A 72,089-nucleotide genomic window follows, 5' to 3' on the forward strand; every position below is an offset into this window, starting at 1 on the left:
TCACACTTACTTCATGACTAGGTGGCACCAATTTGCATTTGAATTTGGAGGGAACTTTGAGTTTCATTTGTGTTTCATTTCAGCCCTCTTCTATTATAAATAGAGAGGTTGGGCTCTTGTAAATTCAGAATTGGATAATTGATATAGAGAAACTCTACTCATTTGGAGAGAGATTTGTGTGAGATTTGGATCTCCTTGCTTAGTCTCGTCTTGTGAGCTTTTGGAGAGCTTCAAGTGGCGACTTCCTTCACTCATCTTGGAACTCCATCACCAAGTGGCGGGAGCAACTCCAAATTCCATTCCAGCGGTCTTCAATCACTTAAGTTTCATCTTCTTTCATCTCCATTTTCATTTCCAATCGGTAGTTTAGCTTGGTCTTCAATTTCTACCGTTTATTCTTGTTCTAGGTGCTGTTTTAAGTTTCTATTCGGTTTATCTTGTTCCTTTGATGGATTCAATCGGTAGATTCGTCTTAACTAGATGGAAAGTATCACCTTAACCACTGGGGTAAATGACCCTTCTTGAAATATAAGGATTGTAGTTTCGTCTTATTTTCTTACAAACAAGAAAAGACCTATAGCTAAATTTGTATTTATATACTGTTGGAACTCAGAATGAGGGACAAATATTTTGGCAATTTTAAGAGAGAGTATTTCTCTGCTAGGATTTTTTTCCTGCATCTTGCGATCTTATCAAGAATTCACCAATTCTTGTGGCGATCATCCTTAGGCTTATCAAACTTTGTTTGTGGCGCCTTCCTTTATCCATGTTTTTATTGTTACTATTTTGAATTTATTCCGTTCCGTAACCCTAAATTTCCAATTTTACTGTCATTTCTATTTGGATTCATATCAGTGTTGCTCTTTAAACATGGTAATTAAACAAACTTAATAGGAGTTGAAAAAAATGAAAAAAAAAACTAAATTTGGTTGAGGTTTAAGGAATGTGTGTGGAAGATAAAATCAAATTGAATGGTTTGATAATATCATAACAAGAAAGTTAAGTGATGGAAAGTATCCAAATTCTAGTGGGATAAATGGTAGGTAGACGTTCTGCTCATAGAAAGCTTTTGCAGATTATATACCATGTGAGCACAACAACAACTTAAGGTGAGCAACATGAGAATTTGGATGACACTCATGGGAATGAAAACAATTGAAAGAAAAAGATTGAACGTATTTTTAATGTATTTACAAATGTGATTACAATTTAAATTTATACACTATTTACAACCTAATCGAGGAAATAAATAATAAGTAATTAAAGCAAGAAGTAATAGGTAATTAAAGCAAGAAATAATAGGTAATTGAAGTTATACAAATCAAACGAAATCACCAAAAGATATCAAACCTGTCATAATAAATAGAAAACGAAATTTGCACTTATTATGGAATACTTATCTCCTAATTACGCAACACTCTCCCTCAAGCTGTTGAATATATACCTATTATTCCCAACTTACAAGTAAGATCTTTGAACTGTTTTGTGGGAAGTCTCTTAGTGAACATATATGTCAATTATAGTCTTGAAGGGATGTACTAAGTGGCTATAAGATGATTATCCAACTTCTCCTCAATGAAATGTCAATTTATCTTTACGTGCTTTGTTTGGTCATGTTGAACTGGATTGTGTTCAACACTGATGACAGACTTAACATCACACTCCAGTCCCATACGGGCTTCATATTTTACTTTGAGGTCATTGAGTATGATCTTCATCCATAATAGTTCCCTAACTCTTTGAGCCATGACTCTAAATTTTGCCTTTGCACTTGATCTTGCAACTATATTTTGTTTTCTTTCTCCTCCATGTCACCAAATTTCCACCCAAGAACATGTAATAGCCTATGGTGGATCTCCTATTAAGAATTGATCATGCATAGTCAACATCAGTATATACTTTCATGGATAAATTTTCCCTTTTTTTTAATATCAATCATTTCCCTAGAAAGGTTTTTAAGTACAGAATAATTCTATTTACTGCTTCCAAGTGTCTTTCTATTAGATCTTGCATGAATTAGCTAACCACACTAATTACATAGTGATGTGATTCCAATAGCCACATAGAACAAGATTCTTGACATTTTTAGGAATCACCTTGAGCTGGAAAATATAGAGGCACTTTTCTTAGAGTTGGATCATGGTTCTAAGTCAAGAACTCACCAATAACAAGTACCAAATCCCAAACTCATTTGGATGAACCAAATATTGTCAAATTGAATCAACAAAGGAATTTAAAAAGAAAAGACCGAACAGAATTAAACCAAAATCAATTGTACCGAACAGAATTAAGAAACAAAACAAAATATAGGTGCTGGAAATTGAAAGAACCGAAACTAAAACAACTCAAAACACAAGGCAACATGAACAATTGAAGAAGAAGAAAGGAAGGAGAAGAGAATGCTCATGAAGATGGAAGAATGGTTGGATGATCACGCCACTAGAAGTATGGATGCTCCTAGATGAGTGTGCAAGCCGCCACTTGAGGAAACCATGGTCCTTCAAGATAAGACTAGAGTAGAAGGCTCAAAAGCTCTCCAAATGCTCACTCCAATTTTGAGTATAGTTTCTTTAGATAAATTCAAATCTGAATTTTACAAGGAAGGCACCTCTATTTATAGCCTAAGGTGCTGAAAAATGAAAGCTAAAACAATTCAAAATTCCCTCCAAATCAATCTAGAACCGGCGCCTATTTGCAAAGCAAGGAAGGTGTGATCCTTTCCTTCAATTTGGCACCCCCTATTCTACTCCTACACCTATCTACTAATACACCCCCCTAAAGCTCCTAACTAAAGCCTAAAAGATGCTATAACAAAAGAGGTTTCTAAAGTTTCCCTCTAAGCACCTTCAACTAAAGAAACTACAAAAAGAGAAAATAAATGTCCTCTAGCTCCCAAAGCTTTGAACATGCTTCTTGTAATCCTTTGAGGTGGACTTTGACCTCCATGGGCGTCCTCCATTTGTGCCTCCACCTCTTCTTGAGCTTGATGAGTGGCCTCCATGTTCTCTTGAGCTTGATCTCCATCATACTCCCCGAGTTGGAGAGAATTCGACCACGAATTCTGGAGACCTACAGAAAAAGGAGTTAGATCGCTGACATTAAAAGTATGACTACCTAAGAATGTATCAGGCATATCTAACTCATAAGCATTGTCATTAATCCTCTTGAGGACTTGGAAAGGTCCATCCCCTCGAGGCATTAGTTTGGACTTCCTTTGAGTAGGAAAACGATCCTTCCTCAAATGAAGCCAAACCCAATCGCCCTCATCAAACAACAATGCTTTTCTCCTTTTATTGGCAAGTTCAGCATACTTGCCAACCTTCTTCTCAATTCTCTTCTTGATGTCTTTATGCAAAGTTTTCACAAAAGAAGCCTTTTCATCCCCATCTTTGCACAAGACATCTTCAAGAAGGGGAATAGGAAGAAGATCAAGAGGTGTTAGGGGATTAAACCCATAGACTACCTCAAAAGGAGAATGAGAGGTGGTAGAATTTACTACTCGGTTATATGCAAACTCAACATGGGGTAGTAAATTCTCCCACACTCTAGGATTCCCCGAAATAAAGCATCTCAATAGTTGTCCCAAAGTTCTATTCACCACCTCGGTTTGACCATCAGTTTGTGGGTGGCAAGTGGTAGAAAATAAAAGCTTAGTTCCAAGCTTGCCCCACAAGGTCTTCCAAAAGTGACTCAAGAACTTAGGATCTCTATCGGACACTATAGACCTAGGAATCCCATGCAAGCGAACCACTTCTTGGAAGAAGAGGTTTGCAATGTGGCATGCATCATCCACTTTGTGGCAAGGAATAAAGTGAGCCATCTTTGAAAAACGATCCACTACCACAAAAATGGAGTCCTTTCCCTTTGATGTCTTGGGTAAGCCTAAGATGAAATCCATAGATATATCTACCCAAGGCATTGAAGGGATAGGAAGAGGAGTATAAAGACCATGGGGATGCATTTTAGATTTAGCTTTGCGGCAAGCGATGCATTTATCACACAAACTATGAACATGTTTATGCATATGAGGCCAAAAGAAATGTTCATGCAACACATCCAAAGTTTTAGCAACCCCAAAATGTCCCATTAAGCCCCCCTCATGAGCTTCTCTAACAAGAGATAATCTAATAGAGCATTGGGGAACACAAAGACGTTTTTCCCTTAAAAAGAAAGCCATCTTGAATAAAAAAAGTCTTTGTGTCCTCCCTTAAGACACTCTTGATAGAGGAGAGAAAAATCAAGGTCATCATGATAAAGTTCCTTAATGTGATCAAAACCAAGATATTGAGAGGTTAAAAGATTTAGCAAGGTGTATCTTCTAGAAAGAGCATCCGCCACAATATTTATTTTGCCTTGCTTGTGTTTGATCACATAAGGAAATTGCTCAATGAATTCCACCCACTTAGCATGCCTTTTGTTAAGTTTGTTTTGGCTTTTCAAATATTTAAGAGATTCATGATCACTATGTATCACAAACTCTTTGGGAAAAAGATAGTGTTGCCAAGTAAACAAAGCCCTAACAAGTGCATATAATTCCTTATCATAGGTGAAATAGTTGAGATGACTTCCCTTCAATTTCTCACTAAAATAGGCTATGGGGTGGCCCTCTTGAAGGAGAACAGCCCCAATACCTATGCTTGAAGCATCACACTCAATCTCAAATGTCTTAGTGAAATTAGGAAGGGCCAAGATGGGAGCATTAGTCAATTTTTCTTTCAAAGTATTAAAAGCATTTTGTTGTGCTTCTCCCCAATGAAAGACCACATCCTTTTTCACTATGTCATTGAGTGGTGCGGCAATGGTACCAAAGTTTGGGACAAATCTTCTATAGAAAGAAGCAAGCCCATGAAAACTTCGGACCTCATTCAAAGATTTCGGTGTAGGCCAATTTTGAATGGCCACCACCTTTGTTTTGTCCACATGGACCCCTTTACAACTCACAACAAACCCTAGGAATTCTATATGATCAAGAGCAAACATACATTTAGCAAGGTTAGCATACAAATGTTCCTTCCTAAGGGTTTCCAAAACTTGCCTAACATGCAACCTATGGTCATTCAAAGATAAGCTATAAATGAGAATGTCATCAAAGTAAACCACAACAAACTTACCAATGAAAGGTCTAAGAACATGATGCATGAGGCGCATGAAGGTACTTGGTGCATTAGTTAAACCAAAAGGCATAACTAACCACTCATATAAACCAAAGTTGGTCTTAAAAGCCGTCTTCCATTCATCACCCGGTTTGATACGGATTTGATTGTAGCCGCTTTTAAGATCAATCTTTGAAAAGATTTTAGAACCATGTAATTCATCCAACAAATCATCTAGTCTAGGTATGGGATGCCTATACTTAATGGTTATGTTATTTATGGCCCTACAATCCGAACACATTCGCCATGTGCCATCCTTTTTTGGCACTAAGATGATAGGCATAGCACAAGGACTCATGCTATCTTGCACCCACCCTTTCTCAATCAAAGCCTCAACTTGTTGGCGAATTTCCTTGGTTTCACTTGGATTGGTCCTATATGCGGGACGATTTGGTAAAGAAGAGCCCGGTATCAAATCAATTTGGTGCTCAATCCCTCTCAAAGGTGGAAGTCCATTTGGAGGATCTTGAAACACATCTTTGAACTCTTCTACCAAATTTTCCAAGCAATGAGGACTATCAACAAGTGATTCTATGCTAAGAGTTCTAGGGATGGCTAAAAAAAGAGGATGATGAGCCACTATTTCCCTTTCAATGTCACGCCTAGACACAAGGAGTGTAGGCTTAGAACTCTTATCTTTTTTATCTTTTTTATCTTTTTCACTCTCCCTCTTTTTCTTCATGATAACTTGGTCCTCATGGACTTCTCTTGGAGAGAGAGATTTTAAAGTAACCTTGTGACCATGGAATTCAAAAGATAATTTGTTGGTAAAGCCATCATGTAAAACTTTTCTATCAAATTGCCAAGGCCTTCCCAAAAGAACATGAGTGGCTTCCATGGGCACAACATCACATAATACCTCATCTTTGTATTTTCCAATGGAGAAATGGATGAGGACTTGTTTATTAACAATTATTTCTCCTACTTCACTAAGCCATTGTAACTTGTAGGGCTTTGTATGAGAGATAGTAGGCAATCCAAGCTTATCTACTACTCTTGTACTAGCCACATTTGCACAACTACCCCCATCCACTATCAAGGAACAAATGTTGTTTTGAATAAGACATCTTGTATGGAAAATATTTTCCCTTTGACTTTCATCAAAAGGTTGTGAAACTTGTCCAAGAAGTCTTCTCACAACTAACAAGTCCCCTTCAAGTGGACATTCGCTCTCTTCCTCACTAGATGTATGAGAATGCAATGAATGCTTTGGAGAATCCGAATCATGCTCACTAACTACAATGCCCTCATGCATGTACATACTTCGTTTGGAAGGACAATTTGCAGCAATATGACCATAACCCATACATTTAAAGCATTTAGTGTTAGATGTTCTAGTGGGAGACTTAGGTCTAGAAGTTGATGGCTTAGATTCCTTGGGTTTGAAAGAAGAATCTTTGGAAGGATGTTTAGAAAAAGAAGTTTTGTTTCTCCAAGACTTGGAGTAGTATCCATCATTGGAAGCATTTTTAAAAGAGTTTTTCTTAGCAAGTTGGGCTTCCACCTTCATTGCAAGATGAACTAAAGAGCCCAATGATGAATACTCTTGTAACTCAACAATGTCTTGAATATCCTTCCTAAGACCACTCACAAACCTAGCAACCATGGCTTCTTCACTTTCTTCTAATTCAATTTTAAGCACAAGCGTCTCAAGCTCCTTATAATATTCATCCACATTTAGCGTGCCTTGTTGAAACCGTTGGAGTCTCAACATGAGGTCTTTCCTAAAATGTGGGGGCACAAACCTAGCGCGCATATGATCCTTTAAAGAGTTCCAAGAGTCCACGGGAGGACCCTTGTGATAGATAATGTCCTTTACAATTCCATGCCATCTTGCATGAATTAGCTAACCACACTAATTACATAGGCTACGTCTGACCCAGTGTGTGATAGATATATGAGCTTCCCAACAAGTCTTTGATATTGTGTCTTCTCCACCTTTGGGCTTTCCTCATCATTCCTAATCCAATGATTTTTCTCTACTAGCACTCTAGTGCTTTTACAACCCAACTTACAAGTCTCTTTGAGGAGATCAATGACGTATTTACTTTGGGGAACAAAGATTTTCTGTCAAGAGTAAACAACCTCTATCCCAAGGAAGTACTTCAACTTCCCAAGATCTTGTTGATCAAGAGTGATCAAGTGCTTTGGAGAATCCAAATCCAATGTGTTTGATGCAAGGCTGGTGTTGTTGCTGTGTTTGGGAGGGATCTGGGTAGAATAGACTGTGATCCACTCCTTTGTTGAATCTAAAACTGATGTGATTTAAAACCTTTTAGAAAATAAAGTGTTTTTCCAACTAAGTGAAAAACAACCTGTTGTTTTATCGAATCAATCGGTTGTCTTACTCTTAGGAGTTTTGAAAAGGTTGAAAACTGTTTTAGTTTGGTTATCGGTTGTTTCATGGTTCAACCGATTGTTTCTTTGAAAGTCCTAACAGAATTCTATTTTGGTTGTTGAATGTGCTTTAAATGTTTTCCAACTGAATACGCTCCTTCATTAATTGCTTTGACCAATCTTTGGGAAATATAAATGGTTTGTTTATGTTTTCAAACAAGCAAGAGAAACAAATTTGAGCTTTTCAGTTGTGACAAAGTTGATTCTAAGATTTGAACATTCACATCAAGCTTTGGGTTTTCAAAGAGAGTGGAATAGGATTGCAATTGTATTGATTTCAGTTTGTACTGTGAACAAGTGTAATCCCTTCTCAACCTACTGTATTTCTGGTGTTGTGTTGCCAAGCAGTGTTGTGTGCTCTTGAGGTGGTAGAGATCAATACTCTTGGTGTCTCTTGCCAAAGGGAGTGTGTTTCTTGAAGGGTTCGAGGTCACTACTTTGGTGGTTTGTGTGTTGTAATTTGGTTTGATTACTTAGTGGATTACCCAGTGGTTTTCTAGGGACTGGATGTAGCTCTTGGCTTAAGGGTGAACCAATATAAATTGTTGGTGTATCTATCTCTTACCCTCAAACTCATTTAAATTCTGTTTTAAGCTTTACTGGTATAAACAACCGATTGTTTCAAAGAAACAACCGATTGTTTCTCTGTTGCTTTGCTGTTTTATTGCTTATGTTCTTGGCTAACCTGATCTCTGTTCTGGATTCACACAATGAATTTTGTTAAACTTCAAAAAGATTTCAAAAACCTCTCTTAAACAATTCACCCCTCCCTCTCGTTTAAGGCCATATATTCTAACAATTGGCATCAAGAGCTTGGTACTTGAAATATATTCAAGTTTGATCCTAAAATCTTTTTTCTATGGCTGAAAAATTTCCTTTTGGGGAGGGTGCCTCAATTAATAGGCCACCCTTGTTTTTTGGTTTGAATTATCAGTTTTGGAAAGTTAGAATGAAAATCTTTGTTGAATCTCTTGATAAAGGAATTTGGGATGCAATTGAAAAAGACCCTTTTATTCCTAAATTTGAAAAGGATGGATCTTCTATTGAAAAACCATGGTCCCAATGGACTGATGCTAAAAATAAAAAGGCCAAGTTTGATTGCATTGCCAAGAATATCATAAGATCTGCTTTGAATTCGGATGAATTTTTCAGGATCTCACAATGTGCATCGGTTAAAGAAATGTGGGATACTCTAGAAGACACCCATGAAGGAATAAATGATGTGAAGAGAGCAAGGAAACATACTTTAATACAAGAGTATGAGATGTTTAGAATGCTCAAGGGAGAATCGATTGCTGAAGTTCAAAAGAGATTCACTCACATCATCAACCATCTAATGAGTCTTGGAAAAACCTTTGACAAAGAGGAGCTAAACATCAAGATTCTCAAGTGTCTTGATAGATCTTGGCAACCTAAAGTCACGGCTATTTCTGAATCAAAGGACTTGACATCTTTGACTCAACCTCCTTGTTTGGAAAGCTTAGAGAAAATGAGTTGGAGATGAATAGACTCAATGTTCAAGAAAGTGAAGACAAGCATGTGAGGAACATTGCCTTGAAAGTTGCCAAGCACAAGAATAAGCAAGACTCAAGTGATGAAAGTGAGGAAGAAAATCTTAGCTTGTTGTCCAAAAAGTTCAGCAAATTCTTGAAGAGAAACCGCAACAAAGAATCCAACAAGAAAGGTATGGAAACAAGAAAACTAATGATTTCAATTCTAACAATTATACTTGCTTTGGTTGTGGAGAACAAGGGCATATAAAATCTGATTGCCCAAATAAAGAAGGCAAGGAAAAGAAGTCAAGCAATAGGGAAAAGAAAGGGAAATCAAAAAGAGCATATATTGCTTGGGATGAAAATGAAGTCTCTTCATCAAGCTCCTCATCTAGTGAAGATGAAAAAGCCCATCTATTTTTAATGGTAGAAGGAGATGATGATTCAAGCATCTCAAGCAGTGTAAGTTCTTGTGCTTCCTTAAGTGCTGAAAATTATAACCAATTACTTCAAGCTTTTAAAGAAACTCATGAAGAAGTTAACCGATTGGCTCTCTCAAACAACCGATTGAAAGGGTTGAATAACTGGCTTGAAAACAGAGTCAAGACTCTTGAAGAAGAATTGGAAAAGTCAAAAATTGATTTTTAAAAACTTGAAATGCATTACAAAAATTCTTCTCACTTGAGTGACTCCAAGATTTGTAAAAATTGTAAAACTCTTGAGAGTAAAGTCCACTATCTTGTAAGAATTGTGGATAAACTTTCAAAGGGTAAATCCAACTTTGAAACTGTCTTGGCATCCCAAAAATTTGTTTTTGGAAAATCTGGTTTGGGGTTTTATCCTGAAAACAAGAAAAATGGGATTTCAAAGCCTTTTTCAAAAGTGCCAGAAAAACAACCGATTGAAAGATTGAAACAACCGGTTGTTACATGCTTTTACTGCATGAAGAGAGACCACTCAGTTAGATTCTGTAAAATTGGGAAATATTTTGTTCCTAAAGGTATTTTGAAATGGATTCCCAAAGGTTGTGAGGTTTCCAATGATAAAGCTGAATCAAAAGGACCCATATTTGTAAGGGGACCAAATCTTGTTGCTTGAATTCATTATGTTGCAGGGATACTAAGAGAACCATGAAGTCTTGAGTTATCTGATCAAGCTTTTGGAAGAAAAGAAGTGTCTGGAACTGAACTAAGGGTATGTACCAGCTCAAGATATCTTGAAATCCAAAAGAAGCATTCTTGATCACAAACAATGACTCATTGAAGGAACTTCAAGACAAAAGGATAAGACCTTCCTTGTCTCTGCTTTTCTATTATAAATTCATATTAAATTCTTCATCTGCATATGAACAATTGCATTTTTAAACTCTTCTATGTTTTTTGCTTAAAATTCATACACTGTTACTGCTGCAAAAAAACAACCGATTGTTTTCTCGAAACAACCAATTGTTTCTTCTCTGACAGCACTGCATAAATAGATTTAATTTCTTTATGAATTCTATCTTTTACAGATTTCAATCTTAAAGAAATTTTGAGTCAATAAAGCAGTCATGAAAGTCGTATTTGTTTCTGAAGGAGGTTACTTCTTGTCATAAAGGAATATATTCCATATATTGGAAATCCTAGTGCCTTTATGTCTAGTCAAAGTCACATGTGCTGACCATGTGATTTTCTGCTCTGGGCTGACGTTTTTCTGTGCAAAAGTTGGACCAGATTTCTATCTTGAAGACTGAAACCCACTTCAACCAAAGGATAAAAAAGGGATTTTGTTTTGCTATAAAACCCTCTACAGCTGTTTTCCTTCACAAAAACAACCCATTGGCTCATCTCTTGCTGCATCTCATACTCTTCTTTGTGTGTGCTTTTTCTCATTCTGATTCCATGGATTCCACTCCTCCAACATAAAAAAGGATTAAAACCAAAGATGTGAGATTAGGAGGACGTCTTGAGGGCTGGTTTTCAGGAGACAATGAATTGATTGAGAAATATCGCTTTGAAACAAGTAGAAAAGTGATAAACAACCCAAAAGTTGTCTCTTTTAGCTAATTGAAGAGTCAAAAGCTGGATTATGTGAGAAGGCTTCTCAAAGAACAACTGTTGAAAAGGTTATTGGAGATGAAAGGAAACATCTATCCGGATCTTATTCGGGTTTTCTACACCAACTTAAAATTTGAAGGTAACAATCTTGTTTCTCATATCAAGGGTGTGGATATGGAGATCACTCATGAGGTGTGGGCTGTTGTGACTGGCCTAAAGTATGCTGGATTGAGAATCAACAAAGGGAACATTGGTGTGGTGGAAGACTTCAATAAAATTCAATATTACAAAAGTTGTTTGAAGAATCCTCATGCACAATGAATCTTGAGGGTGAAACATCTGAGTTGGTTAAGTCAACTTTTGAAGTGAACAATGGATCACTAAGCAAGATGGGTTTTACCAAGATCAATGGAAAATGGGTGAGTAAGGATGGTGAACAAGGTGGTTCCTCAAGTTGCCTTCATGCTGAACATGGTGAAGAAGACCAAGAAGATGCTGAAGGTGCTGATATGGATATTCCATATGCAGAACAACCTGCTACTGATTTTGGTGTTGGGACAAGTGTTGGACATCAAGGAGATAGGACTCCTTCAATGTCTTCCTTTGAGAGCTACATGGTGAATAAGCTAGATGGCTTTGCGGAAAATCAAAGGAATCTTCATGATCTTTGTGTTTCAAACTTTCAGAACTTTGATAATAGATTTCAAAGCATGGATACATGTTTTCAAACTCTTGATGAACAGATTGAAGTTGTTCAGAATCAGATTTTTGAGCTGCAGTATGGAAAAGAAGACTAAAGAAAAACAACCGGTTGATTTTTCGAAACAACCGATTGTTAAGCTTCAAAGTCAAAGCTTTGTTGTTCTTTCTATATTTGTATTTCTTTATTTTGGACTTTTCTGTTTAATCTCTTCCTAGAGTCTATTTGGGAAGACAAATAGGGGGAGAATATGGTGTTTGTGTTGTCTTACAAATTGTTATAACTCTGCTATTATTCTGTTTTTAATTTTTGCTGCATTATTGGTTTGTATGAAGTTGTTTTTTTGCTTTGTGTTTGGCTGGTTTTTCTGCTTTTGTGATTATGCAGAAAACTAGTTGATGTATGATCATAACCTGCTATGAGAGATGCTCTGGATTGCATAGCTTTTTGTTTTACAGGTACAGTTTCAGATTCAATCAAGATCAACACAAGCAACTAGTGATTTGTCTTCATCAAATAAGGGGAGACTGTTGATCAAAAGTGATCAAGTGCTTTGAAGAATCCAAATCCAATGTGTTTGATGCAAGGCTGGTGTTGCTGCTATGTTTGGGAGGGATCTGGGTAGAATAGAATGTGACCCACTCCTTTGTTGAATCTAAAACTGATGTGATTTAAAACCTTTTAGAATATAAAGTGTTTTTCCAACTAAGTGAAAAACAACCTGTTGTTTTGTCGAATCAATCGGTTGTTTTACTCTTAGGAGTTTTGAAAAGGTTGAAAACTGTTTTAGTTTGGTTGACTTAACTGTCAAATCAAACAATCGGTTGTTTCGTGGTTTCAATCGATTGTTTCTTTGAAAATCCTAACAAAATTCTATTTTGGTTGTTGAATGTGCTTTAAATGTTTTTCAACTGAATATGCTCCTTCATTAATTGCTTTGACCAATCTTTGGAAAATTTAAATGGTTTGTTTATGTTTTCAAACAAGCTAGAGAAACAAATTTGAGTTTTTCAGTTGTGACAAAGTTGATTCTAAGATTTGAACATTCATATCAAGCTTTGGGTTTTCAAAGAGAGTGGAATAGAATTGCAATTGTATTGATTTCAGTTTGTACTGTGAACAAGTGTAATCCCTTCTCAACCTACTATATTTTTGGTGTTGTGTTGCCAAGGAGTGTTGTGTGCTCTTGAGGTGGTCAAGATCAATACTCTTTGTGTGTCTTGCCAAAGAGAGTGTGTTTCTTGAAGGGTTCAAGGTCACTACTTTGGTGGTTTGTGTGTTGTAACTTGGTTTGATTACTTAGTGGATTACCCAGTGGTTTTCTGAGGACTGGATGTAGCTCTTGGCTTAAGAGTGAACCAGTATAAACTGTTGGTGTATCTCTCTCTTACTTTGAACTCATTTAAATTCTATTTTAAGCTTTTCTGGTATAAACAACCGATTGTTTCGAAGAAACAACCGATTGTTTTTCTGTTGCTTTGCTGTTTTATTGCTTATATTCTTGGCTAACTTGATTATTGTTCTGGATTCACACAAAGAATTTTGTTAAACCTGAAAAAGTTTTCAAAAACCTCTCTTAAACAATTCACCCCCCTCTCGTTTAAGGCCATATATTCTAACAGATCCTTTATCTCAAATTGAGCAGACAGTTTATCCCTCAAAGTCTGTTTTTCAATCTTATCATTACTTACAATAATCATATCATCTACATAGACCAGAATTAAAGTGATTTTACCATCCTGAGAATGTTTTATAGATAGAGTATGGTCACCTTGTCTTTGTTGATATCCCAAAGATATCATAGCTTGAGTAAACCTTACAAACCACGCATGAGGTGATTGTTACATGGACTTCTTTATTGTGATAAAAAAATAAAATAAAATACAGGGTTATTTTAAGTCTACACACCTTATTCCCTTCATTAGTGGCACCATAACCAGGTGGAATCTCCATGTACATTTCTTCCTCCAAGATTCCATGCAAGAATGCATTTTTAATATCAAATTGATGCATCTCCTAACCAAACTGCATTGCCAAGGAGAGAATAATCCCGATTGTATTCATTTTTTCCACTTAAGCAAAAGTCTACACATAATCGATGACATAGGTTTGGGTGTACTCTTTTGCAACTAACCTTGTCTTATATCAATCCAATGTGCCATCAGACTGATACTTAAATATGTATATCCACCTACAACCCATTGCCTTCTTATCCTTTGGTCTCTCTACAATCTCCCAAGTCTCATTCCTTTCTAATGCATCCATTGCTTCATTCATGGCTTGAACCTAGTTCTCATCTTTTAAGGCTTCTAATATTGATAGAATCAATAGCTAAAAGAAAATTTCAGTGCTACATAGAAAGTTTTTTTTGTAGACACGAATTAGGATATAGGATATTTGGCACAAGATCTTTTTTCTTTTCTCGAGGATATAGGTAAATCAAATAGGTTAGGTTCAAAAACAGTATTTAAGGTATCCTTAAGAGTCTCATGGGTATGAGCTCTTACCTCTAGTTCAGACAATTGAAGTTGTTGTTCGACCAAACGGGTTCTTGTTGCCTTCACTGATATTATTTTCCAAAATATCTGTCCTCATTATTCTTCTTTGGTAATGTCTACTTCCCCCGATAAGATCTAGGAATAGACATTTGGAAGAGTAAAACTCTAGTAACCTCAAGGAGATGAATTTTTTTTCTTTCACAACCCCATTTTATTGAGGAGTGTTCACACATGTTAGTTCATAAATAACTCCATTTTCCTTAAGGAATATGGAAATGTTTTAGTTCACATATTCTCTTCCACTATCAGAATGCAATTTCTTAATTGGACTTCCAAATTGTGTTTGAATCATTCAATAAAAATTGACAAATAAGTGAAAAACTTTGGACTTATCTATCATGATGAATATCCATGTAACCTTAGTACAATCATCAATAAATGAAAAAACCATTTTGCACCTGAGATATTAGGAATAGGTGGATATTCTTATACATCTCAATGAATGAATAAGATCAAAATGTTTAGAAATTCTATCATTTTTTGAAAGAAAGGTTTTCAGATGGTGTTTAGGAAACTAAAAAACAGCACAATGAAAAGACTTAACACTTTTGTAAATAAAACAGGAAATAAAGACTTTAGGGTAGTAAATGGAGGGTGACCAAGATGTCTGAAGCCATATCTGAGAGGATGACCAAGATTCAAGGCCTGGCTAAAGATTAGAAGTGAGTGCCTATATTCTAACACACTCTTTATTTTCTTCATGCTGTAAGTAGTATAACCCACCTTGCTCTTTAACAATTCCAATCGTCTTCCCAGTGACAAGATCCTGGAAAACAGAATGTGAATGAAAAAATACCATTGCACAAATTTAAATCTTCATAACCTTATGAATAAACAAGAGGTTATTAGATAGTTTGGGAACATGAAGCACAATTTTAAAAGAAATGAAGGTTGAAGGTGGATGTTACCACAACCAATAGCAGAAATATTGGAACCATTAGCAACAATAATATGTTGGTTACCAGGTAAAGCAATGTAGGATGAAAAATAAGAGAAATGGGGTGTCATATAGTCAATAACACCAGAGTTTATAATCCAAATATTTTCAGTACCAAAATCATTAAAGGATAAGAAGTTAGAACTCTTACCACTCATGGTTAGAGAACAAGAGCTAGATGTCTTAGTAAGAGAGTTCATGAGAGCTAAAAAGTGACTGACATTTGCAAATCGACGAAATCCAATTCTAATGATAGTGGTCAACAAAGACGACGGTCAATGGTGCAATGTGGCAGTCAACAGAAGAAAAAGTTGCAGCAATGAAGGGTGCTCGAAAAAATGCAGAAGCAGATTCTCCCAGGATCAAGAGCTGTGATACCAAGTTGAAAGAAAAGATTGAATGTATTTCTGAATGTATTTACAAATGTGATTACAGTCTAAATTTATAGACTATTTATAACCTAATTAAGGAAAGAAATAATAGGTAATTAAAGCAAAAAATAATAGGTAACTAAAGATATATAAATCAAATCAAATAACCAAAAAGATATCAAAGTTGTCTTAATAAATAGAAAACATAATCTACACTAATTATGGAATAATTATCTCCTAATTACGCAACAAAAACTATGTTGGTGCAACGAACTATTTGCATAGGACAAAAAAATTCCTTATCACAACATATGTTGACTTAATTAGAAAATGTATAACATAGTGTGGAAGATGTGTGATTTTGAAGGGAGGAACATGATGAAGTTTATAGTCTCAAGTCTGCGTACAACATGTACTGATTGAAAATATGAATAAGTGAGATACTATTTATAGTGTCTCATGGAAGAGTAATGTCTCCAAAATATTTTTTCTTTCACTTAGGTTGCGTTTGGATTGAGGAGTGGAAGTGTGAGGATTTGAGGGAGTGGATGTGTGAATTAAAAGGAAAATGTGAAGAAAGTTAGTGTTTTTGGATTGATGTATGTGAGAGTGAATTTGTAAGGAAAGTTTATTGAAATTTGTCAGTGATGTGATGTGGTTGTGAGAATATTTTGATTTTTTTTAAATATGTAAAATATAAGATTACAAATTTACTCTTGTCTTTTAAAAAATAAAATAATCAAATATTAAGTATTTTTGTGTATATTTGGGTGAATTAAAATTATGTAAGTTATTTCCAATATCATTGAATAATTAATTTTGAAAAAATTATGAGTTACTTGACGAAAAATAATTTACATATAAAATTATGAATATATGTAGAAATTTTAAATTATTATATAAAAATAAATAATTTAAATATTCATAAATTTAAAAATTATTATTAGAAATAATTTTATATTAAATGTAAATAGTATTATTATATTTATAATAATAATCATCATTTTTATATAATTTGTTTATTATATAACTAAATATTTTTGTATTAAAAAATTATTTTATTATTAATTTTATTAATTATTATTTTTTTATTTTATTAAAATATTTGTGTTAGTTAAATTTATTTAATAATTAATATATGTAAAAAGGATAAAATTGGAAAAATTATAATGGTGAGTTGACTTTCCCTGTCTTTCTCTTCATTTCATTTCAAGGAAAATGATACTTACTACTCAGATATATCTTCCCCTTCTATTTTGTGTAAATCCTTGAATCCAAATGAATAATATACCCCTGTTTCCTATTTGTGAATAGTAAATCACTATAAACAAATAGACCTTAAAGAATTGTTAAAAATTGTATTATCAAATTTGTTAAGAAAAAAAATTAACTAATCACATTATTAGTTGGTTTCAAATCATATAATTTTTTTCCTATATTAATAAATAACTATCATTTTCATATTTGATCATAGGTGAATTTATTTAAAAATTTGAAATGGAAAATCCTCTGGTCTAATAATATCACGAAAAAAATTTAAATATTAAATATTATGTAATTTTCTAATTATAAATTAATCATTATAAAAATCAAGATAAACACAATGGATTAATGTGTTGAATTCAATTTTACCGAATTATATTATTAATCAAAATAATTTTTAATTACACTTTAATTATTTTTGGAACAAACCAGATTAGTATGAAAACAAAAGTTTCGGAGACAAACGTATCATGCACATAAAAAAAACTCTCTCCACGATTATTGCGAATTTCCAATTTAACTCGTCATGTATAAAAAATATTTAATTTATATACACCTAAACGTTACAAATTTAGTTTCTACGGTCACACAATAATACCATTTTTTTCCATTAAGTTTATGTATATATGATATATTTCTAATTTGATTTCAACAAATTATTAATTTAGTTCATGTACCGGTATGGACAAGGAGGAGCCTAAATATTACCTGTGATTAGGTGCAAAATTGCTGACATGTTGGTGATCTTCGGATTCCTTCAAGTCTCCTTCCTTCAAGGCTGATGCTCGGTCGGTCAGAGGGTACCTGTGATTGCACTCTTACGCTCAAGTCAAGGCTATGATTTAAGTGTATTATAGTAGAATGCGGAAAACGTACCTTACACCTTCGCAAAAAGTTTTATTTATAGTGTTAGTTATGGGTCATTGCCATGATGGACCATATATCAGTTATTGACTGACATGCATCGTGATCCCTGATTAATAGGGAGGTATATTGGTATATAGGTATATTGGAATATATAGAGAATATTTGTAACATATTTTGGGATATGAATGTGACTCATTAAGTGCTATTGTAACTGTGGTTACTCTTATTTATTGTGTAACTTGAGGTGTTCTTTGACTCAGTTCGTCGATCATCAGGCTCGAGACTGGCTCGTCCGATACTGACCGGTACACTTGCCCCCAGGCTCGAAGAGATGAAATTCTTAAGAATCGTAAAATGGCTGTCGGGCTTCCCAAGGAGAGATGTGATTGTTGGGTTATTTAATATTTGTCAGAGATGTGACGCATGCTTTCTTGAAAAACCATCGTTTGGTGAACATTGTTTGATCGGAGAGGTCTAATGATTGAGATTTAGTGACGTTTCAGATGCCGAGTGGCATGAACCCTTGGAAGATTGAACACTTAGAACATTTGCAATGTTTTAATTCTTGTCGAACGCTTAAATTTCGATATTTGACTCTGATTTCTTTGCGATAATGTCTTGAACTTGGTATACCAAGCCTTTTGCAATGTGTCTTTAATAAGTTGTAGTTAAAGCTTTAGCAATGCTTTTCAATCACCAAAATAGATGGTGTGGTCTTGACAAAGTATAATAGAATAATTTGGTCGAATCCGTAATAAAAAATTGATGTAATTGGTAATGGCTAACCGAGCCTGTAAGTTTCCTCAAATAACTTGTAGTTACCCTAAAAAATAGGAGATATGGCTAATGCTAAGTCGAGCTTTTAGAGTAGAATTGATGAATTCAGTTGAAGTAAAAACTTCTATTTTAATCTGTTCGTGTGAGACGGTAACATATCGCAATTTCACAGGTCGAGGAGTTGACCTCAATGAATTCGATTGGAGTGAAGACTTCTATTTTTGTTCTAATCGTGTGGGGTAATAGTAATTTCAGCTGGTCGAGGAGTTATCCTTGATGAGTTGGAGTGAAAACTCCTATTAATATTGATCGCCTGAAACGATACTAACTTGAGTTGGTCGAAGAGTTATTCTTGATGAATTTAATCAGAGTACTTTTATTTTATTCTGGTCGCGCAAGGCGATAATATTATTTTCTAGTCGCGGGGTGATAATAATTTATTTTGTTCGAGGCTTCATCCTCGATAAATTTGGTTGGAGTAAAAACTCCTATTTGATTCTGGTCGCGCGTGGCGATAATATCCGTGCGGTCGGTAGGGGTCGCTAGTATTTGAGCGACTTTCCTAAACATGTACTTTTACACTACTACACTTTATATCAAGTAACAAGAAAAAATTCTCTCATGAGAGAGATCATGATAATATGAAGCGACATCTTAGTTTCTACTTAGTACCATAAAAATTATGGTTCAGAAAAAAGTTTTAAGATATCATATTGCAAATTAAAAAAATGGCCCATGCAGGTCTCGAACCTGCGACCTTCGCGTTATTAGCACGACGCTCTAACCAACTGAGCTAATAGGCCACATATTGATTAACATGCATCGTGATCTCTGATTAATAGGGAGTTATATTGGTATATAAGTATATTGGAATATCTAGAGAATATTTGTAACATATTTCAGTTAATTCGTATTTAGCTGATTTGTCAGAGATATTTCTCGCATATTTTGAAATATGAATGTGACTCATTAAGTGATATTATAACTGTCGTTACTCTTATTATTGTGTAACTTGAGATGTTCTTTGACTCAGTAGGTTACTAGGCCCAAAACTGGCTCATCCGGTACTGATCGATACAGTTTCCATAAACAATGATTAATTAAAAATACATTAACCAAACATGAGTTAAGTTAAGAAAGTATAAAAATGAGCAATGATTTAAAATATTTCATATCTAATTAGTTTTAGATAGAATAGATCTGAATTATTTATTTTGGCGAGGAGAAGTAAATGAAAATGAGAATAGAATTGTGGTGAGGATATTGAGAAAAGGAAGAAGAATTAGAAGGAATAACGCGAGGTATATATAGCGAGAGGAATGAGAAGGCACTCTACCAGTAGTAAGGGGGATATGCTCGATTCGAGGGTGACGAGGGATCGCAGATCTGAATCTCATCTTCCCAAAACCCTCATTATTCTTCTTCCTTTTCTTCTTCCCCTTCTCCGATCTCATTCCAAACCATTCCAAGCCAAACCCTAACCGCATCACTTTCTTCCCAACATGTTGACCAAATTCGAGACAAAGAGTAACAGAGTGAAGGGCCTGAGCTTCCACCCCAAGCGCCCATGGATCCTCGCCAGTCTCCACAGCGGCGTCATCCAGCTTTGGGACTACCGCATGGGAACCCTAATCGACAAGTTCGACGAGCACGATGGCCCCGTCCGCGGCGTCCATTTCCACCACTCCCAGCCTCTCTTCGTCTCCGGAGGTAACTGTAACTAACTCTCTTAGATCTGTGCATTTTTCCTTAGATCCCTGCCTCACTAACCCTAATCTCGCAGGGGACGATTACAAGATTAAGGTCTGGAACTACAAGCTCCACAGGTGCCTCTTCACTCTCCTCGGACATCTCGACTACATCCGCACCGTCCAGTTCCACCACGAGAACCCCTGGATTGTCAGCGCCAGCGACGACCAAACCATCCGCATCTGGAACTGGCAATCGCGCACCTGCATATCCGTTTTGACCGGTCACAATCACTACGTCATGTGTGCCTTATTCCATCCCAAAGAAGATCTCGTTGTGTCCGCCTCGCTCGACCAGACCGTTCGCGTCTGGGACATCAGTTCTCTAAAGAGGAAGTCCGCGTCCCCCGCGGACGATATCCTTCGCCTCAGCCAGATGAACACCGATCTCTTCGGCGGCGTTGATGCCGTTGTTAAGTATGTTTTGGAAGGCCATGACCGCGGCGTTAATTGGGCTTCCTTCCATCCCGTTCTGCCTCTCATTGTGTCTGCTGCCGATGATCGCCAAGTCAAACTTTGGAGGATGAATGGTAAATTACTGATTTTTTTAATGTGTCTGGTTTTCCTTTTTCACGGTTTAGACGATGCTCAAGTTGCTGGATTTTTGTATAGGGTTGAATGATTGATGCTATTCTGATTATTGTATTTGGCTGAGTGAGTGCAAGTTATTTAGGGATTGTTTGATTATTTTCTCTCTTTTTGGTTTTAAAATATGATTTCCAGAATAATTCTTCGATGCTCAGAAATCAAATTCTCGATCAGAGTCTCTAAAGTTTTTAAATTTGTTTCTAAAACAAGTGTTCTTGAAACCAGAACACAGAAACATCTGGGAGATGTTTTTTCATCTTCTCTTTCTTCATCTTATTCGACTTTTGCCACCACCCTCAGTTTATTGAACAGCCTTGTTTTAGTTGTGTTTTTGAAGCTAAAATCTTTTTTATTAGTAGGAATCAAACCCACTCTTATATTTGAGAACTTTTATCTCAAAGGATAGTTTGGACTGAAACTTAGTATAGAATTTTGGCCTTGGTGTGGAATCTGCATTTTCTGTTCCTATTCAAATTTGATTTTTGCTGAAAAATGAAAACAATCTAACAACGTATTTTTTCTACAAAAATATCATTCAACATCCATAAACCACCATATCGAGTTCTGCACTGATTACCGAACACATCAGTAGTTGTTGAGGTGAAAACTAAAACCCTTGTTTGTTTTCTGTTTTCAAGAACTGTTCTTTGTTTGCTTGTTTGTATTCCTTGAGTACATTTCAATGTGTTTGTTCCATGAGCACATTTCTGTTTGTTAAATGTAGGATGAGAAAATTGATTGATGAGTAGTGTGGAATTATTTTAGAAAAAGTTTTTAAAATAAAAAGTGAGTAGGGAATCAAAGAGAAGTAAATATTTTGATGTATAACCTGTTTTTTTGGAACCTTAAACATTGTGGGATGCAGTGTGGAACATACCTCTAGTGTTTGAGTTGGTATTGTTTATGTCGTTAAAGATTTCTATCTCTATTTTCAGACACCAAGGCATGGGAAGTGGACACCTTGAGAGGGCACATGAATAATGTTTCATGTGTTATGTTCCATGCCAAACAGGATATCATTGTGTCAAATTCTGAAGATAAAAGTATTCGGATATGGGATGCAACAAAGAGAACTGGAATTCAAACATTTCGCCGAGAGCATGACAGGTTTTGGATTCTTGCGGCCCATCCTGAGATGAATCTGTTGGCAGCTGGTCATGACAGTGGCATGATCGTTTTTAAGTTGGAGAGAGAAAGGCCTGCTTTTATTGTTAGTGCTGATTCATTGTTCTACACCAAAGATCGATTCTTGTGTTTCTATGAGTTCTCAACACAAAAAGAAGTACAAGTACTTCCCTTTCGAAGGCCAGGCACTTTAAGCTTGAATCAATGTCCAAAAACTCTTTCCTATAGCCCAACTGAAAATGCTTTTCTTCTGTGTTCAGAGGTAGATGGTGGATCTTATGAGTTGTACTGCATATCAAAGGACAGTTATGGTAGGGGTGATGTGCAAGAAGCAAGAAGAGGTCACGGAGCTTCAGCAGTCTTTGTTGCTCGTAATCGGTTTGCTGTGCTTGATAAAAGCAGCAATCAAGTCCTTATAAAAAATTTGAAGAATGAGACTGTGAAAAAGAGTGTCCTTCCGATTGCCACTGATGCTATATTCTATGCTGGAACTGGCAACTTGCTATGTAGGTCAGAGGATAAGGTTGTTATATTTGACCTTCAACAAAGAATTGTTCTTGGTGAACTACAGACTCCTTTTATTAAGTATGTTGTCTGGTCTGATGACATGGAACATGTTGCTTTGCTCAGCAAACACGCCATTATAATTGCTACCAAGAAACTTGTGCACCAATGTACTCTACACGAGACAATTCGTGTAAAAAGTGGAGCCTGGGATGAAAATGGGGTTTTCATTTATACAACACTAAATCATGTCAAATACTGTCTTCCCAATGGGGATAGTGGGATAATAAAGACACTGGATATTCCAATTTATATCACAAAGGTCTCTGGAAACACAATCTTCTGCTTGGATAGGGATGGAAAGAACAGAACTATAATTATTGATGCAACTGAGTATATTTTTAAGCTTTCCCTCTTGAAGAAAAGATATGATCATGTTATGAACATGATAAGGAACTCACAGCTTTGTGGACAGGCTATGATCGCTTATCTACAGCAGAAAGGCTTTCCTGAGGTTGCACTGCATTTTGTCAAAGATGAGAAAATTCGGTTCAATTTGGCTTTAGAGAGTGGGAACATTCAAATTGCAGTTGCATCAGCTACAGCAATTGATGAGAAAGATCACTGGTACCGATTGGGGGTTGAGGCTCTCCGCCAGGGCAATGCTGGTATAGTAGAGTATGCATACCAGAGAACAAAAAATTTTGAGAGATTGTCTTTCCTTTATCTTGTCACAGGTAACTTGGAGAAACTATCAAAGATGTTGAAAATTGCTGAAGTCAAGAATGATGTTATGGGTCAGTTTCACAATGCCCTATATATGGGTGATGTTCGAGAACGTGTCAAGATATTAGAGAATGTGGGCCATTTGCCTCTTGCCTACATCACTGCTTCAGTCCATGGTCTGCATGATGTTGCAAAGCGGCTAGCGGCTGAACTGGGAGATAATGTTCCATCATTGCCTGCAGGAAAAGTACCTTCTCTCTTGATGCCTCCATCACCTGTCATGTCTGGAAGTGATTGGCCTCTTCTCAGGGTCATGCGAGGCATGTTTGATGGTGTTCTAGACAATACAGGTAGGGGAGTTGCTGATGAGGAAGAGTATGAGGCTGCTGATGCGGATTGGGGTGAGGAGCTTGACATAGTTGATGCAGATGGCTTACAAAATGGAGATGTTGCTGCGATTTTGGAGGATGGAGAAGTAGCTGAAGAAAATGATGAAGAGGGTGGATGGGACATGGAGGATTTAGGCCTGGGCCCTGAAGCTGACACTCCCAAAGCTTCTATCAGTACACAATCTTCAGTTTTTGTGACCCCAACACCTGGCATGCCTGTAAGTCATATTTGGATTCAGAAGTCATCTCTTGCAGCTGATCATGCAGCTGCTGGAAATTTTGATACTGCAATGAGGTTACTGAACCGGCAACTTGGAATTACGAATTTTACCCCCTTGAAATCCATGTTTCTTGATCTGCACACTGGCAGTCATTCCTATCTGCGGGCATTTTCTTCTGCTCCAGTCATATCCCTTGCAGTTGAAAGAGGCTGGACTGAGTCATCTAGTGCAAACGTGAGAGGCCCACCGACACTTCCTTTCAAGTTGTCTCAATTGGATGAAAAGCTTAGAGCTGGTTATAAATTAACTACTGCTGGAAAATTCAGTGACGCCCTTCGGACATTTGTTAATATTCTTCATACAATTCCTTTGGTTGTTGTTGAGTCAAGGAGGGAAGTGGATGATGTGAAGGAACTAATTATCATAGTGAAGGAGTATGTTTTGGGCCTGCAGATGGAATTGAAGAGGAGGGAAGTTAAGGACAATATAGCGCGGCAGCAGGAGCTTGCAGCATATTTTACACACTGCAATCTTCAGACACCTCACCTTAGGTTAGCTTTACAGAATGCAATGACTGTCTGCTTCAAGGCAAAGAACCTTGCTACTGCTGCTAACTTTGCCCGGAGGCTACTTGAAACAAATCCTACCATTGAAAACCAAGCTAAGGCAGCAAGGCAAGTGGTAACAGCTGCGGAAAGAAATATGACTGATGCTACCCAATTGAACTATGATTTCCGCAACCCATTTGTAATTTGTGGTGCAACCTACGTGCCAATCTATCGAGGACAGAAGGATGTCTCTTGCCCATATTGTACTTCACGTTTTGTGCCAACTCAAGAGGGGCAACTATGTAATGTTTGTGATCTTGCCGTGATAGGGGCAGATGCTTCTGGCCTGCTTTGTTCACCTTCCCAGATACGCTGATTGCACTACTGGATCAGGTCCAACGTTAAATTTTGTTTCGGGTCAGTTTTCAGCACTAGATGAATCCTTATTAATTAGTCAATATGTTCTTGGCATTGTGATAGAAGCAAGAGTTAGTCATGAGGAATTACTTTTTCACCCTTTTGCTTGCCCTTCTCTTTTCTTGAAAATGATTTTCAGTGTAATAAATCCATTTCGTATCCGAGGGGTGTTAGTTTTTCATACACAAGAATGTGAAAGGTTGTACTTAGATCAAACGATGGTTATAGGCTGTGCAAGAGTTAAATTTGTGCGGTTTTATTTGACAAAGTACATAGTATGTCTGTGTTAGTCGGGGTTCGGTCCCTTGGTTACAAAATAATGTTTATTTGTAGTTATGTGACACTTGATTTGTTTATTTGATTTGGTCCTTGCAATTTACCTGCAGGTTGATTAAGTTCTAGGTGCACTCAATGACCGTCGAGAATTATCATTGAGAATTCTTAAAGTATTGCATGAGGATGCCATCTTCTTTTATTTTTATTACATTTTTCTTATCGGTGAGGCACACGAGGGCTAATAGAGTGTCTTTATTAGCTTTTTTTAATCCTAGCAATATTGTTCACTCGTAGGTACTGGGTAGATATAGCAAGGGCATGTTTGATTTGGGGTTAGATAAAGTTCAATTGACTAATATATCTAAATTGAAGTTATTTTTCATAACTTCTAATTTGCACATTCAAATATAAATATGGATATGAAATTTCACAAGTTAAACTGGGACAGAGTAGCACCTTATAGTTGTGCTACAAGCATAATAGTAACCCATCTTTGTATTGTCAATAAATTCCTACTCATTATATTGTTGATGGCCAAAAATAGTACGAGAGATAGAAAATGAACTGCTAAATTTTCAAATAAGGTTTTTCTGTTGTGTTCCCCGGAGAAGTTGTCCATGAACAAGTTATACGAAACTGTTTTGATAAAACTTGGATATTTGATTACCAAGCATTATAATTGTGGTTTTTACGGGCAGAAGTTTACATTCACTATAATTGATTTCTTAATTAAAGGAATTTTGCTTTGTTTGTAAACAGAGGAGTTAAGTGCTAACTACTTTTAGAAATTTGTCTTATTTTTATTTAATTATAAAAATGTTGCACCTTATTTTCAATTTGTTTTTTCAAGTTTTGTAGGAGAAAACGATTATTTTAACATTATCTTTTTTCACAATTTTTTTTATAAATTATTATGAAAATAAAAATGTAAAAACGAAGCAACGTTTTTGTAATTAATAGTAACTAGAAAATGTTTTATTCATCAAATAGTGCACAAAACTTTGCCGTTTTGATAAAAAAAATTGTACAGAACTTTGTAAGCTTTGGGACTGTGACTTAAACTTGCAAAGGGCAAAATGTTAAAAGAATAAACTGATTTTATGAATGTGAAAATTTGTAGTTTATAATTATTTTTAACAGCTTTTTTGGTGAACCTTTCTCTTGAATAAAAACTTATTTTAGACATATTTGTACCTATATAAAATTAATTATCTTAAACTATTTTTAGCAAATTTATCTATAAAAATTAATTATATATAAAATTAATAATTGAAATTATTTAATTTGTACCCTTGTATAAGACACTATCATTTATAAAAACTAATTATGATATTTCTCATATTAATCATCATTATTATTATCAATCTTTTAAACATTTCTCTAAGTGTTCTGACATATTATAAAATATGTTAATCCAATTGCTTAAAACATTTTTATGCAAGATAGAATATTAAATTAAAAATTTAGGTTTTAGGTGTAAGGATATAGGAAATAATTTTAGAGTATATTTTAAATAACATCTGAATATTTTATTATTAAAATAAAAAATATATATAAATAGAAAATTTAGTTATTCAATTTTCATTTTAAAAGAATCATTATCTTTCTATAAGTTTTTTTTTTCCTTTCTTCTTTATTCTTTCTAAGATTTTGATCTCCTTGCTCATTGTTTGACGATCGGAGTCCGTCATTAGACTCCTGAGAATGAGTAAGTTAATTTTTGTTCTTATTTTTTAATCAAATTTTGAACTTGTTAGATTGTATCTGTCTTTGCTTTGCATGTGACTCTTTTAGCTTTAGGGTGAATCTCTGTTAGTTTAGGGTCTTAGTGTTATAGTTAGACTTTTGATCAAGACTCTGTGGTGCAGGTTAATTACCTTTAAGCTTTTGGTAGATTTGGAGTTCTTAGTGAGCATCTGCTTAAGTTCAAGTAAGGGAAGTTAGTCTTAATCTCCAATAGAACTCTAGACTAGAAGACCAAAATGTGGGATGATGTGGTTTACCAGTCTCAAACTTTCTTGCACGATTGTTTATTTTAAGTATATTAGAAGTTGATTGAGATTTGCATGTGAAATTTTATATATGATAGATGTTATAAAATTATATTATTTTTTATTTGAATAAGTAAATGAATATATTTAAATAGTTTGATGAATCACTTAAAGGATAATGCTGTTTGTTAGAATGTATGACTTTAAACTAGAGGGATGATGAATTGTTTAAAGAGTGTTTTCGCAAACTTTTTAAGCTAGAATTAAATTCTTTGCAAGAAACCAGATTAGGAATAAAGTTAAGCCAAGAAACAAGGCTCAAAACAGTAAAGCACCAGTAAAACAATCGGTTATTTCGTAGAAACAATTGGTTGTTTATACCAGTAAAAAATAACAACAACTGAATTTAACGAGTTTAAGGAAGAAAGAGATGTACAAACAGTTTATACTGATTCACTCTTAAACCAAGAGCTACATCCAGTTTTCTAGAAACCACTCGGGAATCCACTAGGTAATCAAAACCAGATTACATACACACACCACCAAAGAAGTGACCTTGATCCCCCCAAGAAACACACATTCTTTGGCTCAGCACACACAACAAGAATGTTGATCTTGACAACCTCAAGAGCACAAAACCCTTCTTGGCTTCACAACACCAGAATGTACAAAGTATTCAGAACGAATTACACTTGTTACAGAATCAACTGAAAACAATACAGATGTAATCTTATTCCATGCTCTCTTGATAAACCAAAGCTCAAAGTTGAAAACTCAAATCTTTGAAAAGCTCTTTGAAAAACTCAAATATGTTTTTCTTTCTTGTTGTTTGTTATAAAACATTAACAAACTATTTATAGCATTCAAAGAATGGTCAAAGCATTTAAAGCATGAGCGTATTCAGTTATGAAATCATTTAAAGCTCACTTAACCAACAAAACTGTTTCTGTTAGGATTTTCAAACAAACAATCGATTGAAAGAGCGAATCAATCGGTTGTTTTGGTTTGACAGCAAGTCAACCAACCAAAACAATTTTCAAACTTTTTCAAAAATACCTAAGTACAAAACAATCGATTATTTCGACATAACAACAGGTTGTTTTTCACTTAATTTGAAAAACAATTTAAACTTAAAAGATTTGAAAATACTAAAGCTTTAATTCAAAAAAGAGTGGATTACAAAGATAAACTACCCCAGATCCTAATCTAAAACACAGCAGCAACTTCAAGCAACTCCAGCCTTCCATCAAACGCTAGGATTTGGATTCTTCAAAGCTTTGATCACACTTGATTCAACAATCTCCCCCTATTTGATGAAGACAAATCCCTGGTTGCTTGTGTTGGACTTGCTTGTGTTGGACTTGATTGAATCTGAAGCAGTTCCTGCAAAACAAAGTTTAAGCAATATACAACATCTATGGCAGCAGGTTAGTTACTTAATCAAATAGAGTTTGCAGAATTAAAGACAACACATCATAAAAACTCCCCCTATTCGTCTTCACAAATAGAGTATAAAAAGAGATAAAATAGAAATTGTTCCAGATTAAACAAAATTTTAAAAGAAATAGCACTTATACTGGTAAAAAACAATCGGTTGTTTCGAGCATTCAACCGGTTGTTTTTTCTTCAGTCATCCTTGCCATATTGAAGCTCAAAGATCTGGTTCTGAAAAACTTCAATCTGTTCATCCAGGGTCAGAAAACGAGTGTCCATGCTCTGAAATCTGTTGTCAATGCTCTGGAAATTGGTCACACAAAGATCATGGAGATTTCTTTGATTTTCAGCAAGCCATCAAGCCTATTCACCATGTATCTTTCAAAAGAAGACATAAAAGGAATCTCATCCCCTTGATGTCATGCACTTGTTCCAGCATCAAAGTTAGTTGCAGGTTGTTCTACATTGTGGATATCCATATCAACAGCTTGATCTTCTTCATCAAAATCAGCAGCTGCAACACTTGATGAACCACCATGATCACCATCTTTGCTCACCCATCTTCCATTTATCTTGGTGAATCCCGTCTTGCTTAGAGAACCATTATTCATTTCTTGTGTTGATTTAACCAACCAACTCAGAGGTCTCATCTTCAAGATTCACTTCAAAATAAAGCAAAAATTTAGAGATTAAAACAACATAGGGATATTGGTAGTCACTTAACCTCATGGATTTTTGCATATGTTCTTTGAAGATATGAATCCAGTTGATCTTGATCTTCTTCATGATGCAGTAGATATAAACAAGATCTTCTTCTATTAAAACAGAATGGTTGCTCCCCTTTGGAGTTAGAATCCAAGTAACAATAATAGCAAACACCCTTTCATCTAACTTCAAGCCTCAAACAGAACAAGTTCTCACTTGGGCTTGTTGATTCTTCAAACAAATCTTGTAGTATTGGACTTTGTTGAAGTCTTCCACAACTCCAAAATTTCCTTTATTAATCCTTAGACCAGCATACTTTAATCCAGTTACTGCAACCCACACATCATGGGTAGTCTCCATGTCTACACCTTTCACATGAGAAACAAGGTTGTTTCCTTCAAACTTAAGGTTGGTGTAGAATACCCGAATCAAATCATGGTATATGTTTCCCTTCATCCCCAAGAATCTTCTCAGCAACTGATCCTTGAGAAGCTTTCTCACATTGTCCAGCTTTTGGCTTTTCAGCCAATCAAAGGAGACAACTTTTGGGTTGTTGATCACCTTTGTGCTTCTCTCAAAATGATATCTCTCAATGAGCTCATTATCCCCTGAAAATCAGCCCTCAAGTCTCCCTCTAGACCTTACAACCCTTGTTTTGATCCTCTTTGATGTAGGTGGAGTGGACACCATGATAGCAGAAAAAAGAGGCAAAGGTTCACACACAAAGAGAGCAAAAGATGGCCCAATTGATTGTTTTTGTGAGAGAGAACTGCTGCACCAGATTTTATAGCATAACTGAACCCTACTGTGATCAATTGGTATGAGTGGGTTTCAGTCTTTAAGAAGAAAAGACTGGACCAAGACCTGCATAGAAAACGTCAGAAAAGAGCATAAAACCACATGGTCATCACATGTGATCTTTGACTAGTCATAAAGGCTCTTGAATTTTCAAGATATGGAATATATTCCTTTATGACATGTTGTAACTTCCTCCAGAATACAATCAAGCTTTCAAGACAGCTTTATTGACTCAGGATCCTTTTATAGTTGAGATCTGCAATAGACAGAAAGAATAGAGGAATTAATTCAATTCTTTCACAATGCTGTCAGAGAAGAAACAATCGGTTATTTCGAGGAAACAATCAGTTGTTTTTCCTGCAGCATGTTGACAGATTGAGATTTTCAACATAGACTGAGAAAGGTTCAAAACAGATGTAAGTGCTCATTTGAAAAAGAGAATTAAATATGAAATAGTAATTAAAAAACAAAGACAGAGATAAGGAAAGTCTTATCCTTTTATGAAGTCCCTTCAATGAGTCATTTGTTTGTTATCAAGGAGCTTCTTTTGTCTTTTGAAAAGGCTTGGACTGGTACATACTTCTAATTCAGTTCCAGTCTTAATCCTTTCCTTCCAAGAACCTGATCAGATGACTCAGAACCTCATGTTCTTCTAGTTTCCCTGCATAAAAATGAATTCAAGCAACAAGGTTTGGTCCCCTTACAAATGTAGGTCTATTTGATTTACATTCAACATTTAAAACCTCAAAAACTTTAGGAATCCATTTCATAAAGCCTCTGGGAATAGAATATTTCCTTATTTTTCCAGAATCTGACAGAATGACCTCTTTTCATGCAATAAAAGCATGTAACAATCGGTTGTTTCGACTTAATAATCGGTTTTTTTACTGGCTGTTTTGAAAATTTCTTTGAAAAATTATCTTGCCGATTCTGTGGATTAAAACCTAATCCAGCTCTTCCAAAAACACAATTTTGAGATGCCAAGACATTCTCAAAGTTGAATTTTCCATTTGAAAGCTTATCCACAGTTCTAACAAGATAATGTACTTTCTTTTCAAGATTTTCACAATTTTCACAAGTAAGAGAGTCACACACATGAGAAGAGTTTTTGCAATGTTTTTCAAACTCAAATTTTGATTTTTCCAGCTCTTCTTCAAGTGTCTTAACCCTCTTTTCAAGCCAGTTGTTAAGCCCTTTCAAACGGTTGTTTGAGAGAACCAATCGGTTAGCTTCTTCATGAGTTTCTTGAAATGCTTGAAGCAATTTACTATAATTTTCAGCACTGAGGGAAGCACATGAACTTACATTCTAAATTTTATTTAAAAATATGATTAAAGGAACTTAGTTATGTGTTTAAGTGAATTTTGAGATATATTTGGATTGCTTATAAAAGTTTAAAATGTGATGTGACTGAATGATGTATTGATGTGTAAAATGAAGTATGCAATGATGTTAAAGTGTGATCAAGACATAGTATTTTAGGAAAGAAAATACCGTGTTTAGATTGTTGTTAGAGTGTATTGATTTGTTAGGCTCGTAATGAGATGATCCCGACACTACTGATATAATGGAATCACATAAATGAAATTATTCAGTTGGTGAGAGTCGAAGAAGATTCATAAGACTTTTTCTGCGGTTTGAAATATAATCTGGTCTTTCAGGTCAGATGGATTTACCATGTTATATGAGATGATGAGATATTGAGATGTTTATGTGCATGACTCTGTGGATTCACAACGAGTAATATGATATGTGCAGGTCTCATGATTCTAATTTCAATACATGAGTCTTCCGGAAGTAGAGTTAAGTGTCTATGTGTTATGAGTTAGTAGAAGTTTGACATGTGAAAAATGAATTATGAATTTTAATAGACATTTGATGCTTTGAGAAATTGCATGAGACTTGATGAATTATATTTATTAATTTGAAATTGAAATTATATAAAAAAAATTATATAGCTAGCTTACCCGGTTCTTTGTTTGTGTTTGCTTTCTTTAATGTGATGATCATGTAATTACATTAGAGCAGATGATGTTGCAGATAATAAAGCTCATCAATGAGTAGCCAGAGGATGAGATGCTTTTGTTTTGGATGTTTTGTTTTTAAACTTTTGTGTATATATTAAAATCCCTAAGAAGAAGGATATATTTTAAGATAAAATATGAGAAAATAGTATATGTTTATATGTTAATTAGATATTGCATGCATAATATATTATCAAATATAAATAAAAATAGGGATGTTACATAATAAGTTTTAAATTTAAGATATGAGTTTTGTACATAACACTTAGACTTGAAAATAGAAATATTACATTATAATTAAACTATTTTTTAGATTATAATTTTTTTGTAAATCTCATCATTAAAACAAAACTACTAAAAAAGTTTAAAAAGTACGAAAAAGAATATAACATAATATGATCCATTCAAAGTAAAATAAGATTTAGTAAGATCCCTTAAAGTGAAGATGTTCTTATGTAAAAAAAGTTGAGTGATGAAATTACAAATAAAAAAATCAATTTTAAAAACTAATAATCAAAACAACTATTAATTGTATACATGTAAAGAGTTAACTCTTGTAATTTAGTATTTAAAAGACAGAAGTTCACAAAATAATTAGTGTGTTTTTGTATAAAAATCACTAAGATTAGAAAAAAAAAAAAAAATTTTATTGCGAAAAGATTTATCAGTAAAAAATGCATTGAAAGAATTAATCAATCTCTGTACATTGAATTTCAAGCATTCGATCGGAAGCACGTTTATTTCTCTTCTGAAGGCCTCCTTTACTTATACTCACCAGAATGACTTAGAAACTGAAACAAAGTATTCAGAAGCTTAAGCAAGTAATGAAACTCAGCCTATTTTTTTCCATCATACTGAATAGTAATAAGGAAATACATATAAGCAGAAATGAATTCTTTAAATAAATAAATCAGCCCAATTTGTAATTGAATGTAAAAATATTTACTAGAATTCTCAAACCAGTAGTTGAATTAAGAGATGAATAATTACTGTTCTTTGTACACAATACAAGAAACTATAATCCAAAATCTTATATAACTTTATGCGAAGTTCAATAAATTAACTAATAACATAAATGATTAGTTTATAAATTAATTTAAATAACATAAAAGTTAGTAATTTAAAAAAAATAGTTTACTTAATTTTTTTTAAGTTATCAACTACATCAATGAATTTCTAATTTCTATTTTACTTATTTATTTTATTACTATCCATAATATTTTAATACATTTGCTTAATTATTTTACCTATTTTAATTTTATCAAAGCAATTAATTATTTCAATGTTTTAATATTTATTTAATTATTTTTTAAAATCTTTTATAGAATTTAAATTAAAAAAATTGAAAATTTTAATTTTAAAAAATAAATAAAAAATAATTTTAATTAATATTCATCACATAAACTCACTTAAATAAAATGACTTAACCAAATAAAAAAAAACACATAGAACTTTGAAACAATAAATAAAAATAGAAAAAAATTTACTTATTTAAAAAAAATTAAAATTAAAATTACATAATAATATATTTTTGTTTAAAAAGTATAAATTTTATTCATATCATAAAAGAAATTATAATTATATCATTTTATGTGACTTTACATTGATTTATCAGTAATTAATTTTGTCAAATACTTCTCACTTCTATTCCAATAACTTAGTCATAAGTTAGTTCTGAACTTCTAAGAAACTAGTTTATCTTTTAATTTTGTCAAACAAAACCTTAATGAATTCTTTTAAAGAGAAAGGATTTATCTTTCAAGACAGTTTTCAGCAATAAAAGAACATACTGATATAGCATCACAGATCCGACTTGTTGTGGCAATAAGCTAGACCCTCCTGGTTTTCACCAATTTCAGAAGGGTTTTCAAAAACCGTTTGCAGCTGCAAAATAGTTCTGAGATCTTTAACCATGTCAGTAATATCAAGGATTCAAATGAAACATCAAGCATGATCATGGCATAACTGCAAGTTAAACCCTTGAATTAATCTACACTTAAAGTGACCTTAGGGGACCATGTACAATGTTATAACCTAAAACTATCAATTGAATTTACAAGAATCAGAACCTACATTTGAGTGCACTTGCTTGATACAGACTTCTATTCTATAATATCCTTAGCTACCAATGAATTGGGGTTTATATTTGTGTGTATGTGGTACATGCTTCTGTCAGGCATATTCTGAGGACAAAATCTGAAGAAACTCAATACTGTGGGCTACCAGGCAGCAATTATCTTGGGAGGAATCCCTCAAGAGCTTCCAACCGTTCCACATGCTATTAAGCTTTTCAGCCTCTCTTTCAAACCAGGGTGAAGTGCAGGACAAGAAATCAAGACATCAAGCGACCGAATCACACCTTTGCGCACAAGCAACTGAAAAGCCGATGACACACCTTTAACCACGAAACCCTTCCGTTCTACATCATAACTGTCCACAAGATGCAATAAGAACTCAAGAAGAGCATGAGTAATGTCAACATACTTTGGAACAGAATGCACCATAAGCAGAACTGCAGGCTCAATGTTCATAATGTTATCCACCCTTTCATCAAAAAAGAGCCAGTCATAAAACAAAGCCAGTTTCACATTAGCCACAACATGGTTCCTCCTACAAGAGGTCAAAAGCCAACCAATAAGCGCCCACCTAGGAACAATATCAGACTGAATGATCTCATTTGAAGGATGGTGTGCACAGCATATAAACCTCACAATATCAACTATAACAAACTCTTTATCAGGCTCATTCAAAAACTTCTTAGCAAACCAAACCTGATGCCTCTTCTGATGCCCCAACTTTATGCTTGTAAGCAAAAACCTCAATTGGGTCTCCATGTCAGGACTGATCCTAAGCAGAGAATACCTACTGGAAGTCCTGGTGGAGTAAATCTGAGAAACATCCTTAAACTGAAACCCCACAACATTAAACACACACGGATTAAACAGAATGTCTCTTAATATAGCCCTAAACTCGGGGACATGAACCAAATCCTGCAACAAGCGAATAAAATCCCTCCCAATTTTCAAACACAAGTGAAACTCTTCCCTCACTATCTTCACACACAGATGAATCTCCAACCGCTTCAAAGTCTCCAACTTTTCAACGTTACCACCCCTACAATGATCCGTCAAAACCCTAAGAAACGTGTACAACGCGAACGACAAAACGTGGGGCGAGTCTTCCAATAAGCGGTCCCACTGTTCCAGAAAGAGGGTGACCAACTTAGAGCAGAGCCACAAGTTGCCATCGCCACAATCGGCGCCAGCGATTTGGCGCAAAAGGGAGACCAAAACGGCGTCGTAGCCGACGCCCAAAACGCACACTATTTGATCGGTGAGCCAGAGTAACTGCGTTTTGACGGATGCAAGGAGTTTGGGGTAGAGGTGGTTGACGAGGCTGAGGAGGAGGGTGACAAAGGCGGCGTAGCCGTCGGTGACGATGGCGTGCAAGTGTTTGATGTGGGTTTTGGCGAATTGGGGTTCCGTTAAAACGCCGTGAAGGATAGCGCGGTTGAGGAGGGTGTATTGGTCGGGGCTTGGAATGGCTAAGGAGAAAGGGGGTCTCAGAGATGCTTTCTCAGACTCAAAGGCTTCCCTCAGCGACGTTTCCAATGCGTTTTCTGCTTCCAAAGGTGGCGTGAGAGTCAGCATCCACGCCGCCATAGAACCACAGCTGAAAGACTACCCAGCTCTTAAACCCGCACCCCATTTGAATTTTAAAAACGTTTTTAGCCTTCAATATTTTGTTTTTCATGCAAATATATCATTTTTTGATAAATTATTACTATTTCTCATGTTTTATTTTTTAAAAATTCAATTATTTTCTTATGTTTTTAAAGTGATTTAAGATAATTACATTAGATTTAACATTAAAATAAATAATTGTGAATAAATGATTTAATTAAAATTAAAGTACATTGCATTGGAAGAATGTGATAAAAAGAAAAAAAAAAGGTGGGATTGGGTTGAATGGTGGAGAGAGGGAAATGAAGAGTGGAGAGCATGGGAGGGGGAAAAGGAAGGAAGTGGGCGAGAGGGCTATCTATGATTTTTTTAAGTTTTTCTTTGTTTTTGTTAGAATTTAAACATGTTTTATTAAATAGAGATAATGAGGCGAAACTTTTTAACTTTATAATTCATAGTTGTGAATAATAACGAGGGAGTAATTCTACATTATGTAAGAATTAACAAAAAAGGAATAAAAATATACAAGTGAGTAAAAATATGATTTTTTTCCAATATAGTATAATTTTAAAAACAATTTTCTGAAATGGACAATTTTTTTTTCCAAATTATATTGAAGATACGATTTATTCAAAACGAAATCGTCAATTTTATTTAGATTTTAAAAAAATTAAACTTGTATATTTTATATACGATTTTAATGTAAAATCATATATAAAATATATGTTTTCGATTTTAAAATATTATATTTTTTAAATTAAAAAAAATATTTTTTTTGAAAAATTTCATATATATATTTTTAGTTTTAAGAAATAAAAATGTGTAAAATAAAAAAATTAAAAACAATAGAAAATCAGAGAAGTTTAAGTTACTACTTTTAAATTTTTTTATATATAATTAAAGAAAATTAGGTTTTTATAAAATATTATATATAATTAAAGAACTTCTGAATTTTTAGAATTTTTTTTATTATATATAATTAAAAAATTAAATATAACTTTTTAGTTTGTAATATATTAAAATTATTTTTAATTCTTAATAAAATTAATGACATAATATTTTAATAATATAAAATTATATAAATAAATTATTTAAAAAATATTAAAATAATTTATTTATATAATAAAATTTAAATTGATAAAATTCTAAATTCAAACCTTAAAAATAAATTAGAAACTTTAATCGGAAACTTAAAACGAAAAGCTTTATATATGAAATATATAAGTTTTGTTTTTTTTTAAAATATGGGATTGGAGATTTTTCTTTGAATAAATTGTATTATCAATAAATGATTTATATAATAATGATCTTTTATGAAATTTGTTAATGTTAATATTATATTAAGGTTGTAACAAAAAGTAGAGATGTTAAACTTTATCTTTTATATGATTAGCATTTGATTTTATTGATAAGAAATAATTTATAATATATCTAAATTATATTCTAAATATATTAAATGTAGGTAGGTCCACAAGTCTTCGTACATGAGAATCCAATTAACATATGTTGTTAAATAGGTGGGTGAATGAATTTGTTATGTTCAAACCTTAATTTGTTTATAAGGATGAAAAATATTTAAAAATCACTTAAATATAACTTGACCAAAGCTTCATCTTGAGACATGATGTTTAAGTTTATAATAATTAAACACAAGACTTATTATTTCTATAAAGTTATAAAGGATCACCTTATCATATTTGTATTTGAGCTCACAAAATCAAAACTTAATAGGCTAATATTAATGAGTAATCATTTAAAAAGTAATATGTAAAAGATGATTTTTTTATACGTAGGTTAAACACTTTATATAAATAAGGAGGGGAAACCCTTGTTAAAGATAAAAAAAAAAAGAATATATATAAGAAGCATAACAAAAAGAATAAAGAAAGAGATTCCATAAAGATTTCGTGAGAGAAAGATTTCAAACTTTGAAAAAGGAGATTAGAAAACATGTATATATGTTGTTTTTTAGTCTTTAGATGAACTTGAGAGAAGTTATAAACTCACGTTTTGAACTTGTGAGAAGATAGAAACCCATTTTTTGAGCTTGAGAGAAGACTTATTAAATTATGCATTTTTGAAGTTAGAAATACCTTTTGAAGCTTCTAACTACTTGAGCAAATCTTCAAATGATTTTTTAAAAAAAAAATCTAATCCATTGAAATACCTAGCAGATGACCTAGAGATTAGTTAACCATATCAGTCAATCTAGGACCAAAATCTAATAATTCACAAGAGGGTCACCAAGAGTCAAACAGAGGAGTAAAGGCAGAGCACCCACTATTCTCACTTTTCTACCAATAAGTAGTGTAAGATTTCTTTTGCAATAAAATGGGCTCACATTAGGCCCAATTAGGAAACTCTAAGACACATCACAAAGCCTAGACGTCTCCTTTCCTCTTATAAGACATGACATTCACAATATGCACATTAATCACATATGCAAATAAAGTTCAACTTTTGTAGCAACATGTTTAGGACAAATGGGGGGAAATTTGAACATCAAATTCTCCCTCTTCTCTTGTATTTTGAACCCCTCACCCTATAAATAGGGCCTCACACTAATTGTATCTCAACACTGATTTGAGAGTAAAATTACTATACTTATTTTGTGAGAGAAGAGTTTTCCAAATTTTGTAAATCTTATCTTGAGTTCAAAATTCAAGTGGTGACTCCTCCCTCACTCATCTTAGCGTGATTTCCATGTGGTGTGGACTCTTTGTGCATCCAATCCATTAGTCCTCTACTCAATTCCTTTTTCGTTTCATTCTTTCTAGCTTGTCTTTTGACTTCTTCCACCATTGTGGTGTCATATCTTGTGTGTTTCTTTTTCCTTTACACTATTTGAAGAACACTTTTCTCAGGTTAAATTCGCTTCCAATGATAATCTTCACTTAATTTTACCTTATTTCGAATTTAATTAACTCTACCAGAGGAACTTTAAAAAGAAGTGTGTGTTTTTAATCTCTTCATTTGCAACTCAACTTGTATGAATTATAGTGTGCAATCATATATATATATATATATATATATATATAATGACTGGTCCAATTATAAAATTTTCCAGTACGCTTACAATATAAGAAATTACACTCACACTAGTGTAAAATAGACTTCTTATGTCAATATTTTGCCATATTACGTCACTTCTACAATGATGTAGATAGGATTGTGTAAGAAGGAAATCTTTTAAAGTGGATTAACACATTAGTAAAAAAATATTTTTATGAAAATGAGCACAACTTAAAAGATTGTGTAAGAAGTCACATTTGTTTTCTAAAACAATATTTTTACATTAGTTGACCACCACCATCGACCTGAAGTATATTATTTTTAATATATGATTTGTTTTAACACTAAGCTAAAACCTGTAGTTAAAATAAATTCTAACCAAACAATACCATATATGATAAAAAAAAATACTAATAAAATTGTCTATTTTAACCTAAATTGCCTAATATTGAAAAAAAAATCAATAAAGAAACCTATAATATTTAAACAAAATAAAATTAAACTGCTATTTATATGGGAGAAGAAAAACCACTCATTGTTATCTAATCTTTAACATATCATCCCTAAATCATATTTTGAAACAATTGAAATTTTTGAATGATATTAACATTCATTTCTCATGAAAATAAATCTAAAGTTATTGAAATTTCTACATATATTTCCTCTATCCAAGAATTAATAGTTCTTGTAGTAAAGATGATTATCTTCTAGTAGATAAAGCAATAGTCATATTTAAATGAAACCTCTTGCCTATTACGTTTAATTTATTGCTTGTCTAAATATTTAGCTAATATTTATAGTATTGTCTCATTTGTATTTCTTTGAGTGGCGTTATTGAAATTATCATTTATTGCATTATTTTCTTGAAATGGAGAATGTACCGACCGTCTGAGTTAAATAATATATAACATAACGAATACAATAAATATCATTAGCAGTTACCATTAGTATTAAATATATCATTGGATTAGCATTAAATATAGCATTGGATGAGTCAATGCGCATCCTGAAATATCTGGGAAATATCTCCGATATATAACGGATAAAACAGATTATACATTTGCCTAAGATTGAGGGACCACGACATATCAGTTGATAACGGATCCACAGTTCGTAAAGGACAGAAAACCCACAAAGCAATAATATAAACAGGGTTCTCGAAAAAGGAGTAAGGTACATTTTCACATCTCACTAGAACACATATGAAATAGATTACTGACTTGAGCGTCGGAGTGCAATCGCAGGTTACCCCCTGATCGACCGAGCGTCAACATTGAAGGGATGAGGCTTAAGGAGGCACGAAGATCATCAGCACATCAGTAATTCCACAACAGGTTACAAGTATTGTCTGGGCCCCTCATTGTCCACACAAGTACAATTGGCGCCCACCGTGGGGCCGAGATAACACCATCTTCAGCAACAAATCCTGAACAACAATGGTATCAACGAGGAATAACACTAACAACGACGGAATGACAGAAGAACAAATGGCCCTTATCCAGGCCCTCCTAGCGCAGATGGAGGAGTTACAACAGAAGAGTATCGCCGATCAACTGAAAAATGAAGCGGACATGAAGAAGAAAGGCTCATTTTGAAGGAGCAGAATGAAAACCTGTTACAACGAATCGGAGGTCCCGAAAGGGAAGAACGTTCCCGAACACCACATCCTACAACCCATCAGTCTAGATCCCCGGTGTCGAACCTATTAGCTCACTCGACTCCCCATACTCCTTAAACTCACCAAATTTCTCGAAACAATCTTGCCCGGACGAAGAAGAAGATCTGAGAGGGCACCCATTCACAAATAAGATAATCGATACTCCACTTCCTCCGATGTGGAAAGGATTAACCATTAAACCGTATGATGGTTCTACCGATCTAGACAAACACCTGAATTTCTTTAAAACACAGATGACCTTGTACACAACTACCAAAGCACTGTGGTGTAAAATATTCCCTACTTCTCGCCAAGAAGGACCACTCGGCTGGTTCACTAAACTTCCTACCAATTCTGAGGAGAATTTTAAAGACCTGACAACAAAGTTCATTACACACTACGCTACCAGCCGACCACATCACACGTTGTCCTTGTCCCTTGTTGATTTTTCTCGGCAAGTGTACTGAATCAACTGTAATATAATACTCTTTAAAGTACGAATGTCGAACCCACAAGGAACAATTCTAATTAAGAAGTTATGTTATAAAACTCATTAAGTATAGAAAATAATTTTGAGAACATGTTCATAACCAAATTAAAGATTTCACAAGTAACTCAAAGATTTAGGGTTTGATTCAACCAAAAACAAAACTAACTTATCAAATATAGAGAAAGATACTTGGAATTGAATAAAGTATTGTACCGCCCTGGTAGTCGGAAGTGATGACGTGGCATCAAGCTATTGTATAGGCGTGTTGACGAGACGCCTTGCTGGCAGAAGGGAAGGAAGTCGGGGGCTCGTGAAGTCGCCAATTATTAAGTTGGCGTGCTCCGATCTCCAGCACACCAGAACCGGCGGTCACCGGGTTAAAGATGAAGTCGCCAGATGTAAACTCAGGCGACCAAGTGATTAGAGATCGCCGGAGCAAGCACATCGCCGAAGATGAAGGTGGTGCAGATTATGAAGGCGGCCGGCGAGACCACAGGGAAGGTGTGTACGAAGGCACCCTAGCTCGCCAATCCAGTAGAGATCGTACTCCAGGACAGCTATGCACTGAGTAGTATCATGCATAAGTAACTTAGCCAAAGGAGAGTCAGAAGCAGCGCCCAAGTCAAGGAGGCTCCAGATGATGGCACGTGTACGGCTGGATGCGAGCCACGTGTCCAGGTGTGTAACTGTCAGGAGAGAGAAAGTGCCCAGGTATATAAGGGTTTCCCAACGAACTTCTGAGGTACGCACGTTCAGATTGTCTTCTTTACGCTTGCGAGTTCTTGAGTATACTGTGAGAGAGAACATTGCACGGTTCCTTGAGAGTTCCTGAGTGTTACTCTTAGTATTTGGTGGTTCGGTCACTGACTTGGGCGTTGGAGTGCGATCGGCCGCAGCGGCGCCGCTCTGTTCTTTTGCAGGTTCTTGAGGTGGATCGTGACGAAGGACGGAGGTTGACGCGGCGCACACGTTGATCCAAGTTTGACGAGGCAAGCTTCAACGTTCTGGTCAACAGGCAGGATCAAGTATATTTCAATCATATGTATTTTGGAATAATACAATACATAATACTCAAAACTACTTATTCTTGATGCTTAATTTAAAGTCATTCACCTTGATTCCTCATAGATGAAATTCATAAGATAATTTCTCAAATACTGATTCCTCAGATATCTAACAAATCATTCAGTTTTATGAACAAAATTATGATGCAATTAATAACCTGAAATCTATTCCTAACATTACAAGTTATCAAGTATTTTCATCTATTTCAGATCCTTAAAGGTACTTTCCAATTAAATTTAAGGATCAAAATCAAGACTCCATTGATCATATAGAATCAAGCAATAAGCATGAAATGAAAATACTAAGAACAAGTAGAATAGAGAATATTATATATATATATATATATATATATATATATATATATCACCAAGAATACATTTGATCAAAGTAGATTACATCCAATCCAAGTTAGAAAGCACTTAGCCACTCATGACAACTCCTCCAATCTTCATTCTTGATCTGGATTGCATAAGAAGGGCTGATCTGAGCAAGTTCTTTTCTTAGAATAGAGTTCTCCACTTCTTCTCTCACTAACCTCTCTCTAAAAAAATCCAATCTTTTTCCACCGCTTCTGTTTTCACTTTGTTCCAAAATTTATATATTGAACTTTAAGCGAGCCAATTTAGCTTAAGCTAGATCTTTCAGTGCATTTTTAGCTTGAGCTAGCAATTCTAGCCCGGGCTAGATTAGTACTGCACCTTTAATCAACTATGGACAATTTTAGCTTGAGCTAAATCCTCTAGCTTGAGGTAAATCTTCTAGCTTGAGCTAAATCTTCTTGTGATCCAATTAAGTTTTTGCTTTCTTTCTTTCAATGCTTCATATTCATCTGCAATTTACACAAAAATTGAGATTAAATTTCTTCATTTGTTTCTTGGTTCAAAATATATAATCAGATTCAATAGTTATCAGATTAGGGTAATTTTCTTACATTAAGCAACAATTAAATTTCAAAGTGTTCAATTTTCTCAATCATAAAAACTACACATTAGCACTTATCAATTTCCCCCCAACCCATAATCTTGCTTGTCCTCAAGCAAAGTAATTGAATCCCAAATAAAAATAAGAGTTCATTCCTCCCCAAAATCCTTAGAAATCAAATTTATAGTTCAATATCAGAACAACTTCATGAAAAGAGCACAAGATAATTCAACAAAAAATAATGGTGTTTCATATCAATTCAAACCAAGACAAGATAATAATGTATTCAATTTCCAAGGTAAAAAATTGTTACTCTTCATTGAGAATCAAACTAAGGAATTTCTCTCTTCATTCCTCACTAGTGAGTGTTTTCCCTTTCTTTTCACTGATTTCCAAGCTAATTTAAGGTTGCCCTTCATTTCCAGTTGATTACAAACACTTTAACAAACATAGATCTTGAGGTCTTTTTCAGATTGTAATGAGGTTGGGTTACAAAGAAAATTTGGTTTTTCCAGGATAACAAAATGCACACTTAACAAAAGATTAGCATATTTGCAATTCAATTTCTAATTATGTTATTCATTATCCCTTCCATAAGATTCATCCACATTACTTCCCTTTTTATTCTTGTAATCCCCTTTTATTTTCTTTTTCTTTTTTTTAGAAAAGAGAATGAGAATGTGAATTATTTTGTAATCCTTTTTTTTTTCATTTTCAAGATCCCAACAGCCACACCAAACCCAATTCTTCTAATTATAGAAATTTGAATTGCACCTATGCTCTCCTTTTGTTAGCGTACCACATGGTAGGACAATATATGTATATCAAAAGCTAGGGTGCAATAAAACAAATTTTAGCTCAAAAAGGGTTATTTTTCTACACATTTCATTATATATTGCAAAGGTTAGCTGTTTGGCCCTGAGTTTTCTCACATCCAACTCTATTAAACATGCCTCAACCATCTCCATATTTGATTTTGTGATGCAAATTGACTAGAAAATTAGGCAACCTCAATTAACTCTTGACTAGTGAAAGTCTCTCAAATTGTTTAAAGGTTTCACATTCTCACTTGGTTGGTTAATTTCAATTCCTCATTTGTTCTCAGTCATTGCTTTCAACTGTTTACCTTGTTCCAACTTTTACACATTACTATCCTTTCTCAATTTGAGTGATGGTTTCAGCCACAAATTCTTTTTCAAATTAAGTCCCTGATCAGTCCTTGTTCCAACTAATTTCTTTTTCCAAAAAAATATACCATCATCTATCTATATACAAGATTTCACAAAATATGCAAACATCAGCCATTTTACTAACTTAAGCTTGCCATAAACAAAAGCTAAAGTAAGAAATATTAAACTAAACTGCTAAAGTCAACTTACTAAACTAAACTACTTAAACTAAATTAATACTGAAATTAAAGTTAAACAAAAAAGATAAAACCAGTTTTTTGTTCATTGTGCATGAGAAGTATCAATCTCCTATTGTGATTTTGTTCCGCTCTGTGCCAACATCATCATTCTGAACTTGGTTTGAATCTTCATCTCCTGTTGCTGCTCCAGATGGTCCAACTCCCATTTTTGGTACATCTTTAACTCTAGTCCCAACTCCAGACACTCTTGCCTCCCCTGAAAAATTGTGCCTGTCCCCAAGCCAAGATAGATAGTCATCAAATTCAGTGGGTGTCAACGACAAATTATTTAATACCAACTGTGGATTTTGTGTGACTCATTTTTCTGCACATGTAAGAATACACATTTCTCAAACCAAAGTGTTCTATTTGATTGGCATTTTAACAAACACTTGGTATGTATGATATAGAATGACAATGAATGAGTAATTTTTGGTATTTAATGCATGGAAGACAATGCTTAACTTTGGATAAACTCAAAATAACAATCATATTCAACATCAAAACATTCAAATATCAACAAGATTGAATCTTTGAGTTTATAACAATTTAGCGATGAAATCTTAAAATGAATGGAGAAGGCAACATGCTTGAATGGAAATGGCAACGATGATGGCTATGAAGATGATAAATTTATACATAAAACACTTACCTTGATAATGGAAATGTAGATGAAATGTTTGAATGGGTATGAAATTTTTAAAACTGGGAACGCTTGACTGAAAATGAGTTAGGGTGTAGGATATTCAAAAGTGATTTTAAAATGCTGCAGTTTATTTTTTTTTTTTTTAGAAAAAACCCACTAGCTTAGGCTAGATCTTTTTAGCTCAGGCTAAAGTTTGGCAGAGAGCAACAAATTTGTTTAGCTTAAGCTAGATCAGTTTAGGTCAGGCTAAAATTTGGCTGAGAGCAACAAATTTGTTTAGCTCAAGCTAGATCAGTTTAGCTCAGGCTAAAATTTGGCCGAGAGAAACAAATTTGTTTAGCTCAAGCTAGGCCTTTTTAGCTCAAGCTAAAATTTGGCAGAGAGCAACAGAGTTTTCTAGCTCAGGCTAGCTCATTTTAGCTTAGGCTAGAATTTGGCAGAGAGCAACAAAGTTGTTTTGCTCAGACTAGCTCAGTTTAGCTCAAGCTAAAGTTGCATAACAAAATTTCTTTCTTTTTCTACATATCTAGCTTAGGCTAAAAGTTCTAGCTTAAGCTAAAATTACCCTGCAATGAAATTTTCTTGAAAATTTTCATTTTGTCTTTGCCAAAAGTTTCAAACCTTTCTAAGCTTTCTTCCATCCATTCATTTCACCTAACATTTCAAACTTACATGACCATTTCACATATCAAAATGGTTTTAAAGACATCAAATATTAAAACATACTACTAAATCAAAACAAAAATTAAAGACACATTTCAAAACAAAACACTGGGTTGCCTCCCAGCAAGCGCTCGTTTAACGTCATATAGCTTGACGCCTGATTAATGTCATTAAAGGTTCATCAACAATCACATCCACTTTGAAACACTCTTTCTGATCATTTGAATATTTCGTTGCTTCAAAAACATTAAAGCTTACTTCTTCATCTTGATCACAAACCTTCAATCTTCCTTTGTCTACATCAATTATAAGTTTGGCAGTTTTCATGAATGGTCTTCCGAGTATTAAAGGTACTACAACATCTTCTTCAATATCCATAACAACAAAATCTATTGGGAATAGAAATTTATCTACCTTTACCAATAAATCTTCAACTATTCCATGTGGATATTTGATTGATCTATCAGCCAATTGTAAAGTCATTCTTGTTGGTCTCACTTCTACATCTCCAATTTTCTTCAGCATTGATAAATGCATCAAATTAATACTAACTCAAAGATCCAATAATGCCTTTCCAACAGTGAAATTTCCTATGGTAACTGGCAAGTGAAACTCCCAGGATCTCTAGATTTCTGCGGTAATGATTTTTGAATTATAGCACTGCATCCAGCTTCCAATTCAACTATCTCCTGGTCATTGAATTTTCTTTTCTTTATCAATAATTCCTTCATGAATTGAGCATATGTAGGCATCTTCTTTAAAGCTTCAGTAAAAGGAATGTTAATTTGCAATCTTTTGAGAATATCCATAAATCTTGCAAATTGCCTTTCTTTGCATTTCTTTGTAGGAGCATGTGGATAAGGTACATATTTTATAGGAACACTCCTCTCTTGTTTTTCACTTTTTTTTTCTATTTTCTCTCCAATATCTACAACATTTTCCTTATTCCTTTTTTATCCTCCCTCACACTCAATTTGTTATTTTTCAATCTCTATCTTTTAAAACCTTCTCCTCAACAACTAAGTTTTCTCCAATTCCTTTTCCTATAACTTTCCCATTTATGGTAGTGATAGACATGCAATGATCCTTTAGATTGGTTTGTGTATTGGCTGAAAATTGACTTCCTTGATTATCAGCTAACTGTTTAGCCAACTGCTCCACCTGTGTCTCTAAATTCCTTATTGATGCTTCAATATTTTTCTGATTGGATAGAGAGGCTTGCATGAACTTCTCAAAAGTATCCTCCTATTTTGATGTTCTCTCATGAATGGAAGGATAATGTGGTTGGAACCAAAGAACTTGCCTGTTAGATGATCCAACTTCTTGCTTCCATCCAGAACCTTGATTTGGATTATTCCTCCACCCTTGAGCCATGTTATTTGGATAGTTAGATGAAAAACCACCTAGTCTTCCTTGATTATTCATATACTGAACCTCTTTCTCTGCTGGATTTTGATAAAAGCATTGACCATTAAAATGATCTCCCCCACAAAAATCACACTTCAAAGCTTCATTTTGAATTGAAGGAGAATTTACTGCATGTAATTGTTGAGGCAGTTTTGACATTTGCTTGGTTAATGCCTTAATTTGCTGAGTCAAAATTTTATTTTGTGCTAAAATTGCATCTGAAGTACTAAGATCCAACACCTCTTTCTTTTGCACTGTATATCTGTCGTGTTGAGCTTGGTAATCTGTTGAGGCTAAGGCATCAATGATTCTTGTAGCTTGCTCTGCATCAATAGTCATCATTGTACCTCCTGCTGCAGCATCCAAGATCATTTTAGTATCCGACCTCAAACCATTGTGGAATATGTTCAACTAAGCAATATTCTCAAAGCCATGATTAAGAAACCTTCTTAACATCACTTTAAAACGTTCCCAAGCTTCACAAAAAGGTTCATCTGGCCCTTGCCTGAATGTGGAGATATCAGACTTAGCCTTAATATATTGAGAGAGTGGGAAGAATCTATGTAGGAATTTCTCTTCTACATCATTCCAGCTACTTAGACTCTAGTTTGGATGTGACTTTAACCATTCTTTTGCTTTTCCTGCAAGTGAGAAAGGAAATAGACGCAAATAAGTAGATTCAATATCATTTTCCTTGAAGCCCATGGTATCAACCAGCTCATAGAATGTGGATAGATGAGTATAAGGGTCTTCATGATGTTGAACAAGATGCTTTGATGTCTCCAAATCCAAGAGGAAAGCTTGAAGACCTTGCTGTTGGGTGTGTGTGTGTTGTCTAGTTGTTTGAAACTTGTTAATTCACTCCTTAAGTTGATCCAAATTCATTTGAATCTTTAACCTTTTGAAAAGATGTGTTTTCTAAAACGCTGTCAAAAATTCGACAGGTTGTTTTTCAAAACAACAGGTTGTTTTACCTTAGCTGTTTTTGAAAAACTTGGTTGACTTTGCTGTCAAACCAAAACAATCGATTATTTCGACAAAACAATTGATTGTTTTCCTGAAAACCTTAACAGAATTCTGTTAAGCGGTTTTAATATGTTTTAAATGATCCTAACTAACTTGGCTCCTTTATTAAATGCTTTTGACCACTTGGTTGGTCTATATAAAGGTAGTTTTACGCTTCTAATCTTGGAGTAACAGAAAGAGTTTATCAAAACAGCTTTTCCAAGATTTGAAAGAGCTTTGGATCATTCTTAAGTGTGTGGAATAGGATTGGGTTGTAATTCTGAACTTTAAGCCTTGTAATACCCAAGTGTATTCTATTCCCTTCTTCCTTGATTACTGTATTTCTGTATTTGTGTTGCCAAGGAGTGTTGTGTGTTCTTGAGGGGTTCAAGATCAACACTCTTGGTGTGGTTTGCCAAAGGTAGTGTGTTTCTTGAGGGGTTCAAGGTCACTACTTTGGTGTGTGGTGTTTGTAATCTGGTTTTGATTGCATAGTGGAATACCTAGTGGTTTCTAGGGACTGGATGTAGCTCTTGGTGTAAGAGTGAACCAGTATAAATTGCTTGCGTGCTTATTTCTTACCCTTAACTCTTTAAATTCTGTTTTTAAGTTGTTTTTATAAACTGCTGATAAAAACAACTGATTGTTTCGATAAAACAACCGATTGTTTTTCTGATATCATCTTAAAACAGTTTTGGGTATTTGTTTCCTTGATTCTTTTCTCTGTAATTCAGCATTGATTTTCATTATACCTTCAAAGTTTGCGAAAATCCCTCTTAAACAATTCACCCCCTCTCGTTTAAGGCCATATATTCTAACACATGATCCATTCTAATGAATTGATGAGTGCTGATTAAGCTTAGAAAAACTGGCTTCATTTCTAATGATTTGGTGGCAAGAGGTATGGCTATGTTGGAGAAATGCCTTGGTCCTTGTTGCATAACATAGTCTTCCCATGTCCTTCTAGGTGGATTTTGTCTATTATCAACCATTTGTAACTCTGTTTGACTGTGTGAGTTGAGAGTGTTGAAAGATTCTCCTTTTGTTTGTCCTTACTTCTTCTTTTCTTCTCTCTTCTTGCTCTGATTTTTTCTAGCTGTCTTCTCAATTTTTGGATCAAATTCCAATTGATCTTTAGGAACCTGTCCTCTTAATAGCATGTATCTAAGACAACTCAAGCAAGGATTAACACATGATAAAAAAATTAGATTTAAACAAGTGCCTATTCACAACGAAAAAAAACTTTTCACAATACTCAATAAGTTATACTTTAGAAATTCTTAAAAGAAATTGTTCCCTGGCAACGACGCCAAAAACTTGTTGATTTTTCTCGGCAAGTGTACCGAATCAACTGTAATATAGTACTCTTTAAAGTTCGAATGTCGAACCCACAGGGAACAATTCTAATTAAGAAGTTTTGTTATAAAACTCATTAAGTATAGAAAATAATTTAGAGAACATGTTCATAACCAAATTAAAGATTTCACGAGTAACTCAAAGATTTAGGGTTTGATTCAACCAAAAACAAAACTAACTTATCAAATATAGAGAAAGATACTTGGGATTGAATTAAGTATATTTCAATCATATGTATTTTGGAATAATACAATACATAATACTCAAAACTACTTATTCTTGATGGTTAATTTAAAGTCATTCACCTTGATTCCTCATAGATGAAATTCATAAGATAATTTCTCAAATACTGATTCCTCAAATATCTAACTAATGATCAAGCTTTATGAACAGAATTATGATGCAATTAATAACCTGAAATCTATTCCTAGTATTACAAGTTATCAAGTATTTTCATCTATTTCAGATCCTTAAAGGTACTTTCCAGTTAAATTTAAGGATCAAAATCAAGACTCCATTGATCAGATAGAATCAAGCAATAAGCATGAAATAAATATACCAAGAACAAGTAGAAAAGAGAATATTATATATATATATATATATATATATATATATATCAACAAGAATACATTTGATCAAAGTAGATTACATTCAATCCCAAGTTAGAAAGCACTTAACCACTCATGACAGCTCCTCCAATCTTCATTCTTGATCTGGATTGCATAAGAAGGGCTGATCTGAGCAAGTTCTTCTCTTAGAATAGAGTTCTCCTTTTCTTGTCTCACTAATCTCTCTCTATAAAAATCAAATCTTTTTCCACCCCTTCTGTTTCACTTTGTTCCAAAATTTATATATTGAACTTTAGCTCAAGCGAGCCAATTTAGCTTAAGCTAGATCTTTCGGTGCATTTTTAGCTTGAGCTAGCAATTCTAGCCTGGGCTAGATTCGTATTGCACCTTTAATCAACTATGGACAGTTTTAGCTTAAGCTAAATCCTTTAGCTTGAGCTAAATCTTCTAGCTTGAGCTAAATCTTCTTGTGATCCAATTAAGTTTTTGCTTTCTTCTTTCAATGCTTCATATTCATCTGCAATTTACACTAAAATTGAGATTAAATTTCTTCATTTGTTTCTTGGTTCAAAATATCTAATCAGATTCAATAATTCTCATATTAGGGTAATTTTCTTACATTAAGCAACAATTAAGTTCCAAAGTGTTCAATTTTCTCAATCATTAAAACTACATATTGGCACTACGACCATACGACTGAGAGTTCTGAAGGAACAATCGAACTAGGCGCAGAGTACGAGAAGTCATCAATACCATAATCGGGCCGGTATCGCTCGGTACACCAGGTGAGGAGGTCAATTCAATTTTCGGAGGCTTTGCAAGATGAGGATGTTCTAATTTGTCTAAGAAAAAACATCTTCGAGCTATCCAATCGGATCATGCTAGATCCCGCTAGAGTAGACCGAGGATACCCCTGATAACATTCACTAATGATGATTTTACAGCAATTGACGCAGCTCAAGATGATCCCATGGTAATAACCATGGAGATAGATAAGTTCGCAATCACTAAAGTAGTAGTGGACCAAGGCAATTTAGTGGATATCCTTTACTGGAAAACCTTTCGGAAAATGAGAATTCTCGAGTCGAAAATCCAACCCTATGAGGAGCAAATCATCGGATTCTCGAGCGAGTGAGTAGATACTAGGGGGTACATTGACTTGTACACCACGTTCGGAGAAGAAGGAGGTTCGGCGAAAACCATAAAGATAAGATATTTATTAATAAATGCTAATACCTCATACAACATACTACTCGACCGATAATCCATAAACCGTCTCCAGGCAATAGTATCTTCCCCTCACCTAGCCATGAAGTTTCCATCTACGACTGGGGATATTTCCATCTACATTGACTTGTACACCACGTTCGGAGAAGAAGGAGGTTCGGCGAAAACCATAAAGATAAGATATTTATTAATAAATGCTAATACCTCATACAACATACTACTCGACCGATAATCCATAAACCGTCTCCAGGCAATAGTATCTTCCCCTCACCTAGCCATGAAGTTTCCATCTACGACTGGGGATATTGTTACGGTCCACGTAAATCAAAAGGTAGTGTGTGAGTGTTATGTTGCAACTTTGAAAGTTGAGCCTACCAACGACTGTACATATCATCCCCACGCGATCGATCTCGTGAGAGACGAGGACGATCGACTGAGAATAGTTCCCGCAGAAAAGCAAAGGATTATATGGTCGCGCTTGTAGATCTAGATCCTCGGCTTGATGACGCACGAATGGAGGCGGGTTCAACCTTTACCCCTCAATGATGATGAACACAACACATACATCAGATCAACCTTGAAACCGGACAACCGCAGGTTGATTAATAGAACTTTGATAGATAACGCTTATCTTTTTTCCTGGACGGCCGCTTACATCCCAGAAGTAAGTCCCAAAGTCATTGCACATTGCCTCTCTATATATAAGGAGGCGAAACCGGTAGCTCAAAAAAAGCGAAAGCTCGGGGAAGAGAGGTGCGATGCCGCCCGAGAAGATATTGAAAAACTGTTTAAAGTTGGTTTCTTACGAAAGGCACACTATACGACATGGTTAGCCAACGTCATAATGGTTTAGAAATCTAATGGTAAGTGGCAGATGTGTGTAGATTATACTGATCTAAATAAAGCATGCCCTAAAGATTCATACCCCCTGCCGACTATTGACAGGCTCGTTGATGGGGCCGCTGGCCAAAATATCTTAAGTTTTTTTATGCCTATTCGGGATACAATCAAATTTAGATGCATCAAGGCGACAAGGAAAAAATACCTTTCAGGACTGGCTTTGATAATTTTTACTATGAGGTCATGCCCTTCGGCCTCAAAAATGCCGGAGCCACCTACCAACGGTTGATGGATTATATTTTCCATGACATGATCGGAAGAAGCGTTGAAGTTTATGTGGATGACATTGTCGCTATCGAATGTGTCTCAATCCTGACAAATGTGCGTTCAAAGTGGAAGGAGGGAAGTTCTTAAGCTTTATGCTCACCCATCGTGGCATAGAAGCCAATCTAGAGAAATGTAGGGCTATCATCGAAATGCGAGGCCTACGAGTATAAAAGAGATACAGAGGTTGATCGGTCGGCTCACGGGTCTTTCGAGATTCGTGCCCAAACTCGCAGAGTGAACCAAGCCCATCGTATAACTATTAAGGAAAGCTTATAAATTTAAATGGATAGACGAATGTGAGGAAATATTTCTTCAATTGAAGGCGTTCCTGGCATCCTCCCGGTTATTCAAAAAACGGTCCCCAAGGAACCTATAATTGTATATCTGGCAATATCAGAAGACGCCGTGAGTGTAACATTAGTTCAAGAGATAAATACCGAAGAATGACTGGTTTATTTTGTTAGTAAAGTACACCACAGAGCTGAGATTCGATATCAAATGATTGAAAAGGTTGCCCTGGCGTTGGTGATAACCACACATCGGATCCATATGTATTTTCAGAATCACCAAATCATAGTCAAAACTTACTACCCTATTATGAAAATACTAGCGAAGCCAGACCTAGTATGAAGTATGATAGGTTGGGTTGTAGAATTATCAAAATTTCACATTCAATACAAACCCAGGGGGGCAATAAATCGCAAGCCTTAGCCAATTTTTCTGCTGAACTCAATCCTCAATTGACTAGGGCAGAAAACACACAGTGGACCTTGTCGAAGGTTTTACCAACAGTAGGTCGTGCGGCGCAGAAGTAGTACTAGAGGGACCAGGGAATATTATCACTAAACAGGCTTTGAAATTTGAATTCAAGGCATCGAATAATCATGCCGAATACAAAGCCATCATAGCTGGCCTCAATCTTGCTATTGATTTAGACGTGAAACAATTACTGTGTAAAAGCAACTCTCACCTAGTGGTCGGTCAACTGAAAGATGAATTCGACGTCCGAGAAACACTGTTGGAGCAGTACTATCACTTTGTGAAAAACCTATTCCCAAAATTTTCCGAAGTGATAATGCAGCACATTCGGCGAGAACACAACACTCGAGCTGATGCGCTCTCTCGATTAGAAACAACTAGAAAAATGGGACTTCATCGGTTGGTTATGCACATCACTTTGACTAGTCCTAGTGTGGGTTTGGAAGAATGTATGACGACTGAAATTGAGCCAAACTGGATGACACCTATCAAAAAATTCTTGGTCGATGGAACATGTGAGGCACATTGCGAGAAGGAGATGAAACAACAGGCCAGTCGGTTCTTATTAATAAATGAGGACCTCTACCTACGAGGTTACACTCGGCCACTCTTGAAATGCCTCACTCCCGAACAGGCAGCCTATGTCATACGAGAGATACACGAAGGGGTTTGCAGCACTCATTCATAAGCTCGAACAATGGCCGCTAAAGTGGTACGAGCAGGTTACTATTAGCCGACCGTAGACGATGATTGCACGAAATTCGTACAAAAATGTATAAAATGTCAAGAACATGGTACCCTACACCATCAAAAACCTGAGAATCTTCACTACATTCTCTCTCCATGGCAGTTTGTGAAGTGGAGGATGGATATCGTTGGGCCATTCGCCCCAGGTAAAGGACAGTGCAAGTTTCTATTGGTTGGCACAGACTACTTTACGAAATGGATAGAAGCTGAGCCCTTAATTGCAATCACCACACATAATGTTCAAAATTTTGTTTGGAAGAACGTCGTATGCCGGTTCGGGCTACCCCTCGTTATCATTACTGACAATGGTCAACAATTCACTGACCGAGGTCTAGCCGAGTTCTACAAAAAGCTTGATATCAAACACATCACAAGCTTAGTAGAGCACCTGCAAACCAACGACCAAGATGAAGCTGCTAATAAAGTCATTTTAAATGAGTTGAAGAAAAGACTCGGACTGGAAAAAGGTAAATGGATTGAAGAACTCCTCGAAGTTTTATGGGCGTACAAATGTACACCACAGTCCACCACTTAGGAAACCTTGTGCAGTCTGACATACGGGACCAAAGTCATGACTCCTGTTGAGGTAGGAGAGCCCTCATTACGATGACAAACCCTGGATTTGGACTTGAATAAAGAAAGTTTGCTGATCAGACTAGATCTCATCAACGAATTCAAAGACAATGCCATAATAAGAAAGGAAGCATATGCGACAAGACAATACAATTCAAAGGTAAAGCTGAGAAAATTTCAAAAATGGGACTTGGTCTGGCGAATGCGTAGTGACGTCTAGAAAGATAGCGACAAATTCTCGAGCATCTGGAAATGACCATTTCGCATTGCTGGCACAACAGAAGGTGGTGCATATCATTTAGAATTTTTGTCAGGAAAAAACATTTTGAGAACGTGGAATGCCACGCATCTCAAATTCTATTGTAGTTGAAATTTCAATAAATAATGTACTTTCTCCTCGCTCGGTTGTTTTTTTCTAAAGAGAGTTTTCGATTGAGAAGGTTTTAACGAGATACTTTAAAATTTATATTATCTCTTAAGTTGATTTATTGAGACACTATATTACGGCTAACACCGACCGAAACAGAACACATAACACAAAACGTTGAGCAAACCATCGCTCATTGGGTGATCAGAACTAAATATATATATATATATATATAGATATATATCGAATTAAACGATCAGAATATAAGTAAAAACTCGCATCAGATGATCGGTACAAGACTATGCATATTTCCTACCCTACACCAACTCGATCGGTACGAACATAACAACAAGTTTTAATTCCAATAGCATCCATTAAGGCCAATTTCTCTATTAAGTTAACTAAATCTCTCAAAAAGTGGCCCACACAAGTCTTGAGCCTACGAGATTGGATCTATCGAGAACCTAACCTTGATCTGTGCGTTCTGAAATCGATCAAACCAATCAGAATAATATCGTGTTAGGCGATCAGAATAAATACCGTTCAGTTGGTCAAATTCTTATTAAATTGCTAGAGTTAAAAAAAGCACCATGGACTTGGACGATAAAAGCGAATAAAAAGGCACAAATAAATTGATATATTGATAAGTACCATGCATTCAAATACAAACATAATTGTTTATAATAAAAACACATTGTTCAAAGCCCACAACCCGGGTGTAGGTTAAATACAAAGAGGTTATGTTTTATCCTCAAAACGACGGCTCTGGCTCGGTCGACTCAGTGCGATCAGCTTCACCCTCACAAGTGGTACGAGCTTCTCGTACAACACATCTTTGTTCAGATCATAGCGAGGTTCGTTTGCAGAAACGCCATTGTAAAAGGCTACCTGCCGAACGCCTTGCCAAAAAATCTCCTCGTTTATTCGCAGCATGAACGAGTGGCACTTCTCCATTTCAGCAACAAGTGTTTTCTCCTTCTCTTTAGCATCAACCTTCTCCTTTAAGAGTTGATTTCTTTCAGCTTCAACCCTTGCATGTTCAGATTTTAAGGCCTCTTGAACTTCCTCGGCCGCCATTTGATCCTGGCGCATCTTTTCCTTACACTCCTTTGCAGTCGCCACAGTCGCCTTAAAAGAATTGGCCGATTTTGCCAACTCAGTCTTCAACTTAAGTACTAGCACCATACTAGTTCGTTTTAACTTTTCACCAAGAGTCTTTCCAACCACCACGGCTAGGCTTTGTAACTCGAGAAGCTCTTCAATCAAGTTGGCGGTGGGGACGACCGCCAAAACGCTCTCGTCTTCGGGACGCAGATCAAATTTTAAAGCCTGCGCCACTTGAAGCGAAGGATTTAGCATGGACGACTGCCTGACGAAGGAGGACCTTAACTCTACACCTGCTTGGGCCTTGGGCGGTCGACCCATCTTTCGGCTCACCGCTAGAGGAACCAGGGCACTGGCCGGGACCACGTCGACCAGAATGACTGAGTTGCCCTTCCCAACCATTTCAAAACTACCAATCTTCATGTTGGCTGCCTGCCGCTTCAAGTTACTCACAAAGTTGCTCAAAGCTGGATCCATCCGGTTAATAATGGTTGCAAGTTACATACAAAATTGAACGTCAACATAATGAATACAAAGTCGTATGCAAGAAATCTACGTAGCATTGAAATTCGCCCACTTCTTGGCCTACCCGTATAAAGCTATCACCTCTTGGGTAGATAGTTTATACGGAAACTGATAAAAAAAAATACCATGATTGACTTATCCACGGTAACATGGAAGACCACGACTCGGTACCAAGCTGAGTCGGATTCTGAGTCCAATGAAAAGGGAACTTTGTTTGTTTCAGAATTATAGAAATAGTCACGACCGTCCAACTCCACAAAAATTTTAAAATATTTTTTTTAAATTTTTTATATGAAATGGTAAAAGCTATGAACCGAACATTCCCTAGTCGGCTTGACAAAGACAACCAACTCACGGGAATGTTCGGACGAGTATTATAATAAAACAAAAAGGACTGAGGTGTGGGAATAAGCTTGAAAAGGTCACAAAAGAACTCAGAACGCCTGAAGGATTGTCCACGAGTTAAGGTGCAGTTGGGTAGGAGCCACATTGAGGATCCGGAGGACCCCTATGGTAAAATCATCAAAAGACAGAGTTATATGTAGGTTTGAAAAGAAAGTGTTATATACAAAGAAGAAATCTCGGGGCGCATTTTCTCGACCGTGACAAACTCAGTCGGTATGACTACAAATGTTAGCCATTACCGCATCAGCTGGGCTGTTAGGTTTTATGAAGGAATTATTAGACAAAAACTGTTCTAAACTATCAGAATCCCTAAACTTAGTGGGAATTTTCATCATAGACAGGTCAACCCAATCATATCTTGGACCGTCTAATGACTGACTTGAGTCACCACCTCCCTCGCACCACCAGACGCGACACTCAGAGCACTCAGTGAAATCCTTAGGAATGTAAACCCCCTCATGGTCAAAGGAACTACTGTTTATAACAACCTTAGGAGGTGACCGGTACTGTCAAATTTCTCCTCATCCAATGGTCTGTACCGCTCGGCATACGAAGCGACATACGATCTCCATCATCAAACTCATATGATGAAACGATGCACATCAAAACGACGGTTTTTTCTTCAAAAACAAACATTACATCTCTGCCAAGCATTAAATGTTGTCAACGGTCACATCTCGCCTCGGGAACTCCAATGGTTCTTTTCGACTCTTCAGAAATCAATCTCTTCGAGCCTGGGGCAAGTGTGTCGGTCGGTATCGGACGGGCCAATCTAGTGACTGGGGCTAGTCTGACCGACCGCCCGAGTTAAATAATATATAACACAACAGATACAATAAATATCATTAGCAGTAATCATTAGCATTGAATGTAGCATTGAATGAGTCAATGCGCATCCCAAAATATCCAGTTTTGTTATAAAAAAACAGACTGTTTTTGAAAACAACAGATTGAAATAAGTTTTCTATTAAAAATTTCAAATAAAACAACAGTTCTTTTATTGAAATAACCTGGTTGTTTTGAAAAACAACTGACTAAAAGTTCCCAGCTTTTTAGAAAATATTTCTTTTAAAAAAGATAAAGAGTCTAGTGAGTTTGGATTAATACAAGGTGTGAATTAACAAGTCAAAAATTACTAAACCTCACGCACAGATACAACAGCAGGTTCTTCAAGTCTTCTACACAGATTTGGAGGCATCAAAGCATCTTGTTCAACAAAAATATTAGCTTGAATAAGAAGAGTTATGTTGTCCATTTTTTATCATAAACATTTGTTCTTGAGCTCTATCTAGGGTAGTCTCCAAGTTAGCTAACCTATACATCTATTAAAACCAAGGGTTTCATATCTTTGATTGCCCATTTTGTTAACCTGAATTGGAAGTTAAATACTAAGCTTCTCGACTTTTGTCATGCAGGTTTTGGAGTTGTCTAAGAAAATTAATGATTTTTTTACAAAATTAGGGATTAGAGAAATTTTTTCCTATCATTTTGAATAATTCTTCTGCTAATGCTGATCTCCAAAATACTTTAAGAAGCGAACCTCTTTTATGGTGGTGAATTCTTTTATGTTTGTTATTTTACACACGTCTTAAATTTAATCATTTAAAAAGGATTAAATGTGCTTGATGATCCTTTGCAACAAATTAGAAATAACACCAAATATACGAGGGGTTCAAAGAATAGAATGATGAAATTCAAACAATGTCTTGAAATATTTAGTGATATTGATGCATCATGGGTTGTGTCTTGATGTCCGTACAAGATGGAACTCAACTTACTTGGTTCTTAAAAGTGCTCTTAAATATCTATGTATTTTTGGAAGCTTGACTTGGTTGATGAATCTTATAAATATTTCCCTTTGTAGGATGAGTGAGACATAACTAAAATTTTATTGTAGGTTCTTGTTACCTTTTTATGACATCACTACCTTGATTTTTGTCACAAGTTATCCTACTTCCAACTTGTATTGTTTAGAAGTTTAGAAAATTTAATGTTTATGATGAAAAATGTGAAAGATGAGAATAAATTAATTAAGAATATGATTGAATTAATGATAGTAAAATTTGATAAATATTGTGATGAATATTGTGTTGTGCTTGCATTTAGGGAAATTTTAGACCCAAAGATGAAGTTACAAATATTGGGTTTTTGCTATGAAAAAATTGATTTACTTTCTTAGGAGCTAAAATTGAAAAATAAATATCAAAGAAAAATTATACTAACTTTTTATCCAATATTCTATTTGACAACATTAACAAATGTTCAAAAGTGTAAACATGGACAATCTTCATCCTCATCTACTTTTAAACCATATATTTTTATGTAAGTTGCTTACTTTAATCTGCTTAATTTTTTTTTTAGTTTTTGTTGCCATAATATACGTAAGTAACGACGTTTTTAACTGACGTAATTTTAATTCTGAATAAATAAAATTTAACCACCACTTTTTTTATAATCTGTTTTATACAATTATAAAATTTAACCACCACTTTTTTCATAATAAAATAATATATAAAGTTATAACCATCCATTCATTCTAACTAAATATAATTTAACCACCAAAATTAAACTAAACATAACATATTTTTATAATAAAAAAAATAAAACACTAAATAAAATGAAATAATATATAATGTAGTAAACATCCATCCATTGTATTGCAAATTAAAATTCATATAATATTGTTCAAAGTTGATACATAATTAAAAATTAAAACACAAACAATTGTTCAAAGTTAATACATAATTTAAAATTAAAATATCAAACTACAAAAGGTTGAGTTGCATTAAGCTCAGTTGCATTAGCATAAGTGACAGTTCAGTGGACACTGCTATGCCACCCACTGGAAGAGAACTCTTCATTATAACTTCCACATCATATCTATTCATTACTGCATTTGCACCTCTGAACTTTATTGCTGCAATATCGTATGCCTCCGTTGCCTTCTCTTCAGTTGCTGTTACAATGTGAGATGCCTTAGATGATGACACTTTTTTTATAACATAACTATGAAAGAAAAGAAAAGATATATACCGAATGTTCCCAGGTACAAATCTTTATTTCCAGCTACGCGGCCAATTCTTGCTTGCCACCTACTCTGTTGATGATGCCTGCAAAACACAACTTACAAGAATTAAAACAGAAACAAACACTTCAATATGTTATATAATTTTAAATTTAAATTATAGACTCCAAACCTTGTGAAACCTCTGTATATTGAAGCTCCCTTGAAAAACTCAAGCTAACTTAAACAAACCTTGCAGTGATGCAATAAATTCTTACTTCGTAACATGCTTCATCTCCTCCAATTCCTTTGAATAATTGGACACCTAAGAGAGGAGGGTAGAAATAAAGTCAAAGTGATGTTTGTTACAATACTGATCCATGCATTATCTCAGTTTTTATAATACATATGTAGGATGTACCCACCAAGCTAGTTATACATATAATATTAAATTCTCGACCCTCTCTTCCTCCATCTTTTCAAATTCTTGCCACTGTAGTAGGAAGATACTATACACCCTTTCTTGGCACCTTAGGCTCAACACTTTTTAAGTACTGAGTAAATTATATTTCTTTCACATTAACCACAATCCACTTTAAGAGAAACTTTTGTATGTATCACTTTTCTATATACAAGCATATTAAAATATGAACACTAAACATGCATGATTCCTTTCATAGAATCTCCCCTTCTTTGGTCCCACCTCAAGATTTTCAGTTCTTGTATATGTCTAAGATTTCATGCAACTAAGATCTATCAAAACTGAATACAAGAAAGAAGTGGCTGCATTACAGGGAAGTTGGTGGTAGCGGTGGGACCCCAATACATTAGAGTTGCCAAATCATAAGCTCTAGCGGCCTTTTCTTCCTTATCATATCCACCTGAGAATCACAACAATTGCCTATGTCACAACCATCTCTCAAACAACAACAAAAAGTTTAAGATAGTATTAAGCATTTTTGAACCAAATACAAATGAAAAGTACTACTTACCCAAATAAACTGTAGAAGAGTCAAAAAGTTGAATGACAGCCAGAAATGCACCAAAGTTCCATTCCATACAAAGGAAAAGCCAAAAATATTAAACATCAGCTAACGGAATAGTCAAAATTATCTGCAAAAATAACTTTTCTAACCCAAAATGAAAATGACCAAAGAAAAGTGATCATATATGTTTGCCAATTGCCATGGTGCATGCGCAGAGGCAACCTTTCCTTTTATTTTTTCTCTCTCACTTCCTTTATGGCTGCTAGATAGGATGAAAACAATTGTACATTGGATTAGATCCATCAACCCCATCCTCTTTTCCTAGAACAAGGACGGGTTGAATTTTATTTGTACTAAAAGGTTCAATCTATGAACAACATTAGTTTAAAGACAAAAATTGATAGTATCAGTGCAATTTTTCCTTTCAGATTAATAATAGTTTTAACAATCATAGTAAGTAGATAACTTAAAATAGTCAAGAATACTACTTGTAAGAACACTATTTGTCCACCAAATATTAAACACCAAGGAATAAAGGAAAATCACATCATGCAAGCAAGAGATAATACCTTGTCCACCAGTTTTCTCCTGTACCCTGGCAACAAAGTCTTCTGTTTTGTAATTGATGGCCACATCAGCCCCAATACTCTTGTGAAAAGCTAGCTTCTCCCCATTCCCTGTCAAACAATATCTAGTCTAGAATATATCAGAGAGACAACTAATTTCAGTTTTCCATATGATTGGAAAGTGACTATTGTTGAATAAAAGGGTAAATCGGTATTGAACCTACAGTAACGAATACTCTTATCCTTTGATACCTGGCTATCTGAATTGCAAATATACCAATCCCACTAGAACCTCCATGAATCTGAGAGTGAGATATAATAAATTAAAGTTAACATAACACTTAATAAGTTAGGAAATCAGGGTCATCATACATCCTTTTCGTAAGATCCAGTGAAAATGTTTGTGTATTCAGGGTGATATAAATAATAATAATAATTATTATTATTATAATATGAGTCCTATGGTGAAGTCAAAGGCATCATCGACAGCAGAGAACTCGACCCCGCCGCTAGAATGGAGTACCTCATCGAGTGGAACGACGACCACGCATCGTCATGCGTTCCGACAGACTTCATCGCCAAAGACGTTGTTGCCGAGTACGAGACCCCGTGGTGGACTGCTGCAAAGGAGGCCAACGAGTCCGCGTGGAGGAATCTCGTCGACTCCGGCGACAGTCGCGATGTTGACGATGTGGACGCTGATGGCCGCACCACGCTCCTCTTTGTAGCGGGACTGGGCTCTGAATCATGCGTGAAGCTACTTGTGGAAGCTGGCGCGAATCTGGACCACTGCGACCGTAGCGGAGGTCTTGTGGTGCTGCACATGGCGGCAGGGTACGTGAGGCACGACGTGACGAAGTTGCTGCTGGATCTCGGTGCGGATCCCAAGGTGGCGGATGACCGTGGAAGAACGGCGTTAGATCTGGCGCGGGAGATTCTGATGGCGACGTCGAAGGGAAATCCGATGCACTCAAAGGCATGGTTAGGGTTTTAGAAGGCGTGGAGGTGCAGGAGATTCTTGAACAGCGGTTTCGTGAATGTTTTGCAGGAAGAAAGGAGGAAGGGTGGTAGGATTTCGTGAGTGTATGGTGAGAGGGAGGGCGATTGTTTAACGGAGAGAGGAAGTTGAAAGTCTATTCAGTTTAAGAGTTAAAACAAGTTTAAAAAAATTGTAAATAGTGAGAAATGGTATATGGAGGAAAAAATGACATATTTTCAAAAGATAATTGTGGCAGTTCATTAAACGACGTATTATACTGAAATTTGTGACGGTTATTAATAACCGCCATATTAAAACTGTCACTTTTTACAACATATTTTGTAGTGATTATGCATGCTACTAACTTATTACATCATAATAAGAATTATAAATGTGCAAACTTCAAGTAGCTAATAAAAATGGAAGGACACAACTTGATACTTATTTGGATGAACCATGTTTGAATATTGATTTTTTTTAGCAAATGGATGAGTTAAAATGTTGGAAGAATAACAATCAACACTTTTCATATTGCTTTAATGGCTAGATATTTCCTAGTTGCATTTGAATCTGCATTTAGCATTGGTTCACAGATCCTTAACAAGTATATGAATAGTCTTTTTTCTGAAAATGTGGAAGCAATTATTTGTATTACTAATTGGAAGTATGAATTTGTGAGGACAATTAAATTATTTTAACTTATTTTATATATTTTTTTTTAAAATTCATTCATTGACCTTGTTCAATAATGTGTGCAGATAATGGAAAATATTATAATTATGAAAAAGTGGAAGATGAAAGTTCTTCAAAGGCTAGATCAATGTTATTGAAAGAAGAACAACAATGACGCTTTTAAAGTCAATGATTTTTTTTTATCAACACAAGATGATGGTTAATTATTATAGTTTTTAGTAGTTTGGACATATTTATTTGATGTAAATTAATTATGTTTATTTAGCTTATTTAAAATTATTGGCATCTACAACCGTTTATATTTTTAATACAAATTGATAAAGTAAATTTTATATTGGTATCTAAAATTAACTACTGAGATTTTAGTTATTTTATATTCTATATTATTTTTTAATTATAAATTAGTAATTAATTTATAATCAATTAGTAGCTAAAATCTTATAAGTTAATGTTAGTACCAATTTAGAATCTACGTTATAAAATTTTATTATTAATAAAAAATATTTTAAATACTAATATGTTTTAGTTTATAAAATAATATTTAACTTAGTTAATATAATAATTAATTATCTCTAAAAATTAGTTGTTATTATTATGATTGTAGTGTAGTGAAGAGATTATATTGTAAATGTATTTTTATAAAATTAATGTATGCTAATTTTAAGTGGGATATTTTATATTGGATCTGGTTAAATATAAACTAAAAAGACATTCAATTTAATCTCATTAAAAAGTTTCAAAATGCATTAATTATTTTATTTTTAATAATAATAAATAAAAATATTAAATCAGACAGTAAATTTAATAACAAAACAAGTTTAAATATTTAATATCTCTTTGTAAAAAATTAATTGTTGTAAGTATGAGCTTATATCACAAATTTATAGTAAATATATGGTCATATTTATTTCTTTGATTCATTCTTATTAAAAGATGTATCTCTCTGTATATATTTATATAAAAAATATATATAATAAAGAAAACCGTGACTTTACCCAGAACTAAGGTGTTGTAACTACAAAAGCCCAACCACAAGAATGAGAAGCCAACCGAGTCCTAACCGTCTCACAAAGGCTGCTTCTTCCTGCACCTCCATACCTTCTTGTGCCACCCCTATAAATTTTTGTTATTCCAAAAATACCCTTTTCAATATTCTGGATTACATAATCCGGAAGTCTTTTTCTAGATTCAGAATTAGCTTCCGGATTATGTAATCCGGAAGTCTTTTGTGATTAGCTTCCGGATTACATAATTTGGAAATCTTTTCTATACATAAGATTAGCTTCCGGATTATGTAATCCAGAAGTCTTTTTTTCAGATGTGTTATTAGCTTCCGGATTACATAATTCGGAAGTCTTTTCTAAATATAAAATTGACTTCCGGATTATGTAATCCGGATTACATAATCCATAGGCTTATTATTTCAAATTCAAGGGGGTGAAAAAAAAGGATAAAATGGTATTTTCATATTTAGTATGGGGGTGACACAAGAAGGTATGGAGGTGTAGGAAGAAAGAGTCTCTCACAAACAGCCACACTAGTATTTGGTGCACCATACCAAATTAACATTTTTATTCTTCAAGAATTTGTAAACTTATTTTACATAATTTACTTATATTACTTTTAAAGTTTTGCTAATAAGTATTAAGAATATTTACAACGGAAATAAAAATAATAAAGATTAAAGTAAAGAAAAAGGTTTCAATTCCTAAAGCAATTAAGGTTATGTTAAAACTAGTTGGAAAGCTAATTGGAAGCTGAAAGACTATTTAAAAACTAGTTTGTTTGTATTTAAAAGCTATTTAGAAAAATTCATTTTAAACTTTTGTAATTTTTTACTTACAAATAAATCATTTTAATTATATATTTTTTCTAATTGCTTTAGTTTTATTATTATTAAGTATTCTACTATTACTACAAGAAAATCATGAAATACAGACCAATTTTAGAAATAAAAAATAATTAGTAATAACTAAATTAGAAACCATTTTAAAAACAAAAAATATTATTTCTAAATTAATTTCTATTATTATTAAATGATTTCTAAATTTGGTATAAAAACTTTGGTTTATAATTAGATACCAATTTAGAAATCATTTAAAAATAATAGAAACTAATTTAGAAATAAAAAATATTTTTAGTCTCTAATTTAGTCACTATAATAATTAATTATTTTTTGTCTCTTGATTTTTATTTCATGATTTTCTCGTAGTTTATCTTATGCTCTATTTAAACGTTTTTCAATCAAATTTAAAATAAATTAAAATATTATAAGATAGACGTCATATACTTTCGTTATATTATATTAGTTCAAATATATAATATAAAAAACTACAATCTAACAATATTAATATTTTCGAGTTCAATAACAAAACAATTACTGTAAATATTAAAATTTTTTAAAAAAATTGTGATGTAAAAATATCCAAAATGAATAATTATTTATAACTAATAAAATATTATGTAATAAAAAAAATACAAAATTTTACTTTATAAATAGAAGAAGAGAAAATATTAGTATAAAAAATAAATATAAAATGCTAAAAGTTAGAAACTACTATTTTAAACACTACAAGCCATTGAAAAAAAAAAACTTATCACTTCAAATATGTTTAATGAGTATATTTTGAGACTTAAAAAGGATAGTAAAAATCAGATTTGTTTTATTAAGATTAAATTTAAGAACGCAGTATTTTACAGATATATTTTAGGTTAATAGTTATGTTTACATGAAACTGAAAAGACATTAAATATTTTAATGTTTAGAATACTTTGATTAATTAAAAGATTATTTGATATTAAGATTTTAAAAAGATAATTGTCTCTTCACCATGTGTATTAGCAGACTCCATTAGCCAAGAGACGTACGTAACACTTAGATTTTTTTCTGACTCCAATTAGGTTTCTATATAAAGAAGTATAGGATGTGAAGTTGTTGCATAACTTGAATTGAAGAGATAGAAATAAGAGAAAAGTAGAAAAGAAAAATGGGTGCTTTCACTGAGAAGCAAGAGGCTCTGGTGAACAGCTCATGGGAAGCATTCAAGGGAAACATTCCACAATACAGTGTTGTGTTCTACACCTCGTAAGTGTTTTGTTTAAACATGTGTGTTTTGTTTGTTTGTTTGTGTTTTGGTTTGACGAAATAATATATATAAAAATAATAGGATACTGGAGAAAGCACCAGCAGCAAAGAACTTGTTTTCATTTCTTGCTAATGGAGTAGATCCCACTAATCCTAAGCTCACGGCTCATGCTGAAAGCCTTTTTGGATTGGTAAGTCTCAACCAAATCAAATTTTATGTGAATTTTTGTCATTTTTGGATGTTTCATGAATTAATAATAATATTATGATATTTTTGAAATTGTAGGTGCGTGATTCAGCTGCACAACTTCGAGCAAATGGAGCAGTGGTGGCTGATGCTGCACTTGGTTCTATCCACTCTCAAAAAGGAGTAAACGATTCTCAGTTTCTGGTAGCGTTAATGAATATTGTTTTATAGTGTTAAATTTTGAAGTTTGATATGAAATAAGAGCTAAAGCATGGGTATGTATGAATTGCAGGTGGTAAAAGAGGCTTTGCTTAAAACATTAAAGGAAGCAGTTGGAGACAAATGGACTGATGAACTCAGCACTGCTCTCGAACTAGCCTACGATGAATTGGCAGCAGCTATTAAAAAGGCATATGCTTAGGATTGCCTTTATTTCTAATGAATAAATTTGTTTAGAAAGAACTTGTTATTAAACAAGTTCCCCCATATAAATGTTTCTTAAAAATAAGTAAATTCTATTGTATTTGGATAAATGGTCTTCATATATATTTCCATAAATTATGTTTGTGAATCATAAACTCATTTTTAAGAAAAAAGTTCATGAGAAAAACAAACAATCAAATTTATATAGTATATGTTTCAAAATTATTTTATTAAGATTAATTAAACAGGAATTTTTTATTTATCTAAATATAAATAAATAGCACTAACATATTCTACAGACCATTATTGTGGTTAATAAATTCAATCCAATATTGAAACTTATGGTTATGGATGACAAAATTATTTGAACTCATCTAACCCGTAAAGTGTGGTGAGATCACTTAAGTAGTTTAATGCACTAATTCGTGAGTTAAAAATTGGGATAAGATGGTTGAGTTGCATATTTCCTTACCCACTTACTTATAAGAACATATTTAAATAAATTTATAATTTCATATAATTTAAAATAATATATTTGTATATAAAATAAAATGTGGTATGTTAATAAAATGAATTAATACTTTTATTTTTATTTTTTTGGCTTTTAATTGTTTTTTTTATCATTTTTATAGTCTGCCAACTCTCATCTCACTAAAATAAGTTATATTTTCAACTAACATTTCATAAATAAGTAATCTTATTTCTTCATGTTTAAGATAAGTTGAGAGCGACAACCTTGCAAAGGTAAAAAAATTACAAAGCTAATGATTAATTTGAAGCTCAATGTTGTTAGAAGAGAGTAGAAGAAATGAGTATCTTGAATATGAGTTACAGTGCATTACAGATGCATGAGATACATGTATATATATGAGTTACGTATGCGTAACTGTCATAACAGAATTTAAATCATTTGCCTAATATCCTCTCCTTAAACTTATTGTTTGTCAATAACCATAAGTTTACGACGAAAGCTAGTGAAAGAGCGTCCCGATACTGGTTTTGTGAAAGCATCTACGACTTGAAATCTAGCAGGAAAATGGATTAACTTAACAAATTGTTGTTTAACGTAGTCCCTAACAAAATGACGGTCTAGTTCAAAATGTTTTGTGCAACAATGCATGATTGGATTTGCACTAAGTAAAACAACACCCAGATTATCGGAGAAGAGGTGGGGTTGTAAGGTGGATATGTGTAGTTCATGGAGAAGAGAGTGAAGGCAAATAACTTCAGTGAGGACAACAGCTATGCTCCGGTACTCCGCTTTTGTACTGCTTCTTGAAACCACCTTTTATTTATGAGAAGACCAAGTGATGATGTTTGATCCAAGATAGACGCAATAACCTGTGGTGGATTTGCGATCGTCTACATCACTGCCCTAGTCTACATCGCTGAAAGCTAGGATGTCCGTGGATAGGCTGCGTCTAATAGCAAAACCGTGCTTTGTGGTTCCAACAAGATATCTTAAGATATGTTTGACTTCTTTCCAATGGTGTTCTTGAGGATTTTGCATGAACTGGAAAACCTTGTTGACGTTGTAGGAAAGCTCAGGGCGTGTGACGAGAGTATATTGTAGGGCACCGACGACAGAGCGATATAAAGTGGGATCTTGAACAGTCATAGAAACATCTTTTGATAGACGAAGAGCATCTGCATGGAAGTTGGAACAGTATGAGCTTCGTGCATGTGGGTTCACTAAAGAAGATCGTTTATAAATTTGGTTTGAGATAGATTGATACTTCCATCTTTGAGATGCTGGACTTCGATGCCAAGAAAATAATGAAGATGTCCCAAATCTTTTCGAGCAAGAAAGGAGCCTAGTGTGTGTATCAAAGCTTGAATGTGAGAAGCTGAGGACCCTGTAATGACAATGTCATCTACATAAATTAAAATGAAAATGGTGTAAGATGGATCGAACTTAACAAATAAAGAGTTATCACTTTTAGTAGAATGGAAACCAATAGATTCCAAGGTAGAACGTAGCTTTTCAAACCACGAGCGCGACGCTTGCTTGAGGCCATATATAGCTTTCTGAAGCTTGCACATGAGATGAGGAGATAAGATTGAAAACCTGGAGGTTGTTGCATATAGACATCTTCGTGAATATCACCATTCAGAAACGCATTGTTGACGTCTATTTGATGTATGGGCCATGCAGCAGAAATAGCATGCGAAAGAACAACACGAATGGTTGTTGGCTTGACAACAGGGCTATAGGTTTCATTGTAATCACTACCTGCAATTTGACTAAAGCCTTTGGCCACAAGACGTGCCTTGTGCCTTTGGAAAGAGCCATCAACATTGTATTTATTTTTGAAAACCCACTTGCATCTTACAACTTTGGATCCACTGGAAGAGATGTGAGGATCCACATTTTGTTTTTGATAAGGTCATCATATTCGTCTGTCATAGCTTGAAACCAGTGTGGAGAGTGAAGAGCTTCGATGACAGTGGCATGTATAGAAAAGTGTAGATCAGTGTGAGAGGTAAAGGTTTTGGGTTTCAAAATACCTGCTTTTGATTGTGTTATCATAGGATGATCATTTAAGTTTGTAGCAGTGAGGGAATTGGTAAGAAAAACATTAGAAGAAGGAGATTGTATTATGGTAGAGGATTTAGGATCAAGATTATGTGTAGAAAAAGGAAAGATGTTTAAAGTATTAGAATGAGGAGAAGACATGGGTTGCGAGCTTATTAAGGGGATGGGAGCAGGAGTATGAGGGATGATCTCAGGAGGAGCATGATGAATAAAGTTGTATTATGGTATATTATATGGAAAAAGATCTTGAAAAATAATGTGACGAGAAATGTAAACTTTACCAAATGAAGAAAGGTATATGTAGTTGCAATTGTGTATGTTATAGCCAAGAAAAATGCAACATGAAGAGCAAAAATCAAGTTTATATTTGTTATATGGTTGAAGAAGAGGATAGCATGCACAACCAAACGTTCTTAAAACTGTGTAATCAGGTGCATTGGGGAAGAGAAGAGTATGTGGAGATTGGTTACCAAGAACCGGAGAGGGTAGAAGGTTGATGATGTGAACGACTGTCTTGAATGCTTCGGTCCAGAACTTGAGAGGTAAAGAAGCAGCAGAAAGAAGAGTGAGCACCCATGTTAGTGATATGTCTGTGCTTTCTTTCGATGGATCCATTCTTCTCATGAGCGTGAGGACATATGAGATGGTGATGTATTCCAAAAGCGGTAGTAAACTGTTTGAAACATAGAAACTTTTTGGCGTTGTCAGTTTGGATAGCTTTTAGTTTATAGCCGGTTTGGTTTTCAACAAATATTTTAAAACGAGACAAAGCAAGAGAAGCCTGAGATTTATGTGAAATAACAAACAATCATGTATAACGACTATAAGCATCCAGAAAAGAGATATAATATCGTGAACCATTGGAAGCACATATTGGTGAAGGTCCCCAAATGTCAATTAAAACCAATTGTAAAGGTGCAATGTAATTGTTAGCAGAAGCATGAAAAGGTAGTTGGTGTGACTTACCGATCACACATGCATTACAAAATTGTTTCTTAGAGTTATATTGTATCTTACAAGATTTTAAAACACGTTAAACAACAGTAAAACTATTGTGCCCAAGCCTGTTATGCCAGAGTTGTAAGGGATGAACATTTGGTTTGTAGGAAGCATGGTTAACAGTGTAAGAGAATGAATCAGTGGAAGAAGGAAAAACATATAGACCATCTCTAACTATTCCTTGAATGAGGATCTGATGTGTGTTTTGATGTTTAACAAAACATGAGTGAGGATGAAATTCAAAATAGACATTATTGTCTTTTGTAAATTGAGCAACACTAATCAAGTTTTTGGTGATATGTGGAACATGTGACAAATTACGTAGAAGGAACTTTGTGTGTGTGTGGTGCAATATAGAAAGCAGATCCTGTGTGTATAATACTCATACCTTGACCGTTGCCAACCTTTAATGATTCAGAGCCATGATAAAGTGATTTGTTGTGAAAAACAGATGGGTCGTTAGTGACATGGTCGGTAGCTTCACTGTCGGGGTACGAAAGAGGATCTTTGATGGTCGATGGTGCACCTAGAATAGATGGAGTGGAGTCATCACCGATTGAGAAGGAAGATTGAGATACATTAGCCGTAAATGAATAATTGGTAGAAGGATCATACCTATGCCAACATGTATTAGCAGTGTGTCCTTGTTTGTGGCAGATTTGACAATACGATTTAATTGAATTCCAAGGTGTAGGATGGCGGAAACAAGGACGAGTGATAGGTCTCGATCCAGAAAAGGAATGCACAGAGTTTGGATATAATGGGTGACTCAGGTTGTGACCACCGCGGTAGGGTTTGGTTTGAAAACTGGGTTTCTTGTTGGAGGAGTTGAGAACCATGGTGTGGAAACCTGATTAGCTTGAATAATGGAGTTTTGTATGAGTTTATGTTTCTCAAACCTTTCTTCTTGAGCTGGGAGTAAAGACTTAAGCTCGTCAGCAGTGTAGGGATCAGAACGCGAGAGAACAACGGTGATGAAACCATCATATTCCTCCGATAGACCATCCAGGATGGCGTCTATGTGTTCAACATTAGAAATGGAAGCACCAATGGCAGAAAGAGAATCAACGGTCTTTTTGATATCAAGAAGGTAGTTGACAACGGTTCTGTCATTCTTGGGTGTGCGAAGAAGAAGACGAAGCTTCTTGATGGTGGCCCTTGTGTGGGAGGCATAGTATGTGGATAGGCACGTCCAAATAGAATAAAAAAAATTCTAGACCTACCATTTTGGTTAAGATGGAGGAGGACATGGAGGCAAGCAACCAGGCTACGAGTAGCTGGGCTTGCTTATGATAGTGTAGAAAAACAGGGTTGATGGTGGTTTCATGATATTGATCTTCGAATGGAAGGAACTTTGATGGAACATTAGTACCATCTAAGAGATGCATGAGATCAAGACCATGAAGGGTGGCAAATATTTGTTGTTTCCAAATAAATAAAAAATCATTTGTAAGTTTTAGTGTTATCGGGGTAGAAAAATGGTGTAAGGAAGGCAATGCCATTGGCCAAGTAGGTGGAGAAAAATAGAGGAAGAAGATAATGAAAAAGGGATAGCGAAAGAGGTCATGGGAAAAAGATAGCTCTAGATACCATGTTAGAAGAGAGAGTATAAGAAAAGAGTATCTTGAATATATGAGTTACAATGCATTATGGATGCATGATATACATGTATATATGAGTTACATATGCGTAACTGTCATAACAGAATGTAAACCATCTGCCTAATAAATGCCTTTATGCAATATTTTTTTTGTTTAAATTTAAAAGAGAAGAGAGCTAATATCATAAAACTTCCTAAAAATTATATTTACATAAATATTAAAAAAATT

At 34.6% G+C, this 72,089-nt stretch overlaps 4 protein-coding genes, 1 non-coding gene and 2 pseudogenes across 6 annotated transcripts; 4 read left to right on the forward strand and 3 right to left on the reverse strand.

The window, feature by feature from the left end:
* Window positions 1-19,281: 19,281 nt before the first annotated feature.
* On the reverse strand, window positions 19,282-19,355 carry TRNAI-AAU (transfer RNA isoleucine (anticodon AAU)). The gene has a single exon. It is a non-coding gene; the product is annotated as a tRNA-Ile (tRNA).
* Window positions 19,356-19,723: 368 nt separating this feature from the next.
* On the forward strand, window positions 19,724-25,533 carry LOC137828618 (coatomer subunit alpha-1). Of its 2 annotated transcripts, XM_068635265.2 has the most exons (4): window positions 19,724-20,262; window positions 20,336-20,830; window positions 21,824-24,818; window positions 25,205-25,533. In XM_068635265.2, the coding sequence occupies exons 1-3, from the start codon at window positions 20,055-20,057 to the stop codon at window positions 24,775-24,777; spliced, it is 3,657 nt and encodes a 1,218-aa protein (XP_068491366.2). In that variant the 5' UTR covers window positions 19,724-20,054; the 3' UTR covers window positions 24,778-24,818; window positions 25,205-25,533. The 2 variants fall into 2 exon arrangements, with proteins under 2 accessions (XP_068491366.2, XP_090160610.1); XM_090304484.1 differs by lacking the exon at window positions 25,205-25,533 and having other exon boundaries at window positions 21,824-25,197.
* An 8,450-nt stretch (window positions 25,534-33,983) lies between these two features.
* EMB2739 (embryo defective 2739) lies at window positions 33,984-35,764 on the reverse strand. The gene has a single exon (XM_068635508.2). It carries the CDS (start codon window positions 35,706-35,708, stop codon window positions 34,299-34,301), a length of 1,410 nt encoding a protein of 469 aa, XP_068491609.1. The 5' UTR covers window positions 35,709-35,764; the 3' UTR covers window positions 33,984-34,298.
* An 11,661-nt stretch (window positions 35,765-47,425) lies between these two features.
* Window positions 47,426-47,531, forward strand: LOC137830790 (small nucleolar RNA R71; annotated as a pseudogene).
* An 11,901-nt stretch (window positions 47,532-59,432) lies between these two features.
* LOC137828621 (AP2-like ethylene-responsive transcription factor AIL7) lies at window positions 59,433-61,483 on the reverse strand. The gene is made up of 5 exons (XM_068635266.2): window positions 60,799-61,483; window positions 60,599-60,687; window positions 60,085-60,131; window positions 59,836-59,912; window positions 59,433-59,758 (listed from the first exon to the last, which is right to left on the reverse strand). Exons 1-5 carry the CDS (start codon window positions 60,863-60,865, stop codon window positions 59,568-59,570), a joined length of 471 nt encoding a protein of 156 aa, XP_068491367.1. The 5' UTR covers window positions 60,866-61,483; the 3' UTR covers window positions 59,433-59,567.
* A 171-nt stretch (window positions 61,484-61,654) lies between these two features.
* LOC150025924 (signal recognition particle 43 kDa protein, chloroplastic pseudogene) lies at window positions 61,655-62,429 on the forward strand (annotated as a pseudogene).
* A 3,533-nt stretch (window positions 62,430-65,962) lies between these two features.
* Window positions 65,963-66,835, forward strand: LOC137829578 (leghemoglobin alpha). Its single transcript, XM_068636407.2, has 4 exons — window positions 65,963-66,115; window positions 66,198-66,306; window positions 66,402-66,506; window positions 66,595-66,835. The coding sequence occupies exons 1-4, from the start codon at window positions 66,018-66,020 to the stop codon at window positions 66,721-66,723; spliced, it is 441 nt and encodes a 146-aa protein (XP_068492508.1). The 5' UTR covers window positions 65,963-66,017; the 3' UTR covers window positions 66,724-66,835.
* Window positions 66,836-72,089: the final 5,254 nt, after the last annotated feature.

Source organism: Phaseolus vulgaris, chromosome 7, assembly GCF_051622355.1.
Source record: "Phaseolus vulgaris cultivar YP4 chromosome 7, ASM5162235v1, whole genome shotgun sequence".
Lineage (NCBI taxonomy): Eukaryota > Viridiplantae > Streptophyta > Magnoliopsida > Fabales > Fabaceae > Phaseolus > Phaseolus vulgaris.

What these genes read in the sequence shown, in the direction of transcription:
- LOC137828618 (XM_068635265.2), top strand. Translation starts at nt 20,055, where the DNA reads ATGTTGACCAAATTCGAGACAAAGAGTAACAGAGTGAAGGGCCTGAGC. An exon ending in GCCTCTCTTCGTCTCCGGAG is followed by an intron (nt 20,263 to 20,335) that starts GTAACTGTAACT and finishes CTAATCTCGCAG; the next exon opens with GGGACGATTACAAGATTAAG. An exon ending in CAAACTTTGGAGGATGAATG is followed by an intron (nt 20,831 to 21,823) that starts GTAAATTACTGA and finishes CTCTATTTTCAG; the next exon opens with ACACCAAGGCATGGGAAGTG.
- EMB2739 (XM_068635508.2), bottom strand. Translation starts at nt 35,708, where the DNA reads ATGGCGGCGTGGATGCTGACTCTCACGCCACCTTTGGAAGCAGAAAAC.
- LOC137829578 (XM_068636407.2), top strand. Translation starts at nt 66,018, where the DNA reads ATGGGTGCTTTCACTGAGAAGCAAGAGGCTCTGGTGAACAGCTCATGG. An exon ending in AGTGTTGTGTTCTACACCTC is followed by an intron (nt 66,116 to 66,197) that starts GTAAGTGTTTTG and finishes TAAAAATAATAG; the next exon opens with GATACTGGAGAAAGCACCAG. An exon ending in TAAACGATTCTCAGTTTCTG is followed by an intron (nt 66,507 to 66,594) that starts GTAGCGTTAATG and finishes TATGAATTGCAG; the next exon opens with GTGGTAAAAGAGGCTTTGCT.
- LOC137828621 (XM_068635266.2), bottom strand. Translation starts at nt 60,865, where the DNA reads ATGGAATGGAACTTTGGTGCATTTCTGGCTGTCATTCAACTTTTTGAC. An exon ending in CTCTTCTACAGTTTATTTGG is followed by an intron (nt 60,688 to 60,798) that starts GTAAGTAGTACT and finishes TGTGATTCTCAG; the next exon opens with GTGGATATGATAAGGAAGAA. An exon ending in GAGATGAAGCATGTTACGAA is followed by an intron (nt 59,913 to 60,084) that starts GTAAGAATTTAT and finishes TGTGTTTTGCAG; the next exon opens with GCATCATCAACAGAGTAGGT.